Source organism: Schistocerca americana, chromosome 5, assembly GCF_021461395.2.
Source record: "Schistocerca americana isolate TAMUIC-IGC-003095 chromosome 5, iqSchAmer2.1, whole genome shotgun sequence".
NCBI lineage: Eukaryota > Metazoa > Arthropoda > Insecta > Orthoptera > Acrididae > Schistocerca > Schistocerca americana.
Genome location: NC_060123.1, coordinates 397,714,130 through 397,786,218, shown reverse-complemented (window position 1 = coordinate 397,786,218; position 72,089 = coordinate 397,714,130).

The following is a 72,089-nucleotide window of genomic DNA, read 5'->3' as shown; positions in this document are numbered from 1 at the left end:
TTTAATTTCTTCGCTATTTTTTTGTGAACACGCCTCAATTTCCGCGCGCAACTGTTCCTTAGTGTCATGGCACTGCGCGGCAACGGCTGTAATTTGTTCACTAATTTGTTTGAAATTTTCGTCATTATTGTCAAGTTTTTCATTTAAGTGTTTGTTATCTTCCCTAAGTTGTTTAAAATCTTCACTCTGTTGTCTGAAATTTTCCCGCAAAAATGCCATAATTGGATCCGAGCCAAAATTACCATTTCTATTATCTGTACTGTTCAATAGTGGATCTGGAATTGTTTCACTTTCTGTAACCATTTGGTCATTCTGAAATTTACAAAAAGGTTTGTCAGTCAAATGTATACTATCAGTCATTGTTTCGGAATTAAATACATCTGTCCTACTTTGTGTGATCTGTTCATTTTCATTAGACAGATTTGACTGTACATTACTTGAATTTTCCAAATCGGGTGTGTTAAGCTCTACAGCGCTCATTACCATAGAGCATTCTGCGTCATCAATTGTCGTCAAGTTAACAGACGAGACAATTGAGTTCGTTTGTTCATCATTAAGGTGAAAGTCATCATTAGTGGTTGGAATGCACTGATTGTTAGTGAACGCAGGATTGTCATCATTACGTTGCGTATCACAATTACTATCGGTCACGTTGTTTAAGTCGGTAATTTCATTCACAATACTTCGCGATACACTATTCACAGTCTTTCGCGGCATTTTTACAATAGTCAAAATTTTTCACAAAGCAAATAAGCACAAAGCAAAAGCAACACACAAATACAACAAAGCAGCAAATTGCCGTTGACCTGTAGAAAGAAAGTCACAATATTATTAAAAGCGTTGCGCCAAATCCTAATTATCTAAGCAAATAAGAGCAGATATCTGACTGTCGCTCAAAAGACTCTTAACGAAATACGATCCTGGACTGGGTGTCGCCAAGTGTAACCTCCCCACCGCAATTTTTAAAAGAAAATATAGCAATACTTAATAGAAAAGAAAATAACGATACTAATTAGAAATGCTGATGGACATGGCTCTATGCGTAACCTGCCTACAATCAAATGTACTGACAATGGCAACAAATGTGAAATTCGCAATCTGACTCAATTATAAATCCTTCAAAAAATTAGAGTCCATTCAGTGACAAGAAAATTCAATTAAACCGAAATATCGGTTTTTGGCCCTGTGTAAAAACAATCAGAATTAAAGTCTTACCTCAGAATAAATGGATGTCACATATCTGCTCTTGTTGTTGCGCACCACTTGGAGGAACTACATTGCAAATAATAATATTCTCCTTTTTTTTGTAATTCTAGTGAAATTTTTCTTCAAAAAGAAGTGGAATGAAATGGGAAGTGCAACGAGATCTTTAGTTCAAAAAAATTAAAGTTTTGAGAAAATGCTTTTGAAATAAAAAATTATTATTGGGAGACTTGTTGGAGAATAATTACAATAAATAAAATTTTTCATTATCTAATGATTATATTAATTAACAGTATACCTTATTCCTCATCTTGACCATTGTTGCCGACCGCCTACATCACACAACCGCACTGGGCTGCTACTACTGACCGACCGCTCTGCATGACGACTACAGACCGAGTACTGCTCTCAACTAGACAGAGCTACAGACTCGCAACGACTGACTGACTGCTACTCTGCATAGCGACAACTAACTCGCAAAGACTACTACTGACTGAGAACCGCTCGCAACACTCGCGCGGTCAAGCGCATACTCTCTGGTCACAGATGCTACAATGCCTCGCCATCGCTGCTGCGTTACATACGTGTTTCAATCAGTGTGGGATCCGTACCTGATCGGGTTGACGGAGGAGATAGAGAAGATCCAAAGAAGATCGGTGCGTTTCGTCACAGGGTTATTTGGTAACTGTGATAGCGTTTCGGAGATGTTTAGCAAACTCAAGTGGCAGACTCTGCAAGAGAGGCGCTCTGCATCGCGGTGTAGCTTGCTGTCCAGGTTTCGAGAGGGTGCGTTTCTGGGTGAGGTACCGAATGTATTGCTTCCCCCTACTTATACCTCCCGAGGAGATCACGAATGTAAAATTAGAGAGATTCGAGCACGCACGGAGGCTTTCAGACAGTCGTTCTTCCCGCGAACCATACGCGACTGGAACAGAAAAGGGAGGTAATGACAGTGGCACGTAAAGTGCCCTCCGCCACACACCGTTGGGTGGCTTGCGGAGTATAAATGTAGAAATGTTGATGTAGATGTAGTTAATTACTCTTGTGAGGACAGAGAGGGCATTTCAATATGCATGTTTAGGATTATTTCACTCTCTGAGGACGAGATGCGTTCGTTTGACAACTGTCGGAGCATTGTCACATTGTAAACTGTGTAAAAGCGTACATTTCTCTGATAAGATTGCAACATTAAACCAAAAATATTTGCACCTTACACACTTGTCGTTCTACCTCAAAACTTTACAAACTTAGGCTCTTTATCGAAGAAGAGCAGTTACTCACCACACCAATGTAAATTTGTATAACATGTACTACTGGGCAGCTGAAAATATTCACTGGGTTCGTCAGGTGCAACTTCAAAGGCCGTGAAGCTCAAATGTGCGGCATCATTCGAAATTACATTGTGGGACCTTACTTTATCTGAGTCGTTCTAAATGGACATTCGTACGCACCTGTCGGTTCTTCTGGAAGAGATACCACTGGATATTCGACAGTGTGTGACTGTAACACGACAGTTGTCCAGTTCACTCTTCCGGTGTTGCAACGCAAATACTGAATGAGAACGTTCCTGGACATTGGTTACGACGGAATTCTGTTGTCAAACGGCCTGCGGGGTCACCCGATTTGACTCCTGTCTATTTCTTTCTTTGGGGAGCACTCAAAGATGCAGTCTGTGACGAAGCCTCAACTGCAATGGATTTTATCTGTCGCCGAATCGCCATCGCACACTCTACCATATCGTCCAATGTAATAACAGCTGTTCATCGTTCTTTCGAGCGGCGATTGCAAGTGTGCTTTTCAGTTCATGGTCAGCTGTTTGAACACGTGCTTTATTGTAGGATAAAGATTTTTTTTAAAGCCACATATATGTTACGTGATTTCGGTGGTTACAAAATTAGTAATTGTTTATATCATTTACGTGTGTACGAAATGGCATTGCAATGTGAAATAAGTCGACAGCTCGTATGCACGTAGCTGGTAACACTATCAATACGCGCTTACGTTCAGCATGAAAGGGCGTTTCATTAAGAAGAATATTTATTTTGCGGTGTACTGGTGGTCACCGAATTATTTTTAATGAAATGTTTAGTTCGGCGAATGTATCCGATATGATTTAATTTAGGGCAGTCCACGTAGAGACAGTTGTCCGGCAGCGTGTATTTCACCTCCTAGTAGCACACAGCCACGTACAGTAAAAGAGTTGCTTTTTATAGCCTATAAGACCTCTTTATTTTTGAAGAATGAACAGTCCGTAGCGCAGGCGTACCTTATGGTACACAAATACGTAGCGTGGGCCGAGATTCCTGTTCAAAATGGCTCTGAGCACTATGGCACTTAACTTCTGAGGTCATCAGTCCCCTAGAACTTAGAACTACTTAAACCTAACTAACCTAAGGACATCACACACATCCACGCACGAGGCAGGATTCGAACCTGCGACCGTAGTGGTCGCACGGTTCCAGACTGTAGTGCCTAGAACCGTTCAGCCACTCCGGCCGGCGAGATTCCTGTATTGCAGTGTTTGCGCCGCTACTATGTCACTGTGATCATCTTCTCGAGAGCTATCAAATACAGTACTGCAATATCTCCGTTGCTACAAGCGCTAAAAATAATAACGAAACAAAAACATACGTGCCTTCTGACGCTCTAACATATGTCGGAAACCGCGTTTCGATATGTGTAACCGTTCAGGAAATAAAAGGGGAGTGACGACTTACGTGGCTCATTCTGTATATCGCAGCTCGGATTTATGCCGCGTTTACAGTTTCGCACTGTTACCTAGGAAACGAAATACTTCCATATTCGTTGCATGACTATTATGTAATTCAAACGAAAGTGCCTGGCAGAGAGTTCTCTACCGTTCCTCCCTCATAAAGTGCTCGGGAGAAAGAACTTTTAAATCTTTCCATGCGAGCTCTAATTTCTCCTATTTTGTTATAATGAAAATTTCTGCATATGTTGGAGGGAGGGGGTGTCAACAAATTTTTTTCGCTTTCGGAGCAGAATGAAGGAGACGGACTAGCTTAGTGTAGCAGTCTCTTTAGCTAAAATATGTGGACTAGGAAAACCAGAGGGATTATAACAATCCCTTGTGGATGGCAGATATCACTAATGTTTTACTCGATACCTTTTGGTCAACTCCTACGATCTGTGGCGTTACTGACCGAAAACCCCGATCACGATCATACAACTGAGATGATAGTCCATAGGCACGCAACATGATTAGAAGCCGAAGGTGAGAAACGGTATCGAAAGCCATATGTAAATCTAGAAACACGGAATCAGTTTGAAATTCCCTGTCAATAGCACTCACCACTTCTCGTGAACGAAGAGTTAGCTGCGTTTTTTAATAATGATACTCTCTGAATCCCTGTGTACTATGTGCCCGTTTACTGAGACATAATTCACAACTTTTCAATACCCTATGTTACCCAAACTCCACTGCATATATATGTAAGTGATATGTTTCTGTGGTTCAGTGGATTATCGTTTTTCCTTCCTTGAGTATTGGTGCGACCTGTGTAATTTTGCAGTCTTTAGGTAGGGATCTTTCGTCGAGCGAGCGGTTGCGTACTGTTACTAAGTATACTATCACAGGAACATATTTGGTGTACAATATTGACCGGAGGTCTGCCTTTATTACATGCTTTTGGTTTCTTCGCAAGGCGGAGGGCAGCAGTTTCTAAGTAACTCGTGTTGGCAGCTGTTAGTGATCGGAAATCTGAAATACTTACTCTCTCTTCTTAGACGGAGGAATTTCGGAAAGACATATTGATTGAATCTGCTTTAGTGGCACTGTCACTGGTAGCGTCACCATTGTCAGCGAGCTGTTAATATGAGCACTAATGAGAAGTCCGCAGCTCGTAGTCGTGCGGTAGCGTACTCGCTTCCCACGCCCGGGTTCCCGGGTTCGATTCCCGGCGGGGTCAGGGATTTTCTCTGCCTCGTGATGACTGGGTGTTGTGTGATGTCCTTAGGTTAGTTAGGTTTAAGTAGTTCTAAGTTCTAGGGGACTGATGACCACAGCTGTTAAGTCCCATAGTGCTCAGAGCCATTTGAACCATTTGAACTAATGAAAAACTGGACTGAGGAATTCTCAGCAAACAGAACTCAGTACGCCGCCGCTAATGGAGATGAACGTCAGGACCGAACGCTTATGCCAAGACAGTGCAATTGGACCACTACGCAAATATATCGATGAACTCCTGGTTAAAGACTTAATACCTATGAGGCAATTTATAGACCAAGTAGCTATGCGCAGGAAGCTGAGGCGGTAACAACTTACTTGTAAGTGATTGCCGGCTGGTGATAATACTGTATCAGAACGTAGTGCTAAACATTGAAGAGATGAAAAGATTGGCATTCTCTGACTAGGCGATGAGTGACCACTCACTGACATCTGTTAATATCTTCGAGCATTTTCCCGGACAGATTTAAGGTGAACCGGTCAGATAAATCCGTGTGGAAAACAAATGCTAGACGCATACACTAGAAAAATCTTGAGAAAATATAAATTACTTACGAAGGTCACATACAAAACACTCATTTGATCTATTCTTGACTATTGTACGTAATTATGGGACTTTTCTTATATTAATAGCAAGGATAGAAAGATTTAAAAGATATGTGCATGATTCGTTACAGCGTTCTTGTAGCAAGCGTGGAGTAAAACGGAGATTTTCAAAAAAAATTAGAAGGAAATGCTAGAAGATTTCGTCCGTCACGAAAGTCCTAACTAGCAACATTCCACGTATTACGAGCCCCTTTCCGAGTGAAGAAATAGTGTGACTACCATGACAACAAATAACAAAAACTTTGGCACCTACAATGTTTTCTTGTCATGCGGACGAATGCGAATGTCACTGCAAGGAGGGCAAACTAATGCCACACTACTTATTCTCCGCCACACACCGTATGGTGAATTCCAGAGTGGAAACATATATGTACGTTTGTCCGTCGTACTTCGTAGTCCACGCGACCAAAGAAGCGCATTTTAGCGACACGTTTCGTCACGGGATCGTTTAGTCGGTGCGAGAACGTTAATCAAGGCGCTCAGCAAACTCCGATGGCAGATGCGTTCGCATATCACAGAGAGGTTTACTACTGACAACCCTGGAAAGTACCTTCCGACAAGAGTTAGACCATACATTATTTCCTCCCACACACGTCTCGTGTAATGAACACATTGAGACAATTGGACAAACTGGAGCTAATACTGAGGTTTACCGGCTGTTATTCTTCACGTGCGCTATTCCAGAAGGAACAGGGAAGGGGGAACCAGATAGCAGTACCAGAAGTACTCTCCACCAAGAGGGGTGTAGTCTTGCTTGAAGGCTTTAGGAATACCATTCGCGGCTTATATTCAATGCAGAAGCACTTGCTACAAAAGCGATAGATAATCTCATACGACTACTGCGAGATTAAATAAGTAAAGATGCCAAAACTTTGTGCATATGAGTGTCTATCAAGAAGCACTTTTCCATAGGAGCGGTAGGCCACATTATTTTGCGAACTGGGTCTGTGTTTGTTAGGTAGTTAAGTGAGCAAGTAAGTAAGTAAATAAACGTAGCAGAAACTTATGTTAACGAAATACGCTGTTGGTATGTCAGGAGAAATCCTTCCCACGGATTGACAAACTCGTTTCGTATTTTGTCTCGCCAGGGAACTGACGACCCCGACTTCGGTTTATCATTCACAATGCATAGAGACGAAGCGGAACGACAGAGAGACGTGCTGTCTCATGCAGGCTTACGGCGGAATATTAACCTGTGCTGGCACATGTCTCTTCCTCGAATGATGGAACAGCCTTGAAATGAGTGGGGCGTCTGCAGCTGCTAACAGCTGTCTCTGTTCTCCGAAGAGAATTTATATCTTGTAAGTTATCAGAAGCAAATCTATCGTCACATACGCTGTTGAAAAGATGGAGATAGTAGTAACTAAGAATTCAGCTGTGTATCACTACAGAAATCTTTGATCTATGTTGTAAATGGATGTTCATACCTCTGCTACTGGAGTAATATCATTACTCAACAAGAATGATTGACGCGGAGATTTTCTCTGCTCGGGGACTGGGTTTTGTGTTGTGTTTAAGTTTGTATCGTCAAAATTCATATTACACTGCTGAGATAGCTGAATGGCCACGACCCGAAAGCCAATAAATTGGAATAAAAGAACCACTGACATATGGAGTAAATCTGAACTCCAGCGACCAAATTTCGGCGGTTGTCAGGCATATTTTCTGAACATTTTGACGTAAGGGTACGTGGTATTTGGTGGCTCGATTAATAATGTACTCATGATTTATAGATGTATTGTGATAATTACCTATGATTCTGCAAAATTGCCTCCACAACAGTGGAAAAAACGTACAACACGAAACAAAGATCAATGAAACAGTCTCCAGACGAAATACGCAATTCTGTTGTCAAAAGAGATTGACTAAAAAGTAGTCCGATGCCCCATCGTGCTGAAACTACATAAGCTAAAGGATTCTCAGCGGTAAATCTTAAGCAAATTGTTAGAGGATAAGTTGAAAATACTTTATACACATGACTGTTCAGTTTAACGCAAAGTCTGTAAGGTCCAATCACATAATCGTTGAAAATACCACCCTACATTTTCTCAGAGAAAGTCTGTTTTTTTTTTGGTCATCAGTCTACTGACTGGTTTGATGCGGTCCGCCACGAATTACTTTCCTGTGCTAACCTCTTCATCTCAGAATAGCACTTGCAACCTACATCCTCACTTATTTGCTTGACGTATTCCAATCTCTGCCTTCCTCTACAGTTTTTTTCCCTCTACAGCTCATTCCCTCGTGTCCTATCATCCTGTCCCTTCTCCTTATCAGTGTTTTCCACATATTCCTTTCCTCTCCGATTCTGCGTAGAACCTACTCATTCCTTACCTTATCAGTCCACCTAATTTTCAACATTCGTCTATAGCACCACATCTCAAATGCTTCGATTCTCTTCTGTTCCGGTTTTCCCACAGTCCAAGTTTCACTACCATACAATGCTGTACTCCAGACGTACATCCTCAGAAATTTCTTCCTCAAATTAAGGCCGGTATTTGATATTAGTAGACTTCTCTTGGCCAGAAATGCCTTTTTTGCCATAGCGAGTCTGCTTTTGATGTCCTCCTTGCTCCGTCCGTCATTGGTTATTTTACTGCCTAGGTAGCAGAATTCCTTAACTTCATTGACTTCGTGACCATCTATCCTGATGTTAAGTTTCTAGCTGTTCTCATTTCTACTACTTCTCATTACCTTCGTCTTTCTCCGATTTACTCTCAAACCATACTGTGTACTCATTAGACTGTTCATTCCGTTCAGCAGTTCATTTAATTCTTCTTCACTTTCACTCAGGATAGCAATGTCATCAGCGAATCGTATCATTGATATCCTTTCACCTTGTATTTTAATTCCACTCCTGAACCTTTCTTTTATTTCCATCATTGCTTCCTCGATGTACAGATTGAAGAGTAGGGGCGAGAGGCTACAGCCTCGACTTACACCCTTCTTAATACGAGCACTTCGTTCTTGATCGTCCACTCTTATTATTCCCTCTTGGTTGTTGTACATATTGTATATGACCCGTCTCTCCCTATAGCTTACCCATACTTTTTTCAGAATCTCGAACAGCCTGCACCATTTTATACTGTCGAACGCTTTTTCCAGGTCGACAAATCCTATGAAAGTGTCTTCATTTTTCTTTAGCCTTGCTTCCATTATTGGCCGTAACGTCAGAGTTGCCTCTCTCGTCCCTTTACTTTTCTTAAAGCCAAACTGATCGTCACCTAGCGCATTCTCAATTTTCTTTTCCATTCTTCTGTATATTATTCTTGTAAGCAGCTTCGATGCATGAGCTGTTAAGCTGATTGTGCGATAATTCTCGCACTTGTCAGCTCTTGCCGTCTTCGGAATTGTGTGGATGATGTTTTTCCGAAAGTCAGATGGTATATCGCCAGCCTCATATATTCTACACACCAACGTGAATAGTCGTTTTGTTGCCACTTCCCCCAATGATTTAGAAATTCTGATGGAATGTTATCTATCCCTTCTGCCTTATTTGACCGTAAGTCATCCAAAGCTCTTTTAAATTCCGATTCTAATACTGGATCCCCTATCTCTTCTAAATCGACTCCTGTTTCTTCTTCTATCACATCAGACAAATCTTCACCCTCAAAGAGGCTTTCAATGCATTCTTTCCATCTGTCTGCTCTCTCCTCTGCATTTAACAGTGGAATTCCCGTTGCACTCCTAATGTTACCACCGTTGCTTTTAATGTCACCAAAGGTTGTTTTAACTTTCCTGTATGCTGAGTCTGTCCTTCCGACAATCATATCTTTTTCGATGTCTTCACATTTTTCCTGCAGCCATTCCGTCTTAGCTTCCCTGCACTTCCTATTTATTTCATTCCTCAGCGACTTGTATTTCTGTATTCCCAATTTTCCCGGAACATGTTTGTACTTCCTCCTTTCATCAATGAACTGAAGTATTTCTTCTGTTACCCATGGTTTCTTCGCAGCTACCTTCTTTGTACCTACGTTTTCCTTCCCAACTTCTGTGATGGCCCTTTTTAGAGATGTCCATTCCTCTTCAACTGTACTGCCTACTGCGCTATTCCTTATTGCTGTATCTATAGCGTTAGAGAACTTCAAACGTATCTCGTCATTCCTTAGTACTTCTACTACCTAAACACCAAAATAACGAATGACAGACGGAGCAAGAAAGATATCAAAGGCAGAGTAGCACTGGCAAGAAGGGCACCCTGGCCAAGAGAAGTCTACTAGTACGCCTTAGGTAAGAAAGAAACAGTTGTATTTGTGGGGTGATGCTAGTGTTGGTAAGAGTACAAACAAGCAATCCAGTATCTGATTTCGGAATCTCTGTCTGACCATGATGTAATCTAATTGAAATCTTCCCGTAGCTCCCGGCCTTTTCCAAGTATACCTCCTCCTCTTGTGATTCTTGAACAAGGTATTCGCTATTACTAGCTGAAACTTGTTACAGATCTCAATTAGTCTTTCTCCTCTTTCATTCCTTGTCCGAAGCCCATATTCTCCTGTTCATAAGATCGATATACCAGCGTCTGTTAAGTTTTCGTCACTCTCCACATAGCTGTTACAGCTGTTAGACGAACCCTATATTGCAGACATGATATTGTTTGTAACCAACATGAATGTAACTTCCTGGCGGATTAAAATTATGTGCCGGATCGAGACTCGGGATCTTTGCCTTTCGCGGACAAGTGTTCTACCATCTGAGCTACCCAAGCACGAATCACGACTCCTCCTCACAGCTTCAAATCTGCCAGTAAGTACCTCGTCTCCTACCTTCCAAACTTCACAGAGTCTCGGTCCGGCACACAGTTTTAATCTGCCAGGAAGTTTCATATCGGCGCACACTCCGCTGCAGAGTGAAAATCTAATTCTGGAAACATGAATGTAGATAAATTCTGCTCAAAATTTGTACGAACATAACGGAAAGTCAATTCGATAGGGAGTGACTGCTGGCTGCAATGACTGCACTTCTGTGGCTGATACTAGTGCAATTCTTGATATAAAGTTCTCTAAACGTTGCTTGCTTTGTGTTCAGATCTTGTACAATGCGCCAGCAACTGGTGGTGCAGTTAATTGTCACCACTCGCATGTCACATACTCTCTTCCAGACCGGGTGTTGTGTCATATGTCGCACTCTAGGTACCTTTCATTGTTACGGAACAATCCTTTTTCTCGTAATCTTCTGTATACAAATCTAAAACTACTGTGATGTGACTTACGTTAGTGAGGGTACGTTTTGGCATGGCGTCGTTGAGCTGCCCTTCCACACCACACTAAAAACTGTGTATCACCGTTTACGTACGACTTAGACTGAAATTAGACTGGAAAAAAGAAGAGAAAAAGAGACTGAACCAAACTGTATAGATTGCAAGCATGAAGGCGGGCAGTTAACAACATGTATAGAGTTGTTGTTGTTGTTGTTGTTGTGGTCTCTCACTGGTCTCTCATTGGTCTCTCATTGGTTCTTCGGTAGCACCATATTTCAAAAGCTAATATTGTATTCTTAACTGCCTGTCGTTTACACATTTCACTTTTTCTTTTAGTCATCAGCCTGTCTTCTGATTGGTTCGAGAACTTACAACCTATATCCTCAGCTATTTGCTCGTTATATTCCAATCTCCGTGTCCCTCCACAGTTTTCACCCTCTACAGCTCCCTCCACTGTTCATATCTTACCTCATCGGTGCACCTAATTTTGAAATTCTTTCTATAGCAGCACATCTCAAACGCTTCGATTCTCTTCCGTTCCAGTTTCCCCAAAGCCCATATCTCACTACTATAGAACACTGTGCTCCAAACGTTCATTCTCAGAAATTTCTTCCTCATATTGAGGTCTTTGTTTGATGCAGTCTTCTCTTGACCAGAAACGCTCTTTTGCAAGAGTTAGTCTGCTTTTTATACCCCCTTACTCCGACCGCCAAGGCTTATTTCGCCAGTTTGAATAGCAGAATTCCTTAACTTCATCTACTTCGTGATCACCAATTCTGATGTTCAGTTTCTAACTTTGATCATGTCTGCTACTTCTCATTACTTTCGCCTGTCTTAGATTTACTCTCAATCCATACTCTGTACTCATTAGACTGTTGGGGTACAAAGAAGGAGCCTCCTAGAAGATTATGAGCCTAAAGACTGAAGACAGGCACAATCGGGCGTACCCTGGAAACGGTGAAAGATTTCACCGGCTAATTCTTCTAACACCAGATAAAGTTAAAGTCCAAAACCAAATTAACATCAAGATGCAACAGCCTTTATCAAGACCACCCCTTGTGACGATCTCGATAAATATTGAGGGATTCTCTAGTCATAAGAGTGTTTTATTAGCAGACATGTGCTATAAGCATAAATGCGACGTATTGTTGGTGCAGGAAACACACCGGGGAGCCACCAGCCACAGACCTAACATAGCAGGAATGGATATGGCCATTGAAAGACCTCACGGCAAGTATGGGAGTGCGATTTTCACCAGACCCGGGCTCAATGTAACATCAGCCGCAATGACAGAAGTAAATAACATTGAAGTACTTACCATTCGCGCCCTGAAGTTCTCTGTGACGTCTGTGTACAAACCACCTGATGTGGACTTTGTTTTACATGAACCAAACAATTTTACAAATGACCATATTAGTTTTGTCATGGGCGATTTCAACTGCCATGGTGAAGCATGTGGATATAATGAGACTGATGAGAATGGTGTACAGCTTGAATCCTGGGCTGACACTAACGACCTACAACCCATTCATGACCCAAAACAGCCAGCATCGTTCAACAGCAGAAGATGGAGAAGGGGATATAATCCTGACAACATCTTTGTGAATAGGAAGTTGGCAGCACAGTGCATGAAGCTTTTTGAAGAACCTATCCCAAGTACACGACACAGACCCATCGTTTGTGTTGTGAATGGCATGGTTAAAGCAGAGCAGGTGCCTTTCCGAAGACGGTTTAATTTTGAAAAGGCAGACTGGCAGAAATTTAAATAGCAATTGGACGAAGAGATTGAGAAAATCCCTCCTCGACCAGATGAGTATGGTAGATTTATCGATCTTGTGAAAGGGATCTCAAGGAAAAACATCCCAAGGGGTTGCCGTACCCAGTACATCCAGGGTCTGACCGGCAGCAGCAAGGTCTTACTTGACAGGTACCAAAACCTGTTCACTCACGATCCCTTCAGCGAAGATACTATGGAGGCTGGGGAGGAACTAATGCAGGCTATTGCTGAGGATAAGAGATCACGGTGGTGCACACTAGTCGAGAATCTTGACATGAAACAAAACAGCAGACGCGCATGGAAATTACTGAAAAACTTAAGTGGGGACCCAACTGACCACCAGCAGAAGAACAACGGGGTAACAGCAAATCAGATTGCTAGCCAACTTCTGAAGAATGGGAAAACCAAAGGGAAAAGAGAAAGGGAAAGAGTTATACCCCAAGAACAAAAAGATTACGGACTCCTCAATGCTTCATTCACAGCAACCGAACTGGAAGACGCCATTCAGAGTTTGAAACTGAATAAGGCCGCTGGAACTGATGACCTTAGAACGGAGCAGATAAAACAGTTTGGGCCCAAAGCTCGAAACTGGTTACTACAAATGAACACCTGTATTAAAGAGCTTAATATTCCAAAACTACGGCGGCAGGCGAGAGTGGTGGCTTTACTAAAACCTGGCAAGGAGATAAAGGACCCCAAAAGTTACAGACCAGTGTCACTTCTATGCCATCTCTATAAGATACTGGAGCGGATGATTCTCAACCGGGTGGCAGAAACTATAGATGGAAAGCTCATAAAGGTTTCAGACCAGGAAGATCTTGTTGTGGGCAAATACTTAATCTGACACAACATATAGAAGACGGGTTTGAAAAAAAAATTAATAACTGGAGCAGCTTTCCTAGATCTTACTGCTTCTTACGACACGGTAAACCACAGAAAGCTATTGCGCAAATTATATCACCTCACAGGGGACTGTAGGTTGACGATGGTTATTGGTAGTCTTCTGCAGAATCGAAGATTTTATGTCTCCCTAAATGGCAAGATCAGTAGATGGCGACTGCAGAAGAATGGCTTACCACAAGGAAGTGTACTTTGTCCCATCCTGTATAATGTGTACACTAATGACCAACCTATACCTCAAGATGCAAGACTCTTCGTATATGCTGATGATACAGCTGTGGTGGTCCAGGGGTCCAATTTTGATGCAACATCTGGAAATCTCTCTAGAGCGCTTGAAGAACTGGCTCAATACTATGACGCAAATCACCTCAAGCCAAACCCTGACAAAACCCAAGTATGTGCTTTCCACCTGCGCAATAGAGATGCTGGAGTTGAGCTCGACGTTACATGGCAAGGTAAGAAGCTAAAGCACTGTCCAACACCTAAATACCTTGGGGTTGTACTTTACAGAACGCTTTCCTTCAAGCAGCATTGCCAAAACACCAAGGCTAAAGTCTGCTCCAGGAATAACATCATCCGCAGGCTGACAAACTATGAATGGGGAGCTCAACCATCAGTACTGAGAACACCAGCACTTGCTCTGTGCGTTACTGCAGCAGACTATGCAGCGCCAGTATGGGAAGCATCTGCACATGCTAAACAGGTTGATGTAAGTGTAAATGAGACAATGCGAATTGTTACAGGCTGTCTCAGACCACCACCAACGGGTAATTTGTACCTACTTGCTGGAATTGCCCTATCCAAGATCAGAAGGCAGGTGGCAGCAGACGCTGAGAGAACAAAGAAAGAAACAGATTCTCGACACCCACTGAATGGGCACGTCACTCAGGCTCGGAGGCTTAAGTCTAGAAATAGCTTTATTGCAAGAACCAAGATCCTTCACGGTTCACAGGAAGATAATAGAGTCCGTAAATGGAAGAATGAACAAACCGCACTGCAGATAGTACCAAAAGAGCAAATGGCACCTGGAAACGAACTTCCTTATACAGTGCGGAGAACACTAAATAGGCTGAGGGCTGGTGTACCCAGATGCAAAACTAATCTGTGCAAGTGGGGACTGCTGACTAACGATGACGACGTTCTTTGCGGATGCGGAGAGGTATAAGAGGAGGCACATCTGCTCATGTGCCGACTACTGCCGGAGCCCTGCAGTTTTAGTGACCTGCTACAAGCCAACGACAAAGCCGTAGCGGTGGCTAACTATTGGAAAAATAAAATTTTATCTGGAACGGAAAAGTAAAGTAAAGTAATTAGACTGTTCAATCCAATCAACAGTTCTTCTTCACATTCACTGAAGATGTCAGTATTATCACCTATTAGTGAACATTAACAAAAACTGTGTCCATTTTTCGCGTTTATGATGCCTTGAACTCTGCTGGGTATACTTTAAATGAGGTGTCTCAATATCTGAAGGAATGTCAAATAATTCTTTGCTGAAGAACCGTAACGATAGAAGGTAGTAAAATTCGACGTTGGGGTGTGGAATGAAGTCGAAGTTGTAACTCGTCGGAAATGTGCCCAGTGACTAGTGGCCTCTCCGTTACACAGGCTGTTATCCCGTGTTATTCCTATTTCTTAGATAGGTTGGTGACGTGCCTTTTCAGGAGGAAAATAAACGTCCACATACGGCTACTGCAAGATAGCGTGCTCAAGATCATCACATCTATCGGCAATTCAACACGTATGGGAAATGATGAAGCGGTAGCTCACTCATCCTCCAGAGTCTGCATGAACCATTGCCGAATTTCAATGTAAAGTTCAAAGTATTGTGGAAAAATTTAGCGCAAGGTGCCATTCGGCACCTATAAAATGATTTACATATGAGAATACACGGCTGTGTTGCCGTAGAGTGGGGTACGTTGTGTACTGATGCGGCAGTGAGACATATCAGCAAGTCTCTGTGTATCGATATCAGAGAGTCCTGTTTTAAGTGTGTTGTGAGTAGTAATATGTGTCTGGGACGGACGTGCAGCAGTGTTAGCTGGTGATGGTGGCTGGTGTGGGCTCTCAGTCTGCAGTCGGCCTAAAAATGAAAAAGGGAACACATGGTCCATTGGAGTGTCTTGAGTAGGAGCCATGTTGTTTACTGGAATTGTGACCTTTACTGTGAGCAATGAGGGAAGCCCTGTGTCGTGCACATTGGGTGCAGGGTATTACCTTGTCTGTCTCTTCGCTGATGCGTGCATGCAGTACGGTGGATGTAGTGGCAGTATTAAATACAGGCTGTCCCCCTGTCATTACTTCGGTGCTATGAACCAAATAAGACGCCTAGATGGATGCTGCGGACTCACTGATAATGGATGTTAGCTGTCTTCAATCCATTTCCTCGCTACTGGGTGGAGGGGTACAAGCTACGCCTGTCGCTCCCTGCTGGTGTGGATGCTAAGGCTGTGAGATTAGAAAGGTGCTCAGCTGCGACTCCAAGAGGTCGATCAAGTGTTTTGTCACCCATTTGGGTCCGTTCGGCGTTGTCTTTATCTGGTATATTTGATGTCATGGTTTTCTACTATTCTGAGTAATTTTTAAAATTTCATTCTAAAAGGTTACCAACCAGGTGCAGAAATTAGTTAGCCTCTGTTGCGCTATTGGCCTGGATGTAACGATAGCTTTTAGGAGGAGGACGAAAAGACGTTCCACATTCCAGTGTGACTGTTGAAATTTTTTGACTGTGAAGGTGTTCTTAGGGAACTTGCCGGACGATGCAATTTCCAATAGCTCCATGTCGTTTGGGGTTTATCAGGAGAACCATCTTCTAAAATTTCAGTCATCTATACATTATCAGTTTACCTTTCGCTAATTACCTTAAGAATGCTCGTTATGCAGTACAGTAAACGAAGCAACGGCCAGGATCATTTGTTACTCCACCCCAATTCTGTCTAAATAAAACTATGATTACTGTGACATGCCTGAAAGCATTAATTTTTCCTTCGTCAGACGTGCCTGTTGCAAGGAAAATGCTTTTTTCGTCATTCAAACGACACTTCGCTTTACTGTGACGAAATAACGAACTGTTTCACTATTGCTAAAGCATACAGGAATTGTTATAAAACGATGTACGTGTATGACACATTTCATTTCAATAAATTAAAGTCAAGAAGGGTGGACGTCATCTGCAAAGTGACATCGACCATTGCCTTTTTTTTATTTTCCTCTGCTAGTTACCTTTTTGAGAATTACAAATACAACAGTTTAGCTATCGATATGAACTGTCACTCATTTAAATCATTAACAATACGTGACATTTTTGTATGGTTTTTTTATGTGTTTTATGTTTATGTGCACCATTCTGGAGTGTAATTAGCAATCTTCGAAAGGGAGGTAAGAAGGAAATGACAAGTATTTTGGACAGGTCAGGAAAACTGCTGGTGAATCCTGTGGATGCCTTGGGCAGTTGGAGGGAATATTTTGGAGTTGCTCAATGTAGGTGAAAATACGATCAGTTATATTTTAGATTTAGAGGTAGAGTGGGATAGGAATGATGACGGAAATAGAATCACACTTGAGGAAGTGGAGAAAATGGTCAATAGGTTGCAGTACAATAAAGCAGCCGGGGTGGATGAAATTAAGTCGGAACTCATCAAATACAGTGGAATGTCAGGTCTTAGATGGCTACACAGGATAATTGAAATGGCCTGGGAGTCGGTACAGGTTCCATCAGACTGGACAAAAGCAGTAATCACACCAATCTTTAAACATGGAAACAGAAAAGATTGTAAGAATTACAGAGGTATCTCTTTAATCAACGTTGTGGGTAAAATCTTCTCAGGTATTGTTGAAAGGAAAGTGCGAGTATTAGTTGAAGACCAATTGGATGAAAATCAGTGTGGTTTTAGGCCTCTTAGAGGTTGTCAGGACCAGATCTTTAGCTTACGGCAAATAATGGAGAAGTGTTATGAGTGGAACAGGGAATTGTGTCTATGCTTTATAGATCTAGAAAAGTCATATGACCGGGTTCCTAGGAGGAAGTTATTGTCTGTTCTACGAGATTATGGAATAGGAGGCAAACTTTTGCAAGAAATTAAAGGTCTTTACATGGATAGTCAGGCAGCAGTTAGAGTTGACGGGAAATTGAGTTCATGGTTCAGAGTAGTTTCAGGGGTAAGACAAGGCTGCAACCTGTATCCACTGTTGTTCATATTATTTATGGATCATATGTTGAAAACAATAGACTGGCTGGGTGAGATTAAGATATGTGAACACAAAATAAGTATTCTTGCATATGCGGATGACTTAGTTGTGATGGCAGATTCGATTGAAAGTTTGCAAAGTAATATTTCAGAGCTAGATCAGAAATGTAAGGACTATGGCATGAAGATAAGCATCTCCAAAACGAAAGTAATGTCAGTGGGAAAGAAATATAAACGGATTGAGTGCCAAATAGGAGGAACAAAGTTAGAACAGGTGGACGGTTTCAAGTACTTAGGATGCATATTCTCACAGGATGGCAACATAGTGAAAGAACTGGAAGCGAGGTGTAGCAAAGCTAATGCAGTAAGCGCTCAGCTACGATCTACTCTCTTCTGCAAGGAGGAAGTCAGTACCAAGACTAAGTTATCTGTGCACCGTTCAGTCTTTCGACCAACTTTGTTGTATGGGAGCGAAAGCTGGGTGGATTCAGGTTACCTTATCAACAAGGTTGAGGTTACGGATATGAAAGTAGCTACGATGATTGCAGGTACTAGTAGATGGGAACAATGGCAGGAGGGTGTCCACAATGAGGAAATCAAAGAAAAACTGGGAAGGAACTCTATACATGTAGCAGCCAGGGCGAACAGGCTTAGATGGTGGGGTCATGTTACACGCATGGGAGAAGCAAGGTTACCCAAGAGACTCATGGGTTCAGCAGTAGAGGGTAGGAGGAGTCGGGGCAGACCAAGGAGAAGGTACCTGGATTCGGTTGAGAATGATTTTGAAGTAATAGGTTTAACATCAGAAGAGGCACCAATGTTAGCACTGAATAGGGGATCATGGAGGAATTTCATAAGGGGGCTATGCTCCAGACTGAACGCTGAAAGGCATAATCAGTCTTAAATGATGATGATGATGATGATTATGTGCTTCAAATTTGCTTGAGTGATACCGGATACGAGCACTGTGGTCTCTTGTCACCGCCTATCTCGCGCTAGGCAGGAAAGACTGTACAAACAGTTGCCAAAACCGGATCCTCCTGTAACAAAAACTTGTAACTTCAACAATTTAAAAAAAATACCTGTAGTTCGCCTTAACAGCTAAAATTTTGATACTGTATTTCTTTCTTTGTTTACACGTCGGAATGGGTCATTGGAGCTTTCCCTTGTCATTGGTGTGCACTCAGTACCGCTCCAGTAGGATGTTGTGGCGTAACTGGCACTGAATGCGGACAGTCTGCCTGTCATACTTCTGTGCCGTGCACCAAATACGACGCCCTGATGGACGATGCGGACTCACCCAGGATGTAAGGTCCCGGTTTGCCATTTGTTCGCTGCTGTGTGTGAGGTACGGCTCCAAGACACATGCTGCAGCTGCCTCGTTCCTGTTGGTGTGGATGCTAAGCTGATAGCATCAGATTAGCTTGGTGTTCAGCTGCGGCTACAAGAGGACGATCATGTATGCGAACGACATTGTTTTGTCGCCCGTTGTGGTTCGTATGACGCTGTGTTTATTTTTTTCTTAGAGTCTTTCTTTCTATGTTTTTCTAGTTCACTGAGTTGTGCCAGTCTGGCATGCCGCGCTGGAATTCTTGTTAATGTGTTCACCTCAGTGCGTGGGGCTTTCGTACAAATGAGTTTCCCTTTCTGTAATATGAAACTTCTCTTCTTGTTCGCCCCTGTTGGTTGTAGTTACAGTTTAGCTCTGCTTGTCGTTTGTCTACCTCAGTCTGTAAATATGTGCTGCAAAGGACTTCTATGTTTTATTGAAATGATAAATTCTGAAGCTTCCCGTCATTTCATTACCGCTAAACATTTACTACTCTGGTACCGCTGATTTCTGTAACATGGTTCCATAAGTGTGAAGCTATCGATGTCAGGTTGGTACCGTTCGATTCTGTAAGGTTTAGTGCGCCAGTTGCGCTAAGGTTAATCAAATTGACGTACATCTGTTACAAATGTCTTTATTCTGTTATGGTTTTACGCGAAAACTTATTTTAAGGAATTTGTAAAAGGAATTTGTAAAATCCTTTCACGAATCACAAGCAGAAAGTATCGCTGGTTGCGAAGTCGCAGTAGCAGTAAACTTAAATATTTGTCACGGCGGTCTTTGCTCTTACATTCATCATTTGCATTCAGTTTTGTCATCATCTTTGGTGAATCATTGTGCATAATTTGCGTGAGACATCATAGCCACACCTACTTTTCTACCATATGTAAGGCCAACTATTCATTTTCTTATGCTTAAATATCTTAAAGTATATGTTGGTATGAAGCTGTGTTGTTGATATTCCTCGTCTTACGGCCAAATGTGATTTTTACTTGTAGGTTAAACTGTTGTGATCAGACAGAGTGAACTTCCTGTTGCAATTATGCCTAATATTCAGATCTGGTCTTTATCAATAAATGATGGACTGACATTTGTGCACTAGAACCTCCATCCACTCCACGACTCCCATGATCCTCGCCTTTCATTCTGAACACCTTTTACTACGACGTGTATATATATCATTTGGTGTGAATCTGTTGTGTTGAACTACGTGTCACAACAGTTTTCAGTAAAATAACTTCGAGGGTGTTGAAATCTTTCTCGGAAATATAGTTTTCAGAATAAGACATACGTATGGTAAAGGACGGTAAGAAAGCAAATGAACTGCATTTACTCGGTAACAGGCCGACGGCGTCCATGAGCCCTTGGCATCGAAACAGAAAATTACACTGGACAATCTTCGACATTTTTACGATGGAGTTCGGGTTCAACCTGCATAATCATGTGTCATGATTCTATCAGATCCACGGACGAAAAGGAGCATCGCTGTTTCTGTGTTGTGTAACTTTTCCCCAATTTGATGGTGTGATTAACTTACAAAGTACTCAGTATCTTTAAAACAATAACACGTTATCAATTATCATTACTTTAAACTAAGTACAAGTACAGCATGAGCAACTCAGGTTGATGGGGTTGGACCGATGGATGACCTCTCTGTTTGGTCCTCTCCCCCGACCAGTCTAGATGGGCTTGTACATTGTTGCGTTTCTTAATGTAGAAAAACTAGAATATAATATGAGTGCGAATTAGTTTGGATACTGCAATGATATGCGACCATAAAAGCCTTAATTGCAGTGCATATTTTGACAAAGAAATGCCAAGATATGAAAGAAGTTATAGTGCTGGAATTCATTGTTTTCGAAAAGGCTTTTGACAAAGTCCGGCACGATAAACTGGTAACCTTACTAGCACAAAGCGAATTCGACCAGCAGAATATTAGAATAACTGATACATTATACTGGCAACAGACCGTCATTATCACCTGCGATGGAGAAATGTCAGAAGACATTCCGATTACGTGAGGACTAAGGCAAGGACGTGTGTTTCCTCCTCCTATTAAACTATTATTCGGAGCCAATCATTAGAAATAGAAATTGGTATGAAAGTAAGTGGAAAAGTGAATAATATTTTACGTTATGCTGTAGACACACTAGTACTGACGTACAGACAGCAAACATAACACAGATACAGACACAAAGGAATTGATAGTGTCAACAACTTCAGTGTCAAAATGAATATTAAATAAAATAATTACATGATAGTTAGCATCATAAGGTTTCACTGTTAACACCTTACCCATTGAAAGAGTATCAAAATGTAAATACCTGCCAGCCGGCGTGGCCGAGCGGTTCTAGGCGCTTCAGTCTAGAACCACGCGACCGCTACGGTCGCAGGTTCGAATCCTGCTTCGGGCATGGATGTGCGTGATGACCTTAGGTTAGTTAGATTTAAGTAGTTCAAAGTTCTAGGGGACTGATGGCCTCAGATGTTAAGTCCCACAGTGCTCAGAGCCATTTGAAGCATTTGTAAATACCTCGGCGCTTGGGTAAATGCTAAACTGGATCAGACCCCGGAAATCACGAGTAGAGTCGACCAAGCTTGGGCAACTGTTTATAAGATGAGATTTTTTACAAACCATAATTTCAACTTGCAGGTAAGATTCCGAATGATTAAGTCTTACGTAATCGCAGTATTCTTGCATGGTATGGAAACATGACCACATAATAAGGCAACAATGAAGAATATTGAGGTAACGGGAATGTAGCTGTATCCACGAACGCTAAAAATATCCTGGAGGCTAATAGTTACCGATGAAGGAGGTCTAAGGCAAATAAATGTGTTTCAAAATCAAAAGCCTAGATTGTTTTGGCCATGTATGATAGGAGAAAAGTACAGTACTCTAACACCGATTACGGAAGAAAAAGTGCTGAATAGATCAGTAGGAAGAAGAGGAGCACCGTGGCTCGAGAATATGAGAGAGTAGTTCGGATGAACTTCCGTGCCACTGCTGCAATCTGCAAAGTCAAAAATAATGTAAGCAACGATTCTTGAAGTTTTTCCTGCGTAATGAGTATTCCACGAAGTTTCGGGATTGCACCTAGGTGGCGTTGACACCTTGCAACCGTATTTCGGTTTACAATCATTTCGCCATCTTTGGGTGAATGATTTACTTTGCCTGATGTGCAAAGTTAGTGCACGTTACAAAGAAAAATGAAGAAGATTATTTATCACTCACACCAATCTGTAGAAGTTTAGGTGGCATCTGATACGAAAGGTGTGATTTACTGGTTTATAACACTGCCACATGGGAATGAATTGCTTGATTAAGTTCGTGCTGGCAAATCTTGCGCAGCGCAACCTTAATTTGGTGCAAGGTAATTGCAGGTGGGTAATTAATTGTCACTTTGGCGCGCACGCCACGCCCGGTTCGGCGCCATCGGCCGGCCCGGGCTGTGCGCGATCTCGTCGGGCAGCGCAGAGGCAGAGGCGCGGCCGACTCCTAATGAGAAACCAGTGGAGCTGGAGCCAGCTGGCTCCGGTCTGTTTTGACAAACGGCGGCCGTTCTTTGCAAAATTACGTGGCGGATGCTCATTATTGTTCCTTCATTATCGCGAAATGATGCATGCTGCTCGACTAATGAGCGGAAGTAGGCCCTTACGCCGTAAATATCGGATTATATTAGTGACGAAAGGAGGTGCTGTAAATTCCAATCCTGAGGGACACCGTTATTTTTCTTCCTCCTTTCAGTTTTCGTCACATCATTAAAAATGAATAAAGAAGTTTCGGGTGGAAGTAAAAGAACTGATAGTCCTCGGCCAGAGCTTCGGTTTCGGCCTTCTTATTATAACGTCTCAATAATTATAGATATTCTTTTGCTTTGATAGTTTATGGCACGAACCAAATTCTCTATCTTTTACTGCAGTTCATTCGAAATTTTTAAACGGAAAATTTGTCTTTAGTTATGAGGTGACATTAAATGACACATGTAGGGGCGCCATCGCTGCTTGACACATATAAATCTCTCTATTAGTTCCCATATGGCCCTAATATGTATCAGCGAATTTTGTCTGATTCATGATGACATTAAGGCGCTCAGTCCGGAACCGCGTGACTGCTACGGTTGCAGGTTCGAATCCTGCCTCGGGCATGGTTCAAATGGTTCAAATGGCTCTGAGCACTATGGGACTTAACTAATGTGGTCATCAGTCCCCTAGAACTTAGAACTACTTAAACCTAACTAACCTAAGGACATCACACACATCCATGCCCGAGGCAGGATTCGAACCTGCGACCGTAGCAGTCGCGCGGTTCCGGACTGCGCACCTAGAACCGCTAGACCACCGCGGCCGGCCCTCGGGCATGGATGTGTATGATGTCCTTAGGTTAGTTAGGTTTAAGTAGTTCTAAGTTCTAGGGGACTGATGACCACAGATGTTAAGTCCCATAGTGCTCAGAGCCAGTTGAACCATTTTTTTTTTTTTTTTTTTTTTTATGATGACAGAAAACATGTTGTGCTCTTTTAACCACATTAATTTCAAGTCATTTAAGTTGCAGAAAACATACTACTTTTCAAAAGCTGTGACACTGTCGCGAAAAGTATTAGGACTTCGTTGTTATGAAACAGATCTGACGATGGTCATTAAAGACCGAAACCGGTAATCTGTTAACAAAAAGTTTGTGACAATAGACGTAAATTAAAGGAAACAGAATACTGCTTTTCTTTGACGAAAGCCGCTATATAACTTTGACTAGATCCTTGGAGAAACCAGCTACATTGTGGTATGTTTGAATACAAAGCCTCCTTGAACTTTTCACTGTTCAGGGCTTGCATTTATATTTTCTGTTCATTACTGGTTGTGTTGAAATTTTTTTGCTAGATATGGACATGATTTATAATATTGGAATTATGTAAGGAATATATTGAAAAAGTTGTTTCAAGAAATATTCCTTTCTATGAAAATTTGAGAAGGAATTGGAATTTTTTATCAATAAGACCGTAAATACAAAATTATGCATCTACAACTACATGAAAAGCCTGCCATTCAAACTGCCTTGCACAGGGTTCAAAAAACTTTTCAGACACTATTTTTCTACTATTCCACTCTCCAATAGCAGAGAGGTAACAAGAACACCTAATTCTTCCTGTGCGAGCTCTCATTTCACGTATTATATTACCAAAGTCATTTCACCATATGTAGGCGCAAGTCAAAAATACATTTTCGCATTCGGAGCAGAATGTTGGTGAATCATATTTCTTGAAGTGAATCGTGTAACATTACGAGTGTGTGAGCGACGTATTCGTCCACCTAGGGCTGATACTGAGGAGAGAGGCATTTCCTTGCTTGCCTGGGCTTGAGACGATGGGACGAGGTCGTCCCACTGCTGACACAGGCGAGCTCAGGTGCAGAGACAATGAGTGCCTCGCCTGAAACGGTAAAATCCCAGAACTGGGTATTTGGACAGCTGATACTCGGTTTGCATTTGTGCAGAATATGCTCCAAGAAATGGCTTAGTGCCAGACACTCTTAAAGATGGCCAACTTACAGCTCTGCGAGGTTTGACATTAACTACACATCAAATATTAATGCAAATCTGAATACATTTGCGATTTCAGAAAAATGAGGTGCATCCAGTGACACAAAAATATCACAGTACAGAACTTAATATCTCACATCGAACAAACATATTCACGATGTCCCTCTGAATTTACAAGCTTTAATTGTTTAATGTGATTTCCACAAACATTACTCTCATGACAGCATTGTCCAATAGCTATCATCTCTGAAATCTACGTATCTGTATCTATTTTTCTTCTCGATCTATTTCGTTTTTATATCTCTTTTATTACGAAAATGTTTCTGTAAACAGTGTATTCGCCGCATTTATACAGCAAGGGAACTCAGCATCAACACCCGCCATGTATTGTCACACATTTGCTGTTATTTAATGAACAGTTTACTATTTTGTCAGTAACTTTATTTCAATGTTGAATCGAAGTTCTGTTAAAAAACTGTGCTAATTTAAAAGTGGCCAGTCACAAGTATTAGCAGACATCAAAGTTCGAAATAGAACCAAAAGACACTTCTGTCAAGATGGCATAAATTACTGTTTAAATAATATTTAACGACAATTCGTTGTCCTTTATCGTGAGCGCACTTCCGATGGAATACTGGCGTATTTACTCTTGGAGAAACCTTTATTTATAATTATTGTAAATGTTTATAATATTTATTGTAAATGTTTACAACATTTATTTTCCTAAATTTTGCTATAATATGTAAGATTAGTTCGAGAAGTGGTCAATATGAGTCAAATCATCTTTAGAATCATGTATGAGTATTTTTGGTTGGGACAGCCTTCAGTCAATGGAAAAGCAGACAATAGTGGAATACTATGGGATTCAACGGAGACTGGGACATTTTGAGTGAGAGCTTTAGGAAGCGATTATAGGCATTTAACGTCGAATTCTTGAAGAAGGCAGAACTGCCTGAGGTAATGTGCATCATTCGGTTGTATAGGTAACTGATTCTTTGCGATGAATGCCCGCTGTCATGCTTCTGAAGCAACTTTATATTAGAGAGGCTTGAATGTCCTCCAGAGAAGAACTAACTTTTGCCACTTGGTTTGCGGAACTGAGAATAGGTAGAGAATGGGATACTATTCTTCGTATCATGTTTGTTAATTGGTGAATCATATTTTGAGCTGCTGAAGCTTTCGTATATTTTGGTAACGAAATGGACTTAGTTTTGCGGGTTTTTGATCACTATTTAATTTGGAGATTTCGTTACCACTCTCGTATCCCTCTCAAGGTAACTATGTTTGATGAGGGTATTTTCTATCCTCATTTTAAAAGAATACTGTGGGACCAATCTAATTTACTTGGGATGTCCTTTTTCCAATAAACATTATTCAACGTAATTCTCTGTCATCTATATCAGTTACAGATAATACAACAGAAACCTTGTCAGTAAACTAATTTTTGGTTCTTATTTTGTATTTCTATGTATTTTATTAATTCGCATTCTAGCCAATACAAAGACTATTTGACTCCAGGGTCACAGCTACTGATTTCACATTATATGGTTTTGCAGGACTATCTGTACACCGTCCTGCACAGATAGCTTGTCATCTGAAAACCAAACGTTATGAATGTTAATTTTATCAGCTAATTAACAAATACTTTAATTATAGAAAACTTGGTTTCGGTGTGGCAAAATGTTTTGCGTATATATTTTGTTATTACTTACTTGACTTTGTTCTGACTGATCCTTCTTCTTTCCTGTTCTGAGGGCACTGCACACACATATTGAATCTACTTTGTGTAATTTCGGTTTACCAACGCCTTTTCCCTTCGCAAAACGCGGTATACTCGATGTTGTTATGCGTCCTAACCCCATTGCTGTTCATTTTTGAGTTTGGCGCGGAGTTTTAATTTTGTTTACCTTTATATATATAGGCAACACAAAAAGCTAAAGGAGCCTGTATGTGAGATGAGTTAAAATGGTTCAAATGGCTCTGAGCACTATGGGACTTAACATATGAGGTCGTAAGTCCCTTAGACTTAGGACTACTTAAACCTAACTAACCTAAGGACATCACACACATCCATGCCCGAGCAGGATTCGAACCTGCGACCGTAGCCGTCGCGCAGTTCCAGACAGAAGCGCCTAGAACCGCTCGGCCACTCTGGCTGGCTACTTTTTAGGGCTCTGAGTATCTTGTTTTGAAGTTCCTGCATGCTTGTCCTATTGATTAGCAATGGTTGCATTTGAGTTCATAGGTTCTAGGCGCTTCAGTTTGGAACCGCGCGACCGCTACGGCGCAGGTTCGAATCTTGCCTCGGGCATGGATGTGTGTGATGTTCTTTGGTTAGTAAGGTTTAATTAGTTCTAAGTTCTAGGGGAGTGATGACCTCAGATGTTAAGTCCCATAGTGGTCAGAGCCATTTCAACCATTTGAGTTCATACACTCTTGATCTGTTGAATTTATCTGTGGTTGTCTCCTTGGTTCTGAGTTTTTGTGTGCTAAGTTGTATGTCCTACAGCCTATTTGAAATCCCTGTTTCTGCAATATGTTGCCGGTTCTGTGTAAAGTTTCATTATTGTAGGTGAGTATGTGTCATTTTGTTTTGTGTGTGTGTGTTGCTGCTCTCTTGTATTTTGTATGCGGTTATTGTTAGTGCGTTGTGATGTTTCATGTTGTGTAAGGTTTTGTGTGTGTGGTACGTTTGGTATTTTTTTCGTTTACAAATTTGTTGGTGAATTTCTCTGTCATATATGGCTTGTAACCATTTTCCTCTGCTATTTGTTTTATTATGGTTCGCGTCATGTGTAATTCTGTTTCCTTATGATTGTTCTGTTCAATATGAAACTTCCTTACTTGTGTGCCATTGGATGGTTCAGTGTATTGTGAATGTTAGTGCTTTTGGTTGTTGGTGTCCTCAGTATTATGAAGTCATGGATGTTGTTCCTTTTTCGTATGGTGAGATCCAGAAAATTTAGAGTGTTATCCGTTTCAGTTTCTAATGTGAGGTGAATTTTTGGAGGTAAGTTGTTTATTTCATTGTGTAACTTTTGTATGTATATATAACGGTACCGGTAAATAACATTTTTTGTTTTGTTTTATTATGTGTGTAAAGATTCCGTTCTCTTAGTTGTTTATGAATATGTTGACCAGGAGGCCACTAATTGGTGATCCCATTGGCAGTTCTTCCATGTTGGTAATAAAATTCTTTGTTGAACATCAAGTAATTTTGTGCTGTTATGGTCTTAAGTGCAGTTGCTATTTCATTAATTTGTGAGGCTGGTGCGTTCCCTTTTTGCTTTAGTCTTTGTATGATGATGTTAATTGTATCATTTATTGGTATGCAAGTGTAAATTGATGTGAAATTAAATAATATGAGGCTTTCTGTGTCTGATGTATCTATGTTCTTGTTTCTCTCTACCAGTTTCACTGTATGTTCTAGGATCCTGTTGTTTTCAGAAGTGTATATTTTCTTTAGTGATGTCTGTATGTTGGGTTGGATGGTATTATAGAGCATTTCTGAAGTTTATGCATGGGTTTAAAAGGGTATGCCAATTGTCCACCTTTGGGATTTGAGAGTGGGTGCCTTTGGATATTTTGTCATTCTTTTTATTTGGCCTTTTGGGGATATATTTAGATGTTTTTCAGCGCCTGTTGAATGTTTCTATGGTACTTTGCTCTTCTAAAAGGCAATAAAACAGCTAAAGGAGCATACACATAAACACACACATACACACACACCCACACACACACACACACACACACACGTACGCACGCACACACAAATACACAGAAAGAGAGAGAGAGAGAGAGAGATAATAGTACACAACATTCAAATTCCGTGCCAAACTCACTCGGGAACAAATGAAGGCTGACGTTCTTAGGAAACACAACAGCAGCGAGTACACCGCGTTCAGTGAAGTGAAAAGGCGTTGTTACACCGAAATTACAAAGTACATTTAATACGAGTGTGCAGTGCTCTCAGAACACAAAAGAAGAAGGATTAGTCACAATAAAACGGGAGTAATAACAAAATATGTTCACAAAACATTTTGCTGCACCAAAATTTCGTTTTCTTAAACCAAGGGATGTGTTAATTCGCTGATAAAAATCACATTCACAACGTTTTGTTTGCAGATGACAAGCTATCAGTGCAGAACACTATACAGATGGTTCTGCGAAACCACAGAATAAAAAATCAAGGTAAGAACAAAAACGAGGAAAACTGTCTTTGAGCCTAATTTTGCTGGATCAGTTGCAACCCAAAATATGACGACTTTTTACAGTTTCTCAATAAATAAAACACCTGATGACGGCACAGAGGTGCCGAAACATGTTTGGGTGACAAGAAAAAACAGTGTTTTGCATAAAAGACGGAACCTATATCCAATAATTTTAACTGGAAACACGGAAAAAATACAAGATCAGCAAATCCTAAAGATGAATATTAGTTGTGAATGGTGTTTGATATATTATTTCCATTTTATTGCAGCTACCTGGTCCTCCTACATAGCAGCTGAGTATACTGACTCCAAACTGGCAAAAACACGTTACAGTAACCCAGCAGAAGTTTTCTTAGGAACTGCAATGTTTCAAACGACTTACCCAATCCGTTACTAAAGGGCTAACAATTAACGCCGACTCCGAACTATAGTACAACTTAGTATTTTTCATGTGTGGTTTTATCATTACCACAGTTCGTAGCGACATTTTTTTGATTCTTCTGACTGGTCCGATGCGGCCCGCAACGAACTTCCTTGCGCGAGCCGCTTCATCTCAGAGCAGGACTAACACCCTACATCCTCAGTTATTTGTTGCATCTGTTCCAATATCTGTAGCCCATCTAGTATCACCGAAGTTATCTTAACACATATCCTAGCACTTTCTTTATGTAAGCGTTTTACGTATGTTCCTTTTTTCGCCGATTTTGCGAGAACCTCCTCATTGATTACCAGTCCACCTAATTCTCAACATCCTTGCAACACCTGGATATTTTTTCCGGCTTTTCCCTCGTTTCACGAATCACAACCTTACAACGCTCTGCTCCAATCGTACATTCTCAGAAATTTATTCACGAGATTATCGCCGAAGATTAAAACAAGCAGATTTCTCTTGCTTATAAATACCCTCTCTGTTCTTATGTCTCTGCTTCGTCTGTCAAGCGCTATTTTGCTGTCAAGGTAACATAATTCCTTAAGTTTGTCTGCTGTGTGGTTCCTGTAATTCTTCACTTTTACTTAATGTTAGAAATGTTAGTAACGCTTCTTATCAGTGATATTTTTTCACCCTGTAGTTCGATCTCACTCTTGAACTTTACTCTTATTTCCATCATTGCATTTTTGGTGTATGTTCTGCAGGGGTGAAACACTACATTACGTATGACTTTCTTTTTGAGCCGAGCACATAGTTTCTTGTATTACATTCTTATTGTTTCCTATTCACACATTCTCTGTAGCTGAATCCTATTTTACTCACAACTTCGAACATCTTGCATAACTGTACAGCGTCGAACGATGTTTCTGGGTAGACAAAAGATGCTATGAATGGTTCTGTATAACTCTCGAACGTTGCTTACATTATCAACCGCAACGTCAGAACAGTCTCTCTGATACTCTTACCTCGTCGCAAGCGAAACTTATTGTTATGTAAGAAATCCCATTTTTCCCCATTCTTCTGTATATTATTGCCGTCAGCCATCCTGGATGAGCGATCCTTTAAAATGATTGGGCGACAGCTCTCGCACTTAACCTGCTCCCGTTAGATTGGTGGTTGTGCAGATGATATTTTACGGGTAATTTGATGGTATGTCTCCAGACTCATATCTTCCACTCCCCAACTTCAACAGTCTCAAGGCTGTCACTTCCCCCAATGATTTCAGAAGTTCGGAGGGAGTATTATTTATCATTTTTGCCTTATTTGAGAGCAAGTCTTCCAGAGCTGTTTTAAGTGTCTTTCACATCGACTCCCATTTCTTCCTAAAACACGTGATCAGACAAGTCCTCACCCTTGTAGAACCTTCAATATAACTCTTAGGCCTCTTCTCAGCGTCCTCTGCACTTCACAGTGGATTTCTCATTGTACCCTTATTGTTGGCGCCGTTGCTTTTTGTCTCTTCCGATGATAATTTCTTTTCCGAATTCTTCACATTTTTCCAGCAGCCATTTCGCGTTAGCTTCACTTTAGTTCATATTCATTTCACTTGTAAACGACACATATTTCTGTATTCCTGAATTTCACTGAATTTTCTTTTGCTTACTTCTTTCGTTGGCCAGTTGAAGTATTTCTTCTGTTACGCTAGGTCTTCTTGCAGCTATCTCACTAGTACGTACGTTCGTTCGTGCAACTTCTGTGAATACCCTTTTTAGAGATGTTCATTCCTCTTCAACGGCACTGCCTTTTGTGTCATTCGTTGTTGCAGTATCTTCAGCGTCAGTCTTCAACACCACCTCGTCAGTCCTCGCTGCTTCAGTGTCTCACGTCGTTGCACGTTGACTCTCCAGCACGACTCTCTTAAACTTCAATCTGCTCTTCGTGGTTACTAAATTGTGATCCAAGTCTACATCTGCTGCTTGGTGTAACTTGCAGTCCAGTGTCTTATTTCGGAACCTCTGTCTGATCATGAAGTAATCTATTTGGAATCTTCCCATACCTCCAAAGTATTCCTCCTCTTCTTGTAAATTCTTAAAAGTGTACTCACTACTTCTAACTAATTTATTGTACTCTTCTATTTTCTTAAGTTTTTCTTACTGCAAAGAATACAGACCGTCATGTCCTTTACCCGTTCAGTAACACTGATAGAAAATACGAGGGCCGCTCGGAGATTGAATCTCTGATTTTTTGAAGTTTGGTCTTACACTGATCCGCCTTACCATCAGGGGAAAGTATTACAATGCGTATAAATAATGGATAAGCAGTAGTTATTATTAATAAATTTTATTTGATATTTGATTCGTGACTTGACTAGGAGACACACCTATAATTTTCACACGCCCGTTATACAGAAAATTCTGCAGTTTCTATTGCATTGTAAAGAATAACATTGCTGCGTGGCGGACAACTCTAAGCTTATCTGCTCCTTTATTTAGAAATATTCATTCAGCGGAGAAAACGTCGTAACTATTGCATAGTGTTGTTAGTTCCTGTTGCCACAACAATAATCTTCAGATCACACTACTGCCGTGGCATTAACTTATCAAGTTATAGTGTGTCCAAACAATCGAGATCAAAACTTAAAGTATCTTCAGCCAAGTAAATATTTCTAAAATAAATAATGTTATTTATGTCAGAGATTTTTGGATAATACTTCGTAGGCCAAACTATGCTTGTTGTCTGTTTTAAAGTCATAAGGGCAACAAAATGATCTTGCGTTACTAACGCTCGTGTGTGAGACTGACGTTTATTAAGTAATTATCGGTATGGTAAGTAAACTGCTTCAGTTTTCTCATAGTGTGTGCTACAGGACTTTTGTTCTCTTGGTAGCTACACAACCGCAGGGAGATCTGGTTACATCGGTGGTAGGTGCAAAGAAATGATTTGCTGTACACCGGGAATATGTGTTCCATTATATCGGAATTTTAGGCACAAATACAATTTGTAACACCAACGTGGTCTGTGTCATACTGAGCAATTACTGTGGTTGGTCCGTGAATTTTATAAGCAAGATGAACGTCAGAGATGGGATTTGGTTTCGGATTTACTTGAACATCGGATACAGGCGATTTCCTGTGATTCATTCGCGTGTAAATCTTGTACCGAAACCTACTGTATTACAATGTACTAACTGAACGAAATTCATTACATTTTGGAAATGGTATATTCGGGGAGAATCATCATCCAGTTCATAACTGCAGAGAAATGTCAAACAACTGCATAGCAGTGAAGCATGTCACGTACAATAGAAACACAGAAGATCCATTACATTTCACAGTTAATCACAAAAATGTTAACAGTAAGTTCAGAAACGAAGAAAGAAAACAGAAAGGGACGGAAGTAGATCTGTGGCAGGCTGTTTACATAAGTAACCTCATATTTGTACATAACATATGATTTTGTACAGCCAGATGTGAATACACTTAACATCACAATATTTCATTGTAACCATTCACTGCACCAGCAGGTAATTTGCTTCGTAGAGACATTAACCAAAACGTACTTTGCTGCGTATGGTTGAAGTCTCACAACTCAAACGTGGATTTGTTTACAAACATACATGCGCCATGGAGCATTCAGTAGACCAGTGCGCCGTACATGAGAAGCAGTTGTAATACGCAGTGCCAGGCAGTGGAGGGCATGCCATCTCCTCGTATCACGCAAAGTGACGTCAAATAGCATCCGTGAACCACCACCTTGCGCAGGCTGACATGGCGGTATTGTGGCATTGTATGCTCACACCTTGCAAATAATGCCAAGAAACCAGACAACAGCATCATGCGAAGAAAAAAGTAATAACTTGAAGCGCTCCCACCACTGCTCATATAAATATCATCGCACACAACATAATTTTAAACTGAAGAAAAAGATAATTTTATGCTCTATGGGAGGATTCTCAACGAATCTATTACACATTTTCACTCATAACAACACTTTCAATGAATTCCTAGAGAAGTCGAAGTTTTGAAAGTCATCACAGTTTGTTATCCTCTTACAATATACCTAAAGTTTCCCCTTCCCTTTCCACCTGGCAAGATGTACACTCTGCCCGCATCTCGTGGTCGTGCGGTAGCGTTCTCGCTTCCCACGCCCGGGTTCCCGGGTTCGATTCCCGGCGGGGTCAGGGATTTTCTCTGCCTCGTGATGGCTGGGTGTTGTGTGCTGTCCTTAGGTTAGTTAGGTTTAAGTAGTTCTGAGTTCTAGGGGACTGATGACCATAGATGTTAAGTCCCATAGTGCTCAGAGCCATTTGAACCAACCAAGATGTACACAACAAATAACACGTCAGACCACCACCTTTCGGAAACAACCACTTGCCCGGAGTCTCTCAGCTAGCGGCAGCAGCATCTGGATGGTGTTCACGCGCTTGGAACTCTTCCTGCTACTGCATCCCTTCTTTCAGCATGTTGTCCTCATCTGCCAGTAGCCTGGACAGCCAATAGGAAACTCTGCCAACCATGGAATACTTCGTTTGCGTTTGGTACTGGTGGAAACAGCTGTCGTTCTATCACCAGGTGCAAAAACATGACGTGCCACCGACACCCAGCCAGTAATTTCATGACTGTATGTTCATAGGTGAGTTACTTACCATATGCCATAACGATCGGTAAAAGTCACAAACACAGAAAATGGTCATTTGCAGTAAAATCTCTGCGAATTTCATACAGCTTTCCTCAGGACTCTTATTCAATCTGGTACTAAAATGAATATAATCACTTAGTTTTTTTCACTTATTAACTAAAGTTATCATTAAGTTTTAGCTTATAACTCAAACTAAAATAACTGCTACGTGCAGATAAATTTTTATCTTTTTCAATGTGAAATTTAGTCACCTGCAGTCTTGTAATGGGCACTGACCCACCACTAACTTCTGCCATAAACTTTTACGTTTCATTTAATGAGGCTTTCCCCTTCTCTAATAGGGGTATGCAAACGGCTGATCGCATGAGCCAGAGTAGATCAAAAAAATCTAATCAGTCATTCCTGAACTTAACTGATTAGTGCTCAACGTGTAATTTAAGTTGGTCTTACAAATGACTTACTCCGCCTACTTCCTACGTAAATTGTGAATGAACATAGTAAAATAGCCCAAACATACGAAGATAAAGAAATCAACCATCTAATTGTGAATAACTTACAGTGCACAAATGAAATTATTTCTGATTTCGGTCACCATTGGAGAAACTCTTAATTAAGTACTTTGTAATCGGAACAGTAATTATTATGTAGTTTATTTTAACAAATGTGTGCCAGTGAAATAGTTCACATATGAAAACAACAGATTCACTAAACTAAAAAAAAATTCTTCCAATGGCGTTAAATAACCATAGGAAATTCAAATTTACTGCCAGACTTGATTATCTAATGTAATAGAAAAAAGAGATAAATAACTGGTACGAAACAGCTAAATAGTGAGCTCTCTCTGTTAGAGTGAACATTCGGGAACATCAGACTATCGTTACCTACACCTGCAAAACTGACTCACTTCTCAAACAGAGCTATCACTATTTTAAATAATTCTGAATTTTATATAGAAAATAAAAAATAATCAAAAACATGTGCCATTTCAAAGTCGAAAAGCGAACTACCGAACAAACAACATAAATACTTTTCTCAAAGTTTTCGAGTTTTATTGCATGCAAATTATTTTTATACTCTTTCATATTTCTTTAAAATTGTAGTGATTTTAATTGTCTTTGATTCACATATTGAACAAATAATACTGATTGACCCGTATCAACTTTGAAGCGTATTACTTTTCTAACAGACATGATTCTATGACAATAGTAAACCTGCAGGATCATGGCTCAGGCAACAATGACTAGTTTTAAAGACAAAACTGAGGAGTTAGAAACTTACGTCCCTATCGTTATTAATCTGTTATTAATGAAACTCATTACATACTCATCACAAAAGTTCCACGTCAATCCTAATATGAATATTCCTACAGATTGTCAAGGCTGTCGAAACAACGTCACCGATGTCTGCGACAATGCCCCATTAGTTTTAGTCATTATGAGAATAGTCTCGTTAATTGCAGGTTATTTTGGAGAGTCTCTTGGTGCCTTTTCGAGCTTATTTCACCAGTCCACCAAGTCACTCTAGCTGTATCTCTTGAAATATTATTTGGCTTTATATTGACTAATGTGTATATACAGATATACGCATCCACTCAGGATCGTGGTTGGTAACTGAATGCTGAGCGCACCTACTGCGACGTTAACAAAGCCATAGGTGCTAGCATCATTACAGTTTACTCTCTGACAGATACAAAAACACCTATCTATCCCTACCAACATGAGCGAATGTAAAAATAATTTACGTGAACTTACAAAGATTGTTTAAAAATAAATTTGCAAAACACTTATTTTTTTACTCATGTATAAAATTTCCAAAATTAGAGAAAAAGAAATTTTTGCTTGTTTATGCTTGAGAAAATTATGGAAAACAGGTCACGTCACTGTGATAGCGTTACAATAGATTAAAACTGCACGCTAGCATCTTATTTTCTGTAATGAAAATATTTATTTCAAATTCTTTCATCCGTACCAAAGAGCCTGTTAAGAAGAATGATCCCAACATTCACCTGACGTTATAGGAAAAGCACTGATTTATTTGTCCTTCCTTTGCCACGCAAAACATCAGTGAAAACAGAAACTTGTATCATGTTGCTCGTTATACGGCTTGTGTATTCAGCGTTGTCCCGTGAAGTAATATGCCTGCCCCTGCCTCTGTGTATACGGGCACGGGTAACGGAAACGACGGAGATTTAAACATCTTTGGTCCGGAAACCAGGCTTGGAGGGGTTCCCCTTATCCGACCTGCGAGGCGGCCGTTAAGAGATACGACACGACAGCGCTCGGCCCCGTCCTTAATCTCAGAGATTTTCCGCTTGTAATCCAGAAGTTTGCTGAAACAAGTCTCTTTTATTTAGTCTCGGTCCAGATTGCTCGCTGTGGAATAATGAATGCAAACTCTTAAGCCGCTTAAGAATGCAATGCCGCCCCAGCGGTACTTAATTCCCTGCCGCCTGCCATTTCAGGTCTCAGGGCATTTATTTTAGCGCATGCAAGCTTGACGCTGTTTAGCTGTCACTCTACTCGTAATTTTTTTCAGAAAAGTAAAAAAAACACATTGACGATTGGCACGGAAGTACAGGGCATATGTGGGAGGAGAATTTCGGGATTTATAATGAAAGCATCGGAATTCGGCGTAGTTACCACCAATTCAAAATTGCGTGAATAATAATTTTGACCCTTAAAGTAAGTAACAGCAACAGTAACATAATGTGTTTTCTGGCAAAATTGTTCCACTTTATATATATATATATATATATATATATATATATATATATATATATATATATATATATACTGAAACAATGGAACGACTTGCAGAGCGAGGCCTTCCTTTTTTTTTTTTTTTTTTTTTTTTTTGCAACACTTCTCTTTCAGAACTATGCCAATGCATTAATATGAAGGGGAATTGATGTATCTTACTAATGCCTTCCATTAACACAAAACTTTGAAAAGATGCATGGACTACGAATGAGGATGCAATTGTAGCTAAGAAAATCAAAACCGAAGATATAGATTGTACACACATTATGACTAGGGGCACAGCCATAAACCGAAAAAGTAAATTGACAGAAGCAAGATCTGAAAGAGTATGTATTGCGTATCTCACCTCAGAGAAATCCTGGACAAACGATGGTATACAATCACATGGAAAGAAGAAGTGTGGGAAGGTCGAGGAGGAGATAGTGTAGCTGGAAGTGACGACAGGTCTTAGTCTTGGATTGGCAGAAGAATAAGAAGAAGACTGTACCTTGCACTGTGATTGGCAGAAGAATAAGAAGAAGACTGTACCTCGCACTGTGATCGAGCACGTTCTAAGGCCCTGGTTCTAAAAGTAACTGGTTATTTTTATTCCGATACTTGTGGGTAATCTCCTTCCTCTTCTAAATTTATGAGAGAGACCACCATAATGTCACCTTTGGTTTAACAGCTGTATCAGATAACTGAATGTAATTTTGTATAACAAATATATGCTGCAACCATCTTGAGGCCACGAACAACAGCAAACCAACGCCGACGAAGATAGTTCCACTATGCATCTCAAGATTGCAAGCAACACATGAAGAGATGCAGAAATCATCAAGAGGATATTGAACTGGTAACTCAGTACGTAAAGGGGACTGAAAACCTAATAATCACGGGGACTGGAACTCGGTTGTAGAAGAAAGACTAATGCCTTCAGCAATAAATTTCACATACGAATTCTTCAAGAATCACAGTGAGAGGAGGTATACTTAGAAATGACCCCGACACCTGGAAAGGTTCCAGCTGATTACATATTGGCCAGACAGTTTCTGAAATCAGAAACTAGATTGCAAGGCAGCCTGAGATCGTAATTTAGTGATGGTGAAACGTAGACTGAAGTTTAAGAGAATCATCTAGAAAAAAAAAAACTGTGGAAGCAATTGGAATACTGAAGTATTGAGGAATGATTAGACGCGTTTGAGGTTCACTAAGGATATAGATATTGCGACAAGGAATACCAGAGTAGGCATTTCATCTGAAGAGTAATGTACTTCTCTAAAAAGGAGAACATCAGGTGTTGGACAGACCAACATAGGTACAAGGAAGGCAACTGTGAAGGAGCCTTGGGAAATACATCAAGTGTTGATCGTGTTAGGACAGCAACCAGCCACAAATTTACTTTGAGTTCCTTTATTGAAAGGAAACCGTTACCGGTTTCGAATCGTTGCGATTCATCATCAGACGGTTTACACGCTTTCTTTCTACATTTGGTGTGTTTTTTACAGATTAATTGTCGTGAAACGTCGGTTTCGAGTGATTGTTTCTATAACGTTCATCCAATCGATGTAAATGCATTCCCACTGCATCCTCGTTGTTGCACACGTAATAGTTCTCACTGTACACTTTAGATTTGTCACTGAGTTCATTCCAACCACGCACCACATGTTTTGGTACATGACTGAAAAAATATAAATATACTTGAGAACTGAAACAGTGGAATGACTTGCAGAGCGAGGCCTTCCTTTTTTTTTTTTTTTTTTTTTTTTTTTTTTTTTTTTTTTTTTTTTACAACAGTTCTCTTTCAGAAGTACCAAAACATGTGGTGCGTGGTTGGAATGAACTCAGTGACAAATCTAAAGTGTACAGTGAGAACTATTACGTGTGCAACAACGAGGATGCAGTGGGAATGCATTTACATCGATTGGATGAACGTTATAGAAACAATCACTCGAAACCGACGTTTCACGACAATTAATCTGTAAAAAACACACCAAATGTAGAAAGAAAGCGTGTAAACCGTCTGATGATGAATCGCAACGATTCGAAACCGGTAACGGTTTCCTTTGAATAAAGGAACTCAAAGTAAATTTGTGGCTGGTTGCTGTCCTAACACGATCAACATTTGTCTTCAAAAACAGCCACGGTCTCCAACATGTCATCATATGACAAAATTGCAATACATCAAATACTTCAACTGATATACGAAAGATGGAAGTACAAAAATGTCCAGGGACAGACAGATATACTGCAAACAGAAGTCCCCTGGGAACGTATTAAATAGGAAGTACAGCGTGGCCAAGGTTAAATGGCTGCAGAAAATATAGGGAACAATCGAAAAAGAAAATATCTTCGAGAGGACTCACACAGAGTACAGAAAAATTAAAACAACCTGCGTTGAAATTAAAGCAAAGGTGGTGACATTAGGATTGCAATGGGAATTTCAGCGTTAAACGCAGGAGAGAGAGCAGGCAAGTGGAAAGAGTACATTTTAGGTTTCTGTGAGGGGCCTTAATTTGAGGAAGAAATTTCTGGAAATGTATGCTTGGAGCACAGCTGGTAAAGCAAAGGTGGTGACATTAGGATTGCAATGGGAATTTCTGCGTTAAACGCAGGAGAGAGAGCAGACAAGTGGAAAGAGTACATTTTAGGTTTCTGTGAGGGGCCTTAATTTGAGGAAGAAATTTCTGAAAATGTATGCGTGGAGCACAGCTGTCGATGCTACTGATTCATGGGCAGTGGGAATATCGGAACAGAACGGCATTGAAGAGCAGAGATGTGGTGCTACAGGAGACTGTTGAAAAAATATTTCTAGAAATTACTGCAACCGGTCGCCTTTCGTTTTTTTTCTTCAGTTTTTATCATCCCCTTACCGGTTCATCATCAGATGGTAGAATTTGTTGATTGTCTGCAGCAGTAGGGAGTCGTGTAGCTGTGGGAAGATATAAACGAAACATGTAAGTACTGCGTGTGGCGAGAAAATGCTTGCATGTTTCGTTTAGACATCTTTCCACAGCTACACGACTCCCTGCTGCTGCAGACAATCAACAAATACGTACCATCTGATGAGGGATAGCTAGGCGGATCGAAACCGTTAATGGGATAATAAAACAAGAACAAATCAAAAGTCGACTGGCTCCAGTAATTACAAGAAAGACAGGTGCAGTCATCGTCATCCATTATGGATTACAGTTTTAGAATGTTGGAAATTACGTGGACTGATAACACAAAGAATGAAGAGGTTCTCCTCAGAATCGGCGAAGAAAGAAATCTACGGAAAACACTGACAAGAAGAAGGAAGCGAAGATGGGTTATACATCTGGGATAGCCTACATGTTGCTAGAGGTAACTACATGGGAAGACAGAGCTTGGAATACATCCAGCAAATAATTGAGGACATAGGGTACAATTGTTCTCCAAAGTGAAGAGTTCGTCTCTGGACAGGAATTCCAGTCAGAGTACATATGACTAAAAAATAATTTTGAAAAATGTTGTTTATCTGTTGGCGTGTTATTTATTGTTTATCTCTTGTTGATGTCACTATGGCTTCATTGCATTTGGACATGTTTTTAAAACAGTTCTGAAGAAGGTCATTGCTGACCGGAACCCGGTAGTCTGAGGACCCAACCAGTTTTTTATCATAGTCGGGAATAAATAAATTTATCTTTTATTGTTCTCTGAATCATATGTGCAATTTTCTCACACTACAGATTGTTCAGTTCATTGTAAAATCATTTAATAGGTTATCTGTATAGTTCTGTAAAAACTGTGTACATTTTTAAGAGGTTTAATATTTGTGGTATGCATATTATCAATAAATTGCGGATTTTAATAAGAAATTTATTCGCCTACATAGCACTAGTCACTTCCGCTTCTCAGTCAATGCAGCTCCCAACTTACGGTTCCACTGTCATTACGTCAGATACAATGTGTATCGTGTTGTGCTAGATTATTTTACTTATTGAGACAAGTGTTGCAAAATAAAACATTAAATTAATTGCTGAAGCTAAAGAAAAACGACGTAGTTTACAGTAAGAAATAGCAACTTCTATAGCAGACTCTAACTAGTTACGACCTGGTCGAAGAAAGAATATTTGGCTAGTATTAACGCAATGGTAACTTTTTAGGTGTGAGTGATAGAAAAGTAATATGACATAGTCTACACATAAGATTGATTTACCTCAGAGGCAGAATTTTGATGTTTATATCAATTAGATGAGCAATGACGCTTGGTTGAACAGACAAGAATATTCGTGTAGGAACATAATTATAAGGCAGACAATCCTGTTGGAAGAACATCCGCAACTGAGCATTATAGCAGAGGTTGAAAATATCGCTTCAGTTGTAAATTACTTTATTTTCGCATGACCGGTCTCGGAGTGATACAAGCCCATTCTCAGGTGTCGTAGCTGTGCTGTGGTCCCCGAGTGCCGCGTGTACCAGGCCCGGTGTGCTCATAAGCAGCACACAGCATTTGTTTGCATTTTCTTAAAGGCAGGGTATTTAAAATACTGTCTGCACACTAATGATATCTATTATTCTTGAGATATGTGTAGATAAAATCCAAAAACAAAGTACTTAATTTGCTGTATTCCAAGTATTGAAATAAGAATGTGAACGGAAGCTGTGCTTGATGTACGTTCTAGCCTCGTGTACGTGCTTTTGAGCACTTTCAGCTGTCAAGGTAAGTGTCTGACAATGTATTCAGTCTATACTAATACTTAAAGTGGAAAAGTTGCTAGCAAATTTCTCCAACGGTTCCTGACCAATTTACTTCAAGTTCTTACGAAATACTTCAACAAACATTCACTTCAACAAGTTGGTGCATTGTTTTTCGACATGAATGTACTGGTTTCCTGTCTAACTCAACTGGGAGAAAGAAAATCCTGTGTAGTGAAGGTGTTCTATTTGAAACTTCCTGGCATATTAAAACAGCGTGCAGGACCGAGACTCCAACTCAAGACCGGTGCCTTTCGCCGTTAATTGGTCTACCATCTGAGCTACCCAAACACGACGCACGACCAGCCCTTACAGCTTTAATTCCACCCGTACCTCGTCTCATACCTTCCAAACTTCACGCAAGCTCCCTTGAAGACTTCTCAGAATTAGCACTCCTGGAAGAAAGGATATTGAGAAAGCATGGCTTAGCCACAGCCTGGGGAATATTTTCAGAACGAAATTTTCACTCTGCATCGAAGTGTGCGTTGATATGAAACCTCCTGGCAGATTAAAACTGTGTGCCTGACCGAGACTCGAACCGAGTCCGCTGCAGAGTGAAAATTTAATTCTCATGTCCTATTTCGTTTGCTTTTTCACAGTCGGTTTGAGCTACGATAGCAGGGAATTTGAACCATTAGACAAATTGTCTGTCTTACACACTGTTTCTCTGTATATAGAATTTGAAACAAAAATAGTATATACAACACTGTGGTGTCTCGTTTTCTTTCTCAGTCAGTTTTAAGAGGAAACCTTCACATTAGGCAAGTTGTACTTTACGGTTCGGCGGCTTATGATTAAAGTACTACTACTCAATCTGAATCGTCCGAATCTAAAAACTGTGTGAAAAAATGTCTTTGAAACTACTATCCTTACAGATACAGCAGTTAGAGAGATCTCGCTCATATCCCGTACACCAGTGACACCAAACGATCCACCGATTGAATCAAGATTTAGTTTCCTGTAACAATGAAGAAAGTTCAAGGTATTGCATTGAAATACGTTTGAACTGGCTTATGACCAGAACGTTTTTAGAGTGGTCTATTTCATGAGCTCTTTCCCTAATTCCTACTCTACAATGAAACAACTATTGGTAGTTTAGGCAAAATATGCAGTCACTGTAGGGCCAAGAAATGGAAAATGAAGCTCCTGGTATGTGTTGCTCCGGAGATATTAAAGTCTTTTAGCCACAGCTAGAAGTACCAGAAAGTTTGCTGAAAGAATAAATTCCAGGGCCTTCTCCAATATCAAAACATTTTCCTTGAGTACTCCTTGATACTCTAAACGAGTTGTAGAAGACAATTACATGCCAAATTTTCCGATTGAAGGACAGGTTTAACATATAATGGGAGAAATTTATCACCTGAACCATAATTCGAGGTTTAAACTCGATGTTCGTTACGCACTGACAGTTCTCAGAGGCCTTGGAATGGTACTATGAGAAGTGAGGCTATTGAAGCTACTGTCCGCACAGGTCCAATAGCTGGAAAGGTCGCTCTCTTACCCCTTACGCCATTGACCGCAATCCGCATTACCCTATCACCTTAAGCGATTTCAATTCCCAATCAATGTTTCGTTTAGAACAATAACAAACAAGGATCAAGATCACACATTCATATACGTTGCAGTTGATTCATGTTCAGAGCGTTTTTCGCATGATCTATGTTTCCTTGTTAGGCACTGGTAATTGAGAAAACCAACTCGTCCACACAGTATCTAAAAGACGAAAACTCTTACGTATTCCAAAGTTTTATAATTATACTGTGTACAAAGAATTAAGAAATGCCTTAAAATGATAAATACTGAAAACGAAAAAAGACGAGACTTTTTCATTCATACTCTATATGATTTATTGAAATTTCAAGACCGATACTTCAGATTGACGAAAGTCCGAAATCTTTGTCCTGACACAATTTATAGTGATACTCCACATTACAATTATGTCTACTTCCCACGCATATTCAACTGATAAGCATTGCCGGGTTCTCTAGTACGATTACGCTATTACGATGCCTTTGCCTGCTTCTAGATAAAATTTTGTGCCCCTGTTATGTAACATGTCCAAGTCAGACGGATGATGGCAGTTGAGCCTAAATTATTTGCATAGTAAAGTGTGTTTCAGTAGTGGCTTATTCGAGGTGTAAGAATTCGTTTCATAAAATTTCTTGTCTGAAGCACAACTTAATAAAAATATTTAGTAACATACTCGCTGAATTTAACGGGCTGCAGTTGAAAGAGTAACCTTTTGAGAGTAAAAGTAATAGTAAAATGAAAATAGCTAGTGTAAGGAGATGTCAGTAATATAACAATCCAGAGGAGCAATACAGCTTTGAAGTGAATCGGTACTCGTTAATCGGTGGTGAAAGAAACATTTGAAATTCGTTTGGCGCAGAGTTAAGTTAGCAAATGTAGCCGTCCCATCCTGGACATATCATGGAAGCCGGTGCTTTCTCGAAAAAAAAAAAAAACCTCCCAAAGAGTTACTACAATGCAGATAGTAATGATGCGTCGTTATCCCAGCATGGACTGACCACGTTGTCACAGGTTCAAGATTTGCATCCTCTTTGCCGCAGATCATCGCCTCTGGCGCTTGTGTATCTGTGGTTTTAAACGACGGAGCGAGTACTGTATGTTCTGTCCGCCGGCTCGCTGTGAAAATGACCGGAAGGCGTACGGTCGAAATATTAGACGAAGAAGTCTATGCGGCTGCACTGGGGAAATTTGGTGAATGAAACAGATCTTTTTCTCCAGGACCGACACTTCCTTACATCGAAGACAGATGGTTTGCAACATCAGTTTCATTTAGTTGCAGTCGTTTTGTACATCACACAAATATTTCCAGTGCGAGGAGATTACTTTAAAGATAACTGGTTAACGTTTGTGGAAAGGGAGAAAGAGTTAAATTTTGTAGTAAACGATGAAAATTTTCTTCAGAACGGCGAAGATGACAGATACGTAGGTCAGGTGTGCAGTACACAAAGGAAGAAGCTACTCGAGCAGCAGAGTACTTGTGGAGTGCACATGGGGGTATTTTAGGCTAGGCGGTAGTTTGACACACTGTCATCAACAGTAGCCAGTCGATACCCATATAGGGAAAGGAGACCAGGTTCAGAGTAAAGACAGTTCGACTGTAAAAATTTTATCAGTACATTGTCGAAGTATTCCTAACCAAGTTCCCGAATTTACTGCCCTCCGGGAAAGTTCTCAACCTCAAATTATTCTTGCGACTAAGAGGCGGCTAAAACCTGGTCGAGCTGCTAGGTTTGTTGTCGGCAGATTCGATCAGTATGCATGTGTTACAGATATGCAGCGGGAGCTCAAGTGGGAAACCCTGGAGGGAAGAAGACATTCATTTCGAAGAACACTACTGTGAAAGTTTAGAGAAGCAGCACTTGGAACTGACTTCAGAATGGTCCTACTGCCGCCAGCATACATTTCACGTAGGGACCACGAGGACAAGATATGAGAAATTAAAGCTCATACCGAAGCTTACAGATAGTCGCTTTTCCCTGGCTCTAACTGTAAGTGGAACAGGGAAAGAAACGACTACTTGTGGTACAGCGTACCTTCCGCCGCACACCGTACGATGGCTTGCGGAGTATGCATGTAGATGTAGATGTACCTCTTTATGACTGTTCAATGGAGTATCCTCTGGGTCATTCATAGCATCAAAATATGTATCGACATTTCTCGTAAAGACGCATAAAGAATTTTTCAGAAAGCAAGAGAGAAGATTTTTTTTGGAAATGGTGCTGTTTGGAGTTGGTACTATGGACGACGTGGATGCAGATAAGTAAGAACATGAAACAATTCGTATAATTGATTCCAAAGGATATGTTATTTTAGGTAATGGTAAACCTAAAATTCAAATAAAACGTAGAGGTTTTCAGAGACTGCGTGCACCGGTGTCACTATATTTTTGTTGCGTTTTCTCTAAACAAAAGTATCATAAATAAAGTCTCACTTTCTCGGTGTCACCTAACACGCATAGAATCGGTGATGAATAGTGAAGCTTTGCAGAAAGTAGTTTATATTTGAACCAGAGTTAACGAGATCTGTAATACTGTGTTCCTGACTTGACAAAACAGTTGTTGCGTGGAGGTGCGCAGAAAGAGGATAGCGAGGTTCGTCTCGTGAGGCAACGCGCTGAAACCCTCGTCAGAGCACTCGTCGATATGTACGAGCCCGAGCGGTGTGACAGCTGGATGAGAGATAGAGGAACCGTGGCGGTTTGTTTACGAGCTGTGCGCCGGCAGGTACAGGAACGCGTCTCAGCGATGTATTCCTCGCGCCGCCCCAGGAGATTGGCTGCCATTACAGGGAGGATGACATCCCAGCCTTTAGAATTACTAATGCACTGGCTAATTACTTCAAGCCCCATCAAGTTTTACTCCCTGTAAAGCAGTCAGTGGATTCAGAAGTTCATCTGATCAAAAAGATATTTCACTACCAGTCTTTGAAATTAATTCTGTTAGTAAAACTGATAAGAGCTCGACAAGCTGTTAACAGATAAATCTCTGTGAGAGCTATAATAAATATATTCACTTATACCATTCAAAGGGTTCTTAAATTGACACAATCACTTGGGACCAGATTCTTATGTAAATATTATTATTTTTTGGCTTATAAGTAAAAAAACACTGTAGCTAAGTCAGAAATACCGGAAACAGTACTCTTCAACCGTATAAGAACTTCTCTTTCGCATAAAATAGATATTTTTGTATTACTTAACGTAAATAAATATTTTAAAAAATGTTGTTTAAAACCACATAAATTGTCACTTTTGTTCCGATTTTTAAATCTAGCTAAATATCTCGTTCTTTGCCATATTATGAGAACACGACTGGAATTAACTACACTACTGGCCATTAAAATTGCTATACCAAGAAACCCTCCAGATGATAAACGGGTGTTCATTGGACACTAGAACTGACACGTGATTACATTTTCACGCAATATGTGTGCATAGATCCTGAGAAATCAGTACCCAGAACAACCACCTTCGGCCGTAATGACTGCCCTGATACGCCTGGGCATTGAGTCAAACAGAGCTTGGATGACGTGTACAGGTATAGCTGCCCATGCAACTTCAACACGATACCATAGTTCATCAAGAGTAGTGACTGGCGTGTTGTGACGAGCCAGTTGCTCGGCCACCATTGACCAGACGTTTTCAATTGGTGAGAGATCTGCAGAATTTGCTGGCCACGGCAGCAGTCGAACACATTCTGTATGCAGAAAGGCCCGTGCAGGACCTAAAACATGCTGTCTTGCATTATCCTGCTAAAATGTAGGGTTTCGCAGGGATCCAATGATTGGTAGAGCCACGGATCGTAACACATCTGAAATGTAACGTCCACTCTTCAAAGTGCCGTCAGTGCGAACAAGAGGTGACAGAGACGTGTAACCAATGGCACCCCATACCATCACGCCGGGTGACACGCCAGTATGGCTACGACGAATACACGCTTCCAATGTACGTTCACCGCGATGTCGACAAACACGGATGTGACCATCATGATGCTGTAAACAGAACCTGGATTCATCCAATAAAATTAAGTTTTGCCATTCGTGCATCCAGGTTCGTCGTTGAGTACACCATCGCAGGCGCTCCTGTCTGTGATGCAGCGTCAAGGGTAACCGCAGCCATGGTCTCCGAGCTGATAGTCCATGCTGTTGCAAACGTCGTCGAACTGTTCGTGCAGATGGTTGTTGTCTTGAAAACGTCCCCGTCTGTTGACTCAGGGATCGAGATGTGGCTGCAAGATCCATTACAACTATGAGGATAAGATGCCTATCATCTCGACTGCTAGTGATACGAGTCCGTTGGGATCCAGCACGGCGTACCGTATTACCCTCCTGAACCCACCGATTCCATATTCTGCTAACAGTAATTGGATCTCGACCAATGCCAGCAGAAATGTCGCTACACGATAACCCGCAATCGCGATAGGCTACAATCCGACCTTTATCAAAGTCGGAAACGTGATGTACGCATTTGTCCTCCTTACACGAAGCATCACAACAACGTTTCACCAGGCAACGCTGGTCAACTACTTGTTTGTGAATGAGAAATCGGTTGGAAACGTTCCTCATGTCAGCACGCTGTAGGTGTCCCCACCGGCGCCAACCTTGTGTGAATGCTCTGAAAAGCTAATCATTTGCATATCACAGCATCTTCTTCCTGTCGGTTAAATTTCGAGTCTGTAGCACGTCATCTTCATGGTGTAGCAATTTGAATGGCCAGTAGTGTATATTCGTAAACTTATTGCGTAGTGAGTGACATCCATTACACGTGCAGTATCGCTGTCTGAAAGGGAAAAACCCTTATTTATGATGTGGAAGGCTGAAGCGATGAACACAATAATCTTCAGTCATTGAACTTACCTCGTTTAGAGCAGATAGTTTATACAGTAGGGTACCTTAAGGTTAGTGACTGACGATATAATGCTGAAAGTAAAGTGTTGATTCTCGTTTGGAACGATACGTTCTTAATTTTAGCTGCAACCTGACAATTGTTGGAAGAATTCTGATGTAACCAAAATGTAGGAAATCCGTAAACGCAGACCAGCGATTTGAAGCCTTGCAGCATTTAGCAGGTAGTCAACATAGAATTTCCGCTTCACGCAACACTTCTAGATGAGTTGTGTCAGGCGAAGTAGCTTCCCCTTTTCATATCCTAGTTCCCAAAACTTCCGAATATTATGCATATTGATGCAACGCTTTTCTTTCGTGCGATATTCCGTTATATAAATTGAAAAGCCCAGCGCTCAGAAATTTTCTTTCGGGATACACAAATTCTGAAATCGTGATCAGAAACATTAAGGAAACTGAATGTGCCTGTCTGTTACGGAAAAATGCTGAGAAAGCTCACAGCAGAAAACGAAAAAAAATTGTTAAAACTTGACGAATCGCAAGTGTCCTACGGTAGATGAGTGGAAAATATTATGACAGGTGTGCTATAAAATGATGAAATAGTTTCCAAGCGGCAGTTTCTATTAGCATGAAAAGAAACATCAGCATCGAAACATGTAACAGTGGTTCGGTTATTCAGTGGATCTCTGCATGTGTTATGGCTTCATGGGGTGAAGTTTGATAGCGTTTTCCTGTTAATTACGGGAGCTGCTCCATACGTGAAGAGGGCAGCCGAAGGCCTTTCTGTAATCTCCCACACATGATATATCTTTGCGTAGTGCATGTTTCACGTAGTATATATGAGCAGATATGCACTTTCTATCCTAAAGTGGACAAATTGATCTCAAATGCAAAAATCTGTTTGTGAAAGCGCTAACAAGAACGAATTTGTTCAGAACCAAAAATCTAGATCTTTCACTTTCATCTATACCTATAGTTCCTCGTTGGGGGACGTGGTTGGAAGCGGCATGTATCATGCAAACAATTTTGAAAATTCGATATTGAAGTTCCATGAAGTAAATAAGGACGACGCTTCTACAGTCGTGTAGTACACCACGCAAACAATTTTGAAAATTTGATATTGATGTTTCATTAACTGAATATAAATGACGCTTCTACTATTGGAATTTTTCAGAACTTACTCAACGGCAGTACGCTGAACTGTCATACGCATATGCAAATATGAGTGTCTTATTTCGCTCCACCAAAAACTTATAAACATCGATTCTAGCACTCTAAAATCTAAAATGTCCTTCTGTCTCTTATGATCTCGTTGTCGATAGGGTTTTCAGCTTTAATCTTCCTTCGTGAACGAAAGAAGTAAGTCAGTGTTATTCTGCCGTGATGAACCATGAATGTCATGATTCACGTATCTAGATATAAGGCTGTATGTATGAGTATTTTCGCTTTACTTGCAGGTTCTGTGTAGGAATATTTATTATTAGCATCCATGGCAGTTTTCAAGAAGACGCATGATGTCGGTACTTCATTAGTTTTTCATCCTATTGCTCTAACGTCAATCAGCTATGACCATTTTAGCCCGACGCTTGAGTTATCTCTGAACTTCAGGCTATCACTGAATAATTTTTAGTAGCGTATGATATATTCTCCGAAGTCTTCTTTTAAATCAACTATATTCAATAACTTGAACTTTTGTAAGCCTTTTAGGTGGTAGATCCTTCCATATAGATCAATAACAGGACATCTTTGACGGCTTCATGTCTCGGAGCTTCGTAAAATATTGAAACTTCCAAAGAAATAGGGCTAAACGGAAAAAATAAATTCTTCAGACAAAAAGTTTGTTTGCAAATTTTACCAACAGAATATTTATTTTCACGTTTTGCAGTAGTTTAAACATACGGTTAACAAAAATGTTGCTGCCATGATTGAAGTTACACGGTTTTCCAATAAGTCAGAAAGCGCACAACCTTCGGGATGAGAGACAATATGAAACTGTTTACTACATTTGTTGCGTTCGTACAGCTTTTCACGCCATTTTTCAGTTACAGTAACAGTGGTGTCAGGGAATGTGAAGCAAGTGGCTGTATCCTCTGGTGTTCACTGTCTGTCAAATAAAGACGTCCCTCTGACTCGCGTGCCGATGCTCTGTCTGCTTCCAGACACGCACATAAAGCCGCGCTGCTTTCATTCCCTCTCGTTCGACGGTAGCCATAAAGCATAAAGTTGGTTTCGATTTCCTAAATGATAGCATGAATTGCAGTGGGTGACACTGACAGTTATTCTGTTGGAAGATGCCATTGTCATCGGAAAGATTGTAAGCATGAAAGAATGTACTTTCTTCGCAGTTGTCGCAGAACACAGCCTTCCAAGGCCAGTGTTTGCATTATTATCGACATTTATTTTATGAATGTCAGGCCGTGGTCCAGGGAACAAATCTCTGCCGAACCGTTTCTTCTTCTAATGCTGGAAACATCATCACAGGCTTTAACAACTCTGAAAGCAGTTACAGTTTCATATAAGCTCAGCAAGCCGAACTGTTTGTAAGTATCCACGTAACGGTCGATTCGTGACGTCCTCAGACCACTGCCTAAGGCCGAGGAGTCGTGCCGACATATGTTCTTGGAGCTTGTGGTGGGGAAGAGTAGGTAATGTTTGATTTAGTTCTACGGCTCACAACTTGTCTAATTTCAACCCTTCTTCTTTCATTTTAAATTTGTTTTCGTGCTTTTGAATTTCTATTGCTTTTCTGTGTATCCTAGAACAGTAATAAGAGTTTGCCAAAACCACAGTATCAGAGAAACAAATTTACGAATTTGGTAGTTCCTTGGTCCCAGTGCATGAGATGTTGATTTATCTGCCCAGACGAGAACTGCTCTTGTGTTCTTTAAAGCGGGTGTTAATACAAGGTTTTCGATTCCACGGCGTAGTGATACAGCAACAGTATGCAGAATAAAGAGAAGAAACAGTCTTGGCTGTGATGTTCAAATTACTGTTTATTTACTCATCAATGACGGCACGTTTCGTCTAAGATATCTTCAGATAGGCTGATAAATGTTGATAAGCAAGTTATGGATATCGATGACAAAACATCCGCAAAAATAAATTGCCTTCGTCATGTACAAGAAAAGTAGTCATGGCAGATTTATCACCTCGTCATATATTAAAAGCATAACATCTGACATCTTGCCTTGACACGTAATGTTTTCCAGTGAATACGAGGCAGGATCAGGTCTGTGTAGTCTGTTACCAAACAGTGGTCGTAGGACGCATAACGACGCTTTTAGTATGTTTACTATTTGTCAGATTGTACAGGCCTGATCCTGCCCTGCATGGACCACATTACGCGTCCAGGCAAGGCCTCGAGTGTATGTTTAAATGTTATAATACTTGAGGAAAGATAAATTTGCTTCCCCTATTTTTTATTGCACATGACGAAGGAAATTTATTTTTGAGGATGTTTCATCTTCGGTACCATAGCCTGCTGATCAACATTTATCAGCCTACCTGAAGATGCTCTGAAATAGACGAAACGTGCGTCGTTGATATACATATAAAAAGCAGTTTCAACATCAAACTAAGACGATTTTCTTCTCCTTAGCGGGTTTTGATGTTTTCCTTTTCTCTTCACCGCACTTACATGGTATTTTATAAACTATTGCTGCGGCAAAGCGATAAGCGTCGGTTCTTTGCAGTGTCCAAATCACAGCGCACAGGTTTTATTGGTTTAAACATTGCATCAACACGGTGTTTTCTGAATAGTCTGTTGATGCTGTCTTGACAGGTTTACAAATGGAAGAAAAACTTTCCTTTTTGTTGGTTCTTTGGCCTGGCGTTGTGGCCGAGCGGTTCTAGGCGTTACAGTGTGGAACCGCGTGACCGCTACGGTCGCAGGTTCGAAATCTTGCCTCGGACATGGATGTGTGTGATGTCCTCATGTTAGATAGGTTTAAGCAGTGCTAAATTCTAGGGGACTGATGACCTCAGATGTTTTGTCCCATAGTGCTCAGAGCCATTTGAACCATTTGTTGGTTCTTTATTATTTGAAGCCCTAATGCTTTTAGGGTGTAGTGCTCTATTTGTTTCTTTGTTAGAGTAGCCGTTTCTTCATGAGCCAGTTCTTAAACGACTGTGTCCTTCTGAGGAGAAATGTGGTTGACAGATTATTTTAGAACTTCCCTAAAGGTTTTTAGTAACTCCTCTTTTCTACTTTCCAGGGTGACTGAAGTTTCTGTGACGGTACTTAGAGACGGAGATGGAATTTTAGATCATTTAAGTTTACACAAACCCACTCACACGGTCAGATAATTTCGCAGTAACTCCAGTCGCCATTTGTGGCACATGTTTCGAACAGCCGTTTCTGAATGGAGGCGTATTCCCAAATGATCATTGAGCTAGTGCAACAAGATACGCGATTTATCCGACCAGGCGATACGTTTTCATTGACCCACGTCTCTATCTCGATGCTCCTGTGCCCACTGTAATATTGGCAGACGATGTCGTTGTGGGAGCATCTTCAACAGCGTATACCGAACGGTGTGCTCCGTAACATTTATTTGTCGCTGCGCCAGCAACGTAATCTGTCCTGTCGTGAGACCGGTAACATATCGCTGCCTATCCACCTTTACACAGAGAGCAACTCTCCAGCCTCCAAGTTGCGTGATGAGGGGCAGGCGTCCAACACCCTGTCGTCTGCTCGTGACTTCTTCGTCCTATACCCACTTTCCCCTAGATTCTCAGGGAAGTAGCACGACGAAGCCTTACAGCCTCCTTATGTTCGAGGTGCTCGCTCAGAGGCGGTGCATTATAACCTTCTGTCCTTTGCCAAAAACGCATATCTGTATATCAGTGGATTTCCCCATTTGCGCCCAACGTCGTTACTACAGTGATTCCCATTTTGTGTCATTTCCGCTTATATACTTTCGTTAACGCGTCAAGTGCCATAACACCACCAGGAGGCTTTCATTCTTGGTGTAGACCAAGCACAAATGTATTGGCTCCTCAGTGTCTTTACCTTACGTCGCTCAGGGGGCAAGGGCAGCACAGTACAATACGTTGACAGGTATTTATGTATTTATATTAACCGTGATCTCCTTCATACTTCTACTTTTATGCTTCAGGGTACGTTTTGAAGTATTTGTGCATCTCTGGTGGTTCACCGTTGTTGGTCAGCCAGCCGGCGGTGGAGTAGTAGTTCAACCCAGTTCCATCTGCAGCTCTGTGTGCGGGTGGTGTGGGAGATGTGGGAGGACCGCGGCGGCGGTAATTGGTGCCAGTTCAGCTAACGGCGCCCGCCCCGGCGCACACGGGGCGCGGCCCACCCCAGCCCGCCCCCAGACACCCCTGTCTTTCCTCGGTAGCCACCCTAATTTGCGGTTCGGTGAAAATCGCCGTCACGATTGTACGGCCGCCTTCGATCGCCGAACCGAACCGTGCCGCGTCGGCACCACCCGGAACTGCCCCACCCGGCGATTGGCCTGTCTCGTTCCGGCCGTCTTTCCGTCTCGCTCGAGAGAGCTTCAGCCCTCGGGCCGCTAGCAGAAGACACTCTAGAGGAGACTGGAATTTAGCGTGCCTAAACAATGTTCACAGTATACCTAAAGTAGAACGTGTCACCAGAAGGCGAATCGCTTTCCAGATTCTGCTATTGAGCGTTTTATAGGTATCGGTGAAACTATTTAGTGATAATTACTAGTAGAAATAGAGCAACCAGCAACCAAGGAAAAATTCTTATTTGTGCAAAGACGTTTCACCCACACTTAACTGGCGCAGTACATCGATACATGAATGTAACGATACCGGCACTGGTCTCATTAGATCTGTAACAGATCGCCTACACACAGCAGGCAAACTTCCAACCTTCACGTTCAGTGATGGGGCATGGAATGCATTGCGATTGCGGCGGCTGCCTTTTCTTCTCTAACTACTGACCTGCCCCGGCTTCGAGCCTGTATGACAAAGTATCTACACTGAGCAACTTTAAGTGGTAATATATTACACTGCCGGGAAAAAAATTAGTGCACTCCTTTAGACGTTTCCAGATCACTCAAGATTTATTGTTACAACATTCCACATGGATTACATGAAATAATTACAAAAAATGGCTCTGAGCACTATGAGACTTTACTTCTGGGTTTATCAGTCCCCTAGAACTTAAAACTACTTAAACCTAACTAACCTAAGGACATCACACACATCCATGCGCTAGGCAGGATTCGAACCTGCGACCGTAGCGGTCGCGTGGTTCCAAACTGTAGCGCCTAGAACCGCTCGGTCACTCCGGCCGGCAAATAATTACATTTACGGATAAATAGCACAAGTGGTTCTGAGGTACCACGTTGTAACACCCCACCCGTCACTTAGCTGGTTTTGGCGTGTGTTCACCCCAACTAATTGACTAACAGATCAACAGAGAGTGCAAAACTGCCGCAATATCGGATAACGCAAAAAAGTAATATGGCCCTGTGACTCCTGATTGAACTGGTGTGGCAGTGTTGACATTAATTTATTCAGAATTGATCACTTTTAATTAAAAAGGGGTGCACATTATCGTTATATTCAGCTATTGAACACCAGATGCGAATGTTGAACATAAAATTAATTAAGAAAGTGACTTGGGATTTCAACTACTTGATTGAATACAGTTACAGTCGATTAGCACAAATTTATTTTGTAACTCCGGACTTTCAATCATCACATTACAAGACTCTCCTATCAGGCAGTGGTAATAATTTGCATTTGCGTGGAGTAAAGCACGACAACTTAAAAGTAATTCCTATTAACTGACCCATGCGTAATATGAAGTGCAAGAAGAATTCTACAATACACGGCCCATGAAATCCTCGAGGAAACTTTGCCAATGTGATCCAACAAATTAATCAGTGGCCAGAGCGAGCGCAATATCACCGAATACAGCGTGGTGGAGCAGCGTCGTTGTGTGGACGTCGGCCAACCTCGTGGTGCTGCAAAGCTGCACTTGTCTATTCACTCATAGCTATCTTGCTCAGTACATAGCTGAACCAAAACGTTCTATCTCCAAGCTCAATTGTTCCATTTGCTAAGTCCTAAACTGCAGAGATGCTCACTCTTTCTCAGGCAAGCTGAGTAAAGAACGCCATGTCTGCACTCTAGGCAAGCTGGGAACAGAAGACCTCCGACTTCTGGCAGTCCGCTTCTTCCCCTCCAGCAAAATCACTTACGCCAATTGCAGTGCAAGTTGCGTTAATTATGCATCGCTTCCCAGCGCCTACCAATGCCTGCTCTGGGAAGTGAACAAATTCCCACAAAATTTCCCTTTCTTTAGCTCCCCCCAGGCCACCCATCAAGGTTAGTGTCTGCACAAACACCAAGTTTTCCGGAATTCTGACTCCCAGGAGAGTACTTCAAATTCCTTGGCCCTACATTCCCATCAGAGGCCGGCGTATTTCAATCTGTCGCTCTTCACCTGATTTACTTCAGACTCTGCGGACCGTGAATTGAGCGTGAAGTTGCTATAGTCACAAACACGCATATTTTGACCTCTGTTGACTGCTCCACTGTAGTTTTGCGCGGCTTTCTCGCATGTTTCACAGAAAATGGGATGACGGACATTTATCAACAGGCGTACAAGTTCTCTGTCTGTTTCCCAGTACACTAGCATGGAGTCGGGGTCAACCGCCCACTCACTGTCACTCATCTTAAGGTGGCTGGAGGCCGCACACCGTTACCGCCTTCTCAGAGCTTGAGCCGCCCTAAGCTGCCTATTGTCGCTTCCCTTAGCCGCTCCCCCGGCCGGCCACGGTCAACTCTAAATACTTCCCTGGGGTAAACTAGCGTCCAGTAAATCGACTCGTTTCCACAAATTTTTCATGTCGTGTGAATTATTTTAAAACCATCACCTGACATTAATTATTTCACTACGTTCATACTATACCCTCTGGTCCGCAGCTCTTGGTCGTGTGGTAACATTCTAACTTCCCACACCCGGGTTCCCGGGTTCGATTCCCGGTGGGGTCAGGGATTTTCTCTGCCTCGTGATGACTGGGTGTTGTGTGATGTCCTTAGGTTAGTTAGGTTTAAGTAGTTCTAAGTTCTAGGGGACTGATGACCGTAGATGTTAAGTCCTATAGTGCTCAGAGCCATGCCATACTATACCCTGTACAAGATGCATTGTGCCTTGTCAGTCATTTTGTTCAGCCCTACTGTTCGCTCAACGTGAGTTACGTGATCTTTAATGACTTCATGTAAGGGGCATAGTTCTTGCCATCTTACAACGTACCCACCAGTGCTGAAACACCCATGGTAAGAGGGGTGTAGACTCCATGGGTGGAATGTAAGTGCTGACTCTGGCATCCAATCCATCGCACAGGTGGCGCATGTTCTCCTGGGATACATTATGCCACGCCTGTTCGACACATTCATGTAGTTGTGTAAGAGTTGTTAGGTGACGAGTCATACGAGTCACTTGTCGTCCCATCATATCCGAGACATGCTCTGTTGGAGACAAGTCTGGAGATCGTGGTGGACAGGAATGTTGGTACACGTCTTACAAAGCACATTGAGTTTCATGGGCAGTGCGTGGGCGAGCATTATCCTGTTGGAACAATACATCACCTTCCTGTTGAAAGAATGGCAGAAGAAAATATCTAAGAACATTCCGCTCATACGGAGCACTGGTTAGAATTCCTTACAAAGACACCAAAGGTGAACAAGCAAGAGTCTTAGCTTATCGCAACGCAGACCATAAGGCCTGCGGTGGAGCCATTATTTCTTGGACGAACGCATTCTATAAGACAGCACTCACCAATTCTACGTCCTACGTGCACTTTAAGGGCAGCCAGAATCTGCTTTCATCGCCGAAGATCACGGCGCGCCCTTCCATCTTCTGTGTGATCTTCTAACAGCACAAGTCGAGTGGAAAATGAGTTAGAGGTGTGCGTTCCAGTGTTCCCACTGCTAATAATTGGTTCGCAACAGCTTTTGTTGATACATCTGGGCTCACACGCCCACTTATCTGTGCTGGTAGCTGTACGATCTGCCACAGCTGCCATTGCAATACGGAAATCCTGCAGGCGTCTGTGCTACGTGGACGTCCAGAACCTCATCTAAGGGTGTCATAATGTCTACTTGACCACTGATACGAGCACCGTCGAACAGTTACGCAGCATGTCCATCTTCTCCGCAAAGGTCAGCCCGCCACTCGGAAGGACACAATTTGATACCTTTCAAACTCGCTCAGATGGCTGCAAGAAACACGAGTGCGTCTCCAAGCATCGTTGCCTGCTTACTTCACACACTTCCACCACATTGAGCCTTCTGCCAATAAACATTCCATATTAAAAGGTAGACATAGATAGCGCTCTGATAGCTATGCCACTATATCATCTTTGGCGGAAGTCGCTCAAACGATTATACCGTCTTCAGATCAAAATTGGCGTCGTGTTTCTAGGTTTTCTGGTAGTGTATACACACAAAACTTCCTCATGAATTGGTCTATTTATTAATGGAAATCGTTGGAAAATACCTGTGATAGTTCCTGAAACTGGCCTCCACATATAGAGCGGATTTTAATTTGTAATCTGTACAGAAAAGTATAGATTATGACCAAGCCTGGCTGGCATCTGAAGTTGAAACGGCTGTTTCCTTTACTGCTTTTCCCACCAGGTATCGCCTCTTTTCTACCAGAGCAACTCCTATCTCTCATCATTGCCACGAGATGTCATTCCAAGAGAAATTAAACATGCAGCAGATAACAGTACATATATTACACAACGTTTATTACTATTATCGTAAATTATATACAAAATTCTTCTCCTTGATTGAGCCTATATATTAGTGAAAACTGTATCAAAATCCCTATAGGAGTTGTTGATATTAGCCTTCACACATAGACAGAAAACGTAGGAGGGACTCTAATTTATACCGTACAGAAGTATGGAATACAGGGATGCCTACCAGGATTCCATTCACACCCAGGTCGAGGCCACGACCTTACCCTCCAAAGTACTGATGACGTCCCCTGCACTGCTGCCTTCCTGCACCAGACCTTGTCTGACGCCGTTGCCACCCATATCCCCACCAAAGCCATCCACCCTCACCGCCCAGCCCTGCCCTCACAGGCCGTCCTTATCCTTCGAAAATCCTGCTGCCTCTACCCCTCTTTTCTCCGTACTTACCCGCCATCGGCAATTACAAAAACACATCCGCAACCTGCTTACTGCGAAGAAACGCCGCGCATGGCGCCAGACATGTAAACAACTCAACACCTCGCTCCCAATAAACACTTCCAAGTATTGGTCTGCTTTCCACCCCCCAGTACCCTCTCCTTCTTGATGACCATCTCTTTCCTGACAACCTCAGTAAGGCCAACCACTTTGCCTCTCACCTATCTGACGTTTTTTCCAACCCAGACGACCCCCAATTTGATTAACCCCTCTTCACTGACGTCATCGACCATACGAACACCTCTGTTCCTCCTCTTGCTCCTAGCTTCCAGTACTTGGGCCACACACCACCGACTGAACTTAACACTCCCATCACTACACAGGACATCAGCCTCACACTCCACACTAAACGCAGCACTGCTCCCGGCCACGACTGCTTTACCTACCGCCACCTCAAACACTGCCCTCCCTTCTTCCTTTCCGTCCTTGTCACCCTCTGCAACGTCAGCCTTGCCACCAGCATCTACCCCGACCTGCAGAAAACCTCCCGTATCCTGATGTTCGCCCAACCCAAAAAGCCTCCATCTGATGCCTCTTCCTATTGTCCTATATGTCTCACCTCAGTGTTCAGCAGGCTCTTGGAATCCATCCTTACCAGGGCATCCATCAACACCTTCACCGAAACCACCTCCTCCCACACACCCAATGTGGCTTTCGACCTTCCTTCTCTGCCAATGACCAACTCTTAAGCCTCACTCATCTCCTCTTCCTCCAGCTTAACTCCCGTCAGTCCACCATTTTTGTCTCCCTCGACCTCGGAAAGGCCTTTGACTGTGTCTGGCATGCCGGTCTCCTGTTTAAACTCCTAACCTATGCCCTTCCTGTCAACTGCATCCGTCTCATGGCCTGCTTCCTCTCCCACTGCCCCTCCTACGTTACTATCCATTATGCATATTCCCACACCTCTACCCCTCTGCAGGTGTCCCTCAGGGCTCTGTCCTCTCCCCTCTCCACTACCTCCTGTACATGGCAGATTTATGCCTCAAACCCCCCCCCCCCCAAGTACACCTCCTGCAGTATGTCGATGACACTGCATTCCTTGCTCCTACCCTCCAACAGTCCCAACGCCTTCTGCAGAATCGCCTTGACCTTTTTGCCACATGGTGTAAGTAGTGGCTCCTGAAAATCAATCCTGCCAAGACCCAGGCAATCACTTTAGGTCGTACCATTCGCTCCTTCCAGCTCCTGGATATCTCCTTTACCATCTGCACCCATCCTGTCTGCTTCTCCCCCACCCTCACCTACCTTGGCCTCACCATTGACTGTCACCTCACCTAGACCCATTATCTCCATCCAATCCAAAGCCCACAACTGCCTCTGACTCCTCAACCTCCTCTGGCCAGACATGGGGGTTAAACCCCTCTAGCACCTTCCACACCTACAAATCCTTATCCATCCCATCCTCTGCTATGCGAGTCCTGCCTGGATATCTGCCTCGCCCCCCAAATTCTATAAGTCCCTGCAGATCCTCGAGTGCCATGCACTCCGCCTCGCCTTCTGTATATGCCTCCTGTCCTCCATGAGGATCCTCTACGACCTGATTCCTATCCCCCATCTGCTCCTTTACTCGAACATATCTGCATACTCTATACCGCCCTCCGCCTTGAGCCCCCTCGTCACCTAGTTGCTCCTCTCAACCCCCGCCCTCTGCCCTGCCTTCACTGTTGTGTCCCCCCTACCTTCCATTTCTACACCCTTCATCTCCTTTCCAAGACGGCTTCCATCAACTACCCCTCCCGGATTATGCCCTTTGTCCCTCCATTTATACCTCCTATCAACTCTGATCCTCATCTCCCCCTCCTTTCCTCTGCCCTTTCCCCAGGCTCCCTCTCCCCCCGCCTTCCATCCTGTTTTCTCCCTGCCTAACCTCTCTTTGCCTCCCTTATCCCCCCCCCACCCCCGAGTCCTTTTGCATTCCTCTCATCTGCCTTGCCTCACTCTCTGTCGCGTCTACCCCCCCCCCCCCCCTTATGGGTCCACGTCCTCCATCGGCTCCTCCCCCCCCTTTCGTTTTTTCCTCTCCTTCCCCCCTCTTCTTTGCCATCATCTGTCCAGGTTCCCCCATCTGCCCTCGGCTGTGCCATGACATATTTGTGCCAACTTTTTAGTGTTGTGTTCAAGTGAGTGTTCAGTGTTGTGCGTCTTTCGGAAGTGTTGCGAACAGAAATCATACTGTCGCTGTGTCTGAATTTTATATCTCTTGCGAACAGAAACCAGACTGACGCCGTTTTTTTTTTCATTGTCTACTATTTTTCTGCTTCCTGTGCATTTTATTCGCATCATCAACCCTTTATTTTATGTTTTAAGTTCCACAATTTTCTGCTATTTTACCATTTAAGGCACCGATTTTATCGCCAGCTTTTATTATTTATTATCTTCATCTTTTTAAAATAAATTCTGTAGGCGTACTAAGCTGCTGCCAGGCCGCTCAATAAAGAAAGCCCCAAAAGAGAGCTCACATATATAAAAATGTATAAAAATGTTGTATACGGTATATCTTCAAACAACTCATGGCACAGATATGGAGGTCATCGATACTGCCTTGGCTGTGACTGTGTTCTATAGTAATTCATAAAAGCGGTGGTGATTTCCTCTTATGGGTTGCATTGAAATTTAGACTCATACTTTGTTTCTCGATCACACAATCAAAAAACATTAATGAATTTCGATGTGACAAAACTATGGCCGACGTAATTTTGCAGCTGCAGGAGGCTGTCGCGCCCGATCACTGACATAAGAGTACCTGTAAAGACCTTTCTTGTCTTTAAAAAGCACAAATTCAGTTTCGTAGTCTCTTCATATACAAAATTGCGAATACGGTGCTGGCCATTAAACTGCAGTATCGTGTAAGCGGCAAGCAACAAATTTCTTATTTGTATAAAGCGTACTCAACGCATACACCTATAAATCACTAGAATTTCAGTGCAACGACCTAAAGTACGCGATAGTAACGTCGTCGTCATTCTGTACAAACGAGATGATTACCCAGCGTTTTGGTCAGCCAGAAATCGCTTTTGAATTATAGTCGTTTGCGAGCAGATCGTGTTAAGCCTCGAGTAAGAGGCAGAAACGCCTACCAGCACTCGCCGAAATTCGAAAGTGGCAGGATGGTGCCCTTTTGAGAGTCCTGTTTATCGTTCAGTCTTATTACTGCTTTCGTTCGTCGTGATCCGACAGAAGTTCTGTGACTATGGAACCAATTGGCTCAGGGAGGCCAAGCTGAACGCCACTCAAAATCTCAACGGCGTTACGTCACGAGCGCCCGACATTGCACTAGTAATGTTCACTGCACGACGCCGGTTCGTACAGACTAGAGTCAGCAATTCGGATTGTTTGTAGCAAGTCTACAACGGGGCAATATCTGGAGCAGGACAGATTGCCAGTAAAGCGAAGCAACAGCAGATAGTAATCCAATGGTAGTGGTGTGTCCACTAACAATGTTCGGTGTACATCATCACGATGGATATATCCTTGAGTGGAAGCTACAAGGGGAGTGAAAGTTACAACATTTCATTCAACGTTGGTAAATGGGTTTAGCACCAGGCGTGACTGCCTACGCAAGAAGATAACTTTTCGTTGGCGTATCCCGAAATTCTGGTAGCAGCCATGTTGCATCTGTTGAATGTGCCTTATATGTGGAATATGCGTGACATTATCTTTCAAAAAGATAACACAAGAACACATTTTTCCCTTGCTGATCTGACGTATGTCGACAGAGAGGATAGTCTTGGTCTGTTCCTCACCACTGAAAAAACGTCTGTCATGGTTTACCGAGAGAATTCCATGCCAAGAAGACAAAGAACGAAGTACTGGGATTAAAATTGGCTTACGACATGGATGTATCTTCTCGCACCTGCTGTTCAGTCCGTACAATGAAAAATCAATATGGATGTAAAAGAAACGTTCATTGGCTGTATTAAAATTCAGTGAGAAAGTATATCGATGCTAAGATTCGTTAGCCACCTGAACGTGAAGATGAACTACAGGATGTTTTGAGTGGAATGAACAGTCTAATTAGTACAGAATAAGAGCAAACCAAAGAAAAACGGAAGTAATTAGGAATATATATCAGATTAGCAATCAACTGAACTTCAGAATTGGGCACCACGAAGTAGATCACGTTAACGAATTCTGCCAACTTAAACGCAAAATAACACATGAGCGACGAAGTAACAAAAATTAAATCTCAGAGTAGCACAGGCACGGAGGGCATTGGTAACCAAGGGAAGTCTGCCACTGTTAAACATCAGCCTTAATCTGAAGAAGAAATTTCTGAGAATATACGCTTGTAGCACTGCATGGTAGTAAGTACAAACTGAGAGGAAACCGGAAAAGAAGGGAATTGCGAAGATTCAGATGCGGTATATAATACATTGAAGCTCCAATGAAACTGGTATGAGCATGCGTATTCAAATATAGACATGTGTAACAGACATAATACGGTGTTGCGGTCGGCAAAGCCTATATAAGACCTCAAGTGTCTGGCGTAGTTGTCAGATCGGTTACTACTGCTACAATGGCAGGTTATCAAGATTTAAGTTAGTTTGAAAGTGGTGTTATGGTTGGCACAACAGCGTGGGACACAGCAACTCCGAGAGAGCGACGAAATGGGGATTTTCCCGTACGACCATTTCATGACTGTACCGTAAATATCAAGAATCCGGCAAAACATCAAATCTCCGACATAAATGCCGCCCGAAAAAGATCGTGCAAGAACGGGACAAACGACAACTGCAGAGAATCGTTCGTGACAGAAGCGCAACCCTTCCGCAAACTGCTGCAGATTTCACTGCAGGGCCATCAACAAATATATCATCGTGCGAACCATTCAACGAAACATAATCGACATGGGCTTTCGGACCCGAAGGCCCATTGGTGTACCCTTGATGACTGCATGACACAAAGCTTTGCGCCTCGCCGGACCCGTCAACCCCGAAACTGGACTGTTGATGATTGGAAACATGTTGCCTTGTCGGACTAGTCTCGTTTCATATTGTATCGAGCGGATGGACGTGTATGGGTATGGAGACAATCTCATGAGTCCGTGGACCCTGCATGTCAGCAGCGGAGTATTAAAGCTGGTGCAGGCTCTGCAATGGTACGGGGCGTGGGCAGTTGGAGTGATATCGGTCTAGACACGAGTCTGACGGGTGACAGGTAGGTAAGCATCCTCTCTGATCACCTGCATCCGTTCATGTCCTTTGTCCTTGGGCAGTTCCAGCAGGACAATGCGACACCTCACACGTGTAGAATTGCTACGTAGTGGCTCCAGGAAAACTCTACTGAGTTTAAACACTTCCGCTGGCTATCAAACTCCCCAGAAATGAACTTTATTGACCATGTCTGGGATGGCTTGCAACGTGCTGTTCAGGAGAAATCTCCACCACCTCGTACTCTTACGGATTTATGGACAGCCCTCCAGAAGTCATGGTGTCAGTTACCTCCAGCACTACTTCAGGCATTACTTGAATCCATGCCAGATCGTATTGCGGCACTTCTGCTTGTTCACCGGTGCCCTCCACGAAATTAGGAAGGTGTACCAGTTTATTTGGCTCTTCAGTGAGTAAGGATGCTGAAAACTATAAGGATGCTGAAAATCATGTGGACTGATAAGGAATGAGGTGGTTCTCCTCAGAATCGGTGGAGACATGGAACATGTTAACAACCAAGGCAAGAAGAGCACTGGATGATAGGACATATATTATGACACTAGGAATAACCACTGCTGTGGTAGAGATAGCTGTAGGGCCTAAAAACTGAAGGAAAGAGGTACACAGGAGTACATCCAACGAATAATTGACGACGTAGGGCGTACGTACTACTATGAGATGGAGAGGGTAGCAGAAGACAGGAATTCGTGGTGTGGGACTTCGAATAAATCTGGAGACCAAAGACTCTAGTATGCATGAGAGTTGAAGAAGCATGGAATGACGTAACAATACCTGTCATTCGCGCTCTCAACACGTCAAAGCTGTCTGCAGCCATTACTGCTGCCAGAAAAGGAATATTTATATACTAAAATTCATATTCCGTATGTCTGTAAATCATGCATATCACACACTCCATAAGCACAATAAATAAAATTTCTGTACTTGCTATATCCCCTGTGTGTTGATCTTGTAATGGCCACCTATGTATTTCGAATACTATGTGTAATTATTGTCACCAATTTCAAAATAACCCACGAATTTTAATTTATAATCAGAGACACATTTAACGGAAAGAAATATCGTGCAGCTTTAGAAGCAGGGATTCTTCTGAAGCGTCTCTGCAACAGTAACAACTCGCGTGCGCTCGTACTTTCCGGATCCCTCATTGTTGATGTCCATGTGACGAGAGAGGGTTTAACAGCTTTGCTGCTTTCACACTCCGTGTGCAGCAACGATGCAAATTTTCTATTACGGATTGTAATTTTATTAAATCTCGTACACTTTAAGAAGTCCTCTGACTCCCTAGAGGAGCGCACCATCTATAACATAGAGGAACATGGAACGGACAGAAAAACTGAGGCACTTATACAGCAGACATTCACAGACACCAGACTCAAAATAAAATTTATGGGACGAATCTCAGAACCACTCGAAATAAACACAGGTGTAGGACAAAGGGATGGGCTCGTTTATTCAAAATGGTTCTGGAGAAAATTATAAACAATGCGAAGAACAAGTAAAAACGTGTCACTGGGGAAGACCTAGTACAAACAAAGCAATCTTAAGATGCCTGCTATTTGCAGATGTCCTGGCAACAATCAACGGCAATATGCTAGAAGAACAAGGAGCTCTGGAACACTTATAGCATATGCAGAAACAGGCCTACAGATACCATGTGAGGAAATGTATTTACGGAAAGAACGAAAACAATAGACAAGCCATCCACGCAAGATACGGATAGGTTAAAAGCGTGGAAAAATTCAAGTATCAAGCATTTTGGAAAATAGATACAAAATGTATCAAACAAGGCATCCAGCTATAAAACGGGAAATCTTCAGAAAGCGTAATATTGACGCACTGCAATAAAATTCCCGAAGCACTGGACAGATGGTATATGGATAAGAAATCAGACAATAAACTATATGGACACACAGAGAGCCTCAAAGACATTATCGGAAAACGACGACAATCATTCTGTGTACACATATATAGAATGGATAAGAACAGACTGGCCAAGACGACTTTTTAAGTAGTAAACAGCACTATGATAAAAACCAGTTGGCTGCAAGACGAAGAAGAAACCTAAAACAATCAAGAATCAGCGGGGAAATGAGACATCATTTCTGATTATTCAGGAACAAAATTATGAACAGGAATTTTGAAGTAAAAGAAGGGAAGAAAACAGGGAAAACTTGAATAAAACAATGGGTGCAACAATAAACTCAAAGAATGAAGAGGGTTTGGTAAGAGAACAAAGAGCACGAAACAAGATAAAAATTGAATAATCATGCAACATTCAAGTTCAAACAATGCCTTCAGAGCAAAAATATGTTATAATAATAGTAATAATAACAATAATGGTAATATTAATAATAATATTGCCAAGTAAAGCAGTATTTAACCAGCATCTGCAGTATTCATCATAATACGTCAGCACTTCAGTCTAAAGACTATCGAAACATTCGTTCATAGTTCCAATGAAATTAATTGCTCTGGGAACGTTTAAGAAAGGGATTGGTTTATAACAATAGGGTCTACTGTATTTGACTGAGTTGTTCTGGGGTGTTTCATCCATGAAGTGTCTTTACGTATGAATATTGAAACAAAGAAATTTTTTTATCAAACTAGGGAAGCAAAATCTATGAAAACAAGCGTTAATGTGTGTAGGAAATGTACTAATATCCGAACTGTAGGAAGTTATTGTCAATGTTCGTGTAGCACAAGAAATAATTGAGATGACTTTTCTCAGTATCAATGGTAAATGCAGTTGTTAGTGTAGAAGACTCAATTCTACTAACACGTAATGATGTTTTCTGATATGAAACGTTGCAAATTAGAAAGTGCAACGACATTAAAGCCACCTTAAAGGAGCTTTCCTATTTTCAATAAAAATAAATGAACGTTTCTTGGGCGCCTTGGCCCTAGACACTTTCGATTTCTGAGTGCCTGTCGTTATTAGAATATTGTTTTGCACGTACCTTTCGTCGTTTGCAGACGCGAAGTGCCGCTCTGCAACACGAAGCTGAAATGCTGTGTTGAAGTGCACCAAAATCTTGACGGTTACGTAGAAGGCTTTGATTATTGTGCGAGTAAGTTTAATTTCTTTTCAATTGCGAGTTTAAGCAATCTAGGATGTTTGCGTTTAAAGTATTAGACATGAAATGTAGCAAAACTAAATGTCACGCACATTAAAATCTGACCAGCTTCATTGTTCTGTTAATGAGAAGAGACTCTGGGCCTTCTGTGAGGTCACATTGAAATCTTGTTATAGAACTGATTAAAATTCTTTGAAAGCTATTTTCTATTTACACCTGAATTACTATTATTTTTTATGTAGTGAATCGTGTGAGTCTTGATTGGTGCTGATTGGTTTAGGCTAACACAAAAACTGTTTCTGCAATGTAATATTAATTCACTTTCAATTGAAACACTTAACCAGATAATTCTCAGCTTGTGAGTTTCTGGTTTTAAGCCGTGTGGCGTAATGAAAAACTTAAAATTATGTTCTCGCCCGTAACGGCGTCTTTGAAACAATATCAGCTCAGTATATGAAAACTGCAAATTATTCAGTAATAATTATGGGATGCCTTTCCCTACACTATTGAAAGCAAAACACAAGCCTACACTTTTTTAGACTTAATTATAATTATCATAAGAATGCTTCTTCTTACAATAGTAATAAGAAACACATACAATTCTCATCACGAATAGTCAATGACGTCCTTCTACAATCAAGAACAAAATGAAGAGTAGTTAGTTTTTCTCTTTCTTCCTCGTTAGAGGACTGTCTATTCATTTTAATATTTTGTCACAGGTTATCATTGAAATACATAGTTTTCGTATTAATAGTAATTTTCATTTTTCGGTTTCTGTATTATTTTAAAACATTTAACTGCAATAATCACCACACCACGTCTTTATGGCTTTTATCAATATTTTCGTTATTGCGATTGTTTTTATATCGTCGCACTAGTTTCGTAAATTTTCACAATAACGTCATGGGGATGACAGATTCTCGCCCCCCTCCCCCCAAAAAAATGGAAGTTATTTGTCACTTAGCAAACTACAAACACTACCCAGAATTTTTAGATCTAGAGTCAATTTTAAAATTTATATTATTACATGTGTTTCTTAATTAGGCACTAGTATTTTACAGGGAAAGTTGTACAAACCAACAAGTATTATCCCTCTAGTTACTTCGATTATCTTTCCTACTCCTCTGCTTCACTTGCATGTAGTCTGTTACGAAGATAACAAAGTCCACGCGTTAAAAAAAAATAAATCCCCTCTATTTAGGTTTAGTCGGGAGTGGGAAAACTCGGGAAAAAATCACCCCATGGCTTCAGAGTACGCATGAAACAAGCGTCTAATTTGCTTTAATATAAAGACAAATGCTGTAATTTCCAATGAATTTAGTTGTTATAACAAGTAACATATTATATGAGAAAATCCTATTATAGAAACGTTTCACATTTACAATACCGGTAGAAAATTCTTAGGTTGCCATCATTGAAATGTAAATTGTAGAAACAAAAAAGTCACTACTTATTTTTCATGGCGAAAAGTTCGTCTCTTTCGTTGGTGATGATACGTTGCGTCGGTCCGCAGCTATATGAAGACGGCGTGCTGCTGTGGTGTTGAGACTGCAGTCGCCCACGCGATCTGCATCGTTGTCCATCCGCTAGCCCGCTCGCGCGTCTCATCTGCAGCAGTACAGTCGTGTACATGAAATAAGTCACATACGCATTAGAATTCACTCTCATACACCCTACATCTGGAAGGAAGTTTTATTAGAACATATTATATTGTGTCCCCTACCGTGTAGTTAATGTTCGTGCATGTTTGAGAACATACTTACTTCTTCCAGTTCTTTTCGTCTACACGTAACTTAATTATTTGAAAGCGTAGCAATCCATCGCCATCTTGCACACAGCACAATTTAAGAAAGTGGGTACATTCGCCGGCCGAAGTGGCCGAGCGGTTCTAGGCGCTACAGGCTGGAACCGCGCGACCGCTACGGTCGTAGGTTCGAATCCTGCCTCGGGCATGGATGTGTGTGATGTACTTAGGTTAGTTAGGTTTAAGTAGTTCTAAGTTCTAAGGGACTGATGACCTCAGAGGTTAAGTCCCATAGTGCTCAGAGCAATTTGAACCATTTGGGTACATTCCGCACACACGCACTGTGATGCGTGTCTATGTATGTCTCTTGTACGTATTTCACCAGTCCGTGATGACAAACAACGGATGTGGTTGGGTACACACGTCTATGACAACGTGCACTGGTTTGTATCACTGATACAGATCCACCACATCAGATGATGCACTTCTCTTTCCGAAAATTGTCATATACGGTGGCCACAACATTTAATACAATTATATAACACTGTTTGTTTCACAGATTGCTACTGCATCGTTTGAAACAGAAATAGTCCTTTTACAAAATATACTAGTCCGCAGACTAAAATGAAACTCTAATCATTTAATAATGACAATAATCAACAGAAGTTTGTTCATTGGCAACCCAACGTTACACGTCATGAACATCCTTCGTAGTGTCTCGGAAAAGCATCAGCTAAGTAGCCATCTGGACGAGCCAACAGTTCAAGTTTACAATGTAGTTGCCTAGATTATTTACTCATTTAACCCTTGTTCATTTTTTGTTTTGTCATTTATTCATGGTGTGTAGGACATTAGTCCAAGTACAACCAGCTACCAGTCAATAACCGAACGGTCGCGGTCGCGAAACATTGTTTCAAATTCTTACAAGTTCCCAAGATGGGATTCTATGTAGCTTTGGAATAGTATCACGTAATCCAGATTGGTGACGAGTTCTCCCGTGTGATGCACGCCATATTTATTCGCCCAAGGTGCACTTATTCACACTTATATTTTACAAAAAAATAAAATTGTAATTGCAAAAAAATCTCTTCAACTGAAATTGTAAAATTAAAAAAAAAATTTGACCTTCAAATGATCTTATCTTTTTTTAATTAACTATCTTAACTATATCTACCAGAAAAAGCTTCTGAGTCCTGATGACTTTCTTCTGTTCATTATCAGTTAACTCTAACTCCATGAAATTATTTCTTCCAGAAAAAATGCTTTGACTTTGTGATCAATGATGTATACTAGTATGTACATCTTACGCTTTCACTTGCATACGTTTCCGTATATACACAGTAATTGTAAAAACACAAATCCTTGTGAGGACAGACTCCTTTTGTTTTTTTGTTGTTGTCTATTGTTCCCAACAGATAATTTTCATGGTGTGGTACGTCAATAAGCTTAAAGGGACCTGCGTACAATAATTGCCACATTTTGTTCACTTTTCTCAAAATTGACGTCTTCAGGTGATGCCGTACTAGTCCTAGATCGCCGACATTGTATTTTTGCACAACGCCAAGTTTCTTCCTATGACGGTTTTTTCTAAACTCTGCCTGTCTTTACAGTGTGGTATGAGCTTCTGTCAGCCTACCTTCCTTAGATAACTGGTCATTAATTTTTAACGCCAAGGCCGCATCCACTCATTTTCTTCTTCTTGGTCAAACATAAGTTCAAAAGGAGTTGCTTCCGTGGAGTCATGAGGCAAATTGTTATAGATATCTTCAAATACATACATTTGGTTTGTTGACTAGGTATATATGTTCTCATAAAGCGATTTAATTCCTGAAAGATCCTCCCTACCGGATTCGCACTGGGATGGAAGAATGCCGTAAAAATATGCTTAATTCAGTATTTTCTAGTGAAATCTTTCCACTTTTTTCCTCCAAAGTATGTTGCGTTATCCGATAACATTGCCTTAGGTTTCCCTACCGATGACATGTCATCACCCTGTAGGCGTTTTAAAATATTCGTCGCTGTTGATGTCCTCATAGGATACAGGTTTACATATTTAGTAGATATGACGTAAATGGCAAATACACACTTAGTGCCCCCCCTCCCCACCCGAGCCATCGGAAGGGGGCCTGTCACATCTACGGAGGTTATTTACAAAGATTCTTTGGATACAACAGGTTCAATTTGTATAAAGTACTTCGATTGACACCCTTGATCTTTTGACAGGTAACGCGCGGCCAATTCCTGGCACACTTTTTAACACCAAAGTAGCCCCAGGTATTATGTATATACCAGCTGGCATTTCGCACTTGATCCTCCGGTATGCATACTCTCCACCTGCCTTTCTCCTCGTCTATACGGTGAAACAGGATGCCCCCTTGAAGGAGTAAATGTTTTCTTTCCTGTCCCTCCGGATATTCCTTTAGCTTATCCCATATGCTTTTCCACGTATCATCTTTCTCCTGCAGTCTCGTTATGTGCTTGCACATCTTTATAAACTCAAGTTTACGTGTCTCATCTTTCAACAGTAGTATTTTGCATTCTGTCGACTGTTCAACAAGTTCAGCAAAATGGGGTAAACCTTGCGGCAAACGCGATAGTGCGTCCGCAATCACGTTGTCACTTCCCTTCAAATACCTAATATAAAAATCGTATTCTTGTAACAACAGTGCTGATCGGGCCAATCTCGCATGAAGCACCTTACAAGTTAATAAATAGCTCAATGCTTGGCGGTCGCAGAAAACTTTTACATGTCTGCCAAACACATAGTAATGATACTTCTTGAAATCCCACACTGCTGTCAATTCTTCAAGTTCTGTGACTGAGTGTGCTCTTTAACTATCAGAAAGGACCCTACTAGCAAATCCAATGACCCTGATTTCGGATTGTAACCCCCCTTCGTCTACTCGGAACAAGCAAGCCCCAATCCCGAAACCGAGGCGTCAGTCGCAAGACTGAAATCCTCTTTCATGTTTGGATGGTACAATAGAGGTGCATTGAGCAAACCCTCCTGTACCCTGTCAAATGCTTCCATACACTCCTTTGAGAAGTGCCAGACTACTTTCTTTTTTAGCAATGCCAATAATTCAGAATTATTTAGCCACAAAACGCCTAAAAATGGGGCCAACCCCAGAAACGCCTTTAATTGTTTCTGGGGTGGTGGATAAGGACACACTTTAATCGCCTGTAGCTTTTTGGTATCCAGAACAATCCCTTGAGGTGAGATAATGTGACCCAAGAACATAATCTCTTCTCTCCCGAACTTTGACTTCTTTAAATTTGCTGTTACACCTGCCTGTCTGAAGCACTGTAAGATTCTTTCCATTAACTGAAGATGATCTTCCCATGTGCTGGTGGCGATTAACAAATTGTCGACGTAGACAGTTACCTTTTCAAGTAAGTCTGGTCCTAATACAGTATCAAGTGCAGCAATAAAGATTCCTGCACTGACATTCAAGCCAAAAGGCAATACTCTAAACTGATAGCTTCGTCCCGCAAAGATAAAAGCTTGTATTGTCTAGATCTTTACGATAATAACATCTCCAGTAGGACGATCGAAGGTCGATTGTGGAAAGATATTTCACTCCTTGAAATCCTTGAATTTGCTCTCTAAGTTCTCTGGACGAATACGTACAGGCAATATAATTTGATTTACATCCCGGGTGTCCAGTACTAATCTTAAGCTGCCGTCAGCCTTCTGAACCAGAAGCAAGGTGATAGTGAGGTTTCGATCACCCCCCCCCCCCCCCCCCATTCTAACATCTTTTGTATTTCTTTCCAGGCAGCTTCTTTCTTTGAGTGAGGAACGGAATATGTTGCGCGACAAAACGTTTTGTGCTCCTTGACCTGTATATCATAGACGGAACCTTTTACAATGCCGGGCTTCGCCGAAAGTACAGGTACATATTGCGTTAGAGTGTGTTTCAACTGCTGCTGTTGATTCGAGTTCAAATATTCTAACTCATCCAGTTTACTTCCAGTTTCTCCTATGATGTCATTTAATTTTACATGAGTGTCCTTATTAATGTATTTAGGGTGACCAACAAACGGTTCTTCTCCCTTTAAAAACATAATTTGCGGCTCCTCATAGTTGATAGTGAGACTCCCATATTGCATCCTATCACCGACCGTGTTCCTAGCAAGGTTCAGAGTTTTT